At 44.4% G+C, this 72,089-nt stretch overlaps 1 protein-coding gene, 1 long non-coding RNA gene and 1 other non-coding gene across 3 annotated transcripts; all 3 read right to left on the bottom strand.

The window, feature by feature from the left end:
• Positions 1-7,875: 7,875 nt before the first annotated feature.
• On the bottom strand, positions 7,876-7,982 carry LOC112208754 (U6 spliceosomal RNA). The gene has a single exon (XR_002943329.1). It is a non-coding gene; the product is annotated as a U6 spliceosomal RNA (small nuclear RNA).
• Positions 7,983-25,599: 17,617 nt separating this feature from the next.
• Positions 25,600-35,226, bottom strand: LOC134809527 (uncharacterized). The gene is made up of 2 exons (XR_010155460.1): positions 35,045-35,226; positions 25,600-25,987 (listed from the first exon to the last, which is right to left on the bottom strand). It is a non-coding gene; the product is annotated as an uncharacterized LOC134809527 (long non-coding RNA).
• A 16,723-nt stretch (positions 35,227-51,949) lies between these two features.
• On the bottom strand, positions 51,950-55,540 carry PRR20G (proline rich 20G). The gene is made up of 2 exons (XM_016940292.2): positions 55,482-55,540; positions 51,950-52,806 (listed from the first exon to the last, which is right to left on the bottom strand). The coding sequence occupies exons 1-2, from the start codon at positions 55,531-55,533 to the stop codon at positions 52,226-52,228; spliced, it is 633 nt and encodes a 210-aa protein (XP_016795781.1). The 5' UTR covers positions 55,534-55,540; the 3' UTR covers positions 51,950-52,225.
• Between the last annotated feature and the right edge of the window lie 16,549 nt (positions 55,541-72,089).

Below are 72,089 nucleotides of genomic sequence, written 5' to 3' on the forward strand. Positions count from 1 at the left end.
CATCCTGTATGAATATAGGTGCCGGCCCTGCCCTCCCTACAGGGGCAAGGGAAGCCTGGGCATTTGAGGATGAGGATGTGGGACCCCAGCCTGCACAATGGAAATCCTTTCTGCAGTGTTTCGGAGCACTTGCCCAGACCTGGAATCTGAGCCCTGGACTTGCATCTCCTGACTGGAGCCTGGCTTCCTTTACTCCTGTGAGGGTGCAGGAGTGCCTCACTCCCTCATAAGCCCTTCCCAGGCTTGTGCTGGGCTGTAGCCTGAGCCCCCTGAAGGAAGACTTTCTCGCCCAGGCCCCTCAGGGCTCCGCAAAGTGGACCCTGTTTCAGGGCAGGGCATGATAAATGTAGATTTCAAAGTTGAAGATAGCTCTTCCACCTGTTTTCACAAAATCTCATTTCTATAAATCTCATTTGAATTTCTGTCACCTGCAGAAGTGGACACCATTAGCCCATCTACATTTCAGGACCATGGAAAGCACCAAAACGCAGCTGCCAGCTTGGCTCTAGTGACGGGGCACAGACAGCCGTTGCTGGGCAGGGAGGGGCCTGTGGCAGTGATGGAAACATTCTACCCCTCAGTCATGGTGCTGGCTATGTGGCTGAGTTTATTTGTCAAAACTCAAACTTTACACCTAAAATAGGTGAATTTCACTGTATATAAATTACATCACAAGCTGATGAAAAAAAAAATAGCCAGTTTGGGAGGGACTAAGGAGGGCATCCCAGGTGTGGCCATGAGGAGAGGGAGGAGAGCAGCCTGGCAGGCAGGCAGGCAGAGTGAGGGCAGGGCAGGGCAGGGTTTGTGGAAGCAGGCCTAGTACGTTTCAGTGACTTCACTTTCTTCTCAGGGGGGCACCTAGAGAGCTGCTTGGCCCCAGGTAAACCCTGGCATTCTCCGTCTACCAACCAATCTTCTCTCAAACTCCAGCAGCAGCCACACCTCCTAGAAGGCCTGCATGTGTGCACTTGTGTTTGCGTGTTCAGTGTTGTGTGTGAGGGGAGGGCCGGGGCTTGGGGTTTAGGCTGAGGGTATGGAGCAGCAAGCAGGGCTCTGAGCTGGAGGAAAGAGGTCCATAGGCCAGTAGTGGAAAATGCAGACATTCTAATGGAAGGGAAGGAACAGAGCTTCCTCCAGGGATGAAATGAGCTGGAGACATCCCTCAATAAAGCCCAATAAAGGTGTAGGCAAGGTCAGCAAGCAAGTGTAAAGTAATAGGGAGAGGGTGACAGGCAAGCCACAGAGTGCAGTGCACAGACTGACAAGGGACTGCGATCCAGAATGTATTCCAAGGCCTTCATATCAATAATAACACAAAAAAGACAGCCGGGCGCTGTGGCTCACACCTGTAATCCCAGCACTTTGGGAGGCTGAGGCAGGTGGATCATGAGGTCAGGAGTTCAAGACCAGCCTGGCCAAGATGGTGAAACCCCATCTCTACTAAAAATACAAACAATTAGCTGGGTGTGGTGGCACACGCCTATAATCCCTGCTACTCAGTAGGCTGAGGCAGAGAATTGCTTAAACCTGTGGGGGTGGAGGTTGCAGTGAGCTGAGATCGCGTCACTGCATTCCAGCCTGGGTGACAGAGTGAGACTCCGTCTCAAAAAAAAAAAAAAGACAAAGAGCCCAGGGGGAAAGCAGATTTGAACAGACACCTCACAAGGAGGGTATGCAAATACCAATAAACTTATGAAAAGGTGCCCTCCCTCATTGTAACTGCAGAAGTGCACATTGAAACCACAGTGAAATGCTGCTGCATGGCTGAAATGAAAGTCTGATAATACCAAGAGTTGACACTGGTGTAGAACAACAAGAAGGCCCCTACACGGTAGGAGTGCAGATAGGCACAACACTTGCAAGCAGGCTGAGCATTAGTAGCAAAGTAGACCTGTGCATGGATCCAGCAATTTCCTTCCTGGCTCTATGCCTAATGGTTCTGTACTTATGTGACTACATACCTTAAAGCCACCAGGCCCAGCACTCTAATAGAAAAGCAGGCACCCTGATCCTGCCAGCTGCCCTGAAGGAGTAGGTAAGCACCTAATAATTTTTAAAAGAGTGAGACATTATTTTTCAATTAAATTGTCAAATACTAAAAATAGAGAAAATCCACTGTGTTAGGGAAAGAGTAGTCATCCTCTGTTAGTGCCATTAATTGGTACATCCTTTGGGAGGACCACTGGACACTGGGGATCAGGGGTCTGCATGCACCAGCAATTCCACTTAATGACCAAGACACAGCCATAGGAGGAAAAGCAAGTTCCTTGTACAGGTGACTTTGGGCCTTCTTGTTCTGTTCTGAAGGCCTGTTTTATGTTATCCATGGATTTTCACTCTCCCCGCATACAGCTGGGAACCAGCTGGGTGCATTCTAGGAAGAACCCTTATGCGACATGGATTGGCATTGCACCGAACCCCTGACTTACTCTGGAGGGCGATGGCATATTTCATGACACCCCTCAGACACGAAACGCTTCAGCCCTGCCTTTGTTCAAGTCTTCTGTGTTGACCCCATCTTAGTCCATTTGGGCTGCTATAACAAAATACCTTAGACGGGGTGACTATAAACAGCAGAAATTTATTTCTCACAGTTCTGGAAGCTAGGAAGTCCAAGATCAAGCAGCCAGCAGTTATAGTGTCAGGCAAAGGCATTCTGCTTCATAGAAGGTGCCTTCTTGCTGTCCTCACATGGTGGTAAAAGGGGCCAGGCAGCTCTCTGAAGTCGCTTTTATAAGGGTACAAAACACATTCATGATGACTCCATCCTCATGGCCTCATTACCTCTCAAAGGCCCCACTTCCTAAGCCATCACATTGGTGATTAGGTTAAGCATATGAATTTGGCAGGGGTAGCATAAACATTCAGATCATAGCAGTCCCTTAATGCAGGGGTCCCCAACCCCTGGGCCACAGGCTGGTAGTGGTCCATGGCCTGTTAGGAACCGGGCCGCACAACAGGAGGTGAGTGGCAGGGCAGTGAGCATTACCCCCTGAGCTCCGCCTCTTGTCAGATCATTAGATTCTTGGCATTAGAGTCTCATAGGAATATGAACCCTATTGTGAACTGTGCATGGGAGGGATCTAGGTTTCATGCTCCTTATGAGAATCCAATGTCTGATGATCTGAGGTGGAACAGTTTCATTCTGAAACCATCTCCCCTCCCCTCATCCGTGGAAAATTTGTCTTCCACAAAACTGGTCTTTGGTGCCAAAAAGGTTGGGGACCACTGCCTTAATGGGATTTTGTCATCTACTGCCTAAGAAATCACATCTTTGGTTAGGTTTATTTCTAGGTATGTATAAGTTTGGTTGCTATTGCTAATGAGCTTTCAATTTCTAGAAAAAATTCTAATTAGTTATTACTAGTCAATAGAAATATTATTGATTTTTGGATGTTGATCTTATACCTTATTAGTGCTTACCATGTGCAGGGCACTATTCTAAGTTCTTCGCATATATAAACTTAATTAACAACCCTTTGGGGTATGTACTAATGATATCTCTAATCTGCACTGTGAAAAAGAGGCCACAGAAGGGTTGCCTCCTTGTAGAATCTGTTAGATTTTCTAGATATGTGACTATATTGCCTATAAAGAATGACAATTATTTCTCTCCCTTTCCAAAGCCTGTGCTTATTCTTTTTTCTTGTTAACTTGCATCCACTCAAGCCAATACTGAGTAGTGCCAGCAGAAGTACATACCCTTGCCCACCTCCTCCCTCCAGTGGGCATTGTGTTCATGTTCCCAGAGTTCGATGTTTGAGGCAGATTTCAGGTAGAAGTTCTACTGAATGGAAGAAGATAACATCTATACATGGTTCACCAAGAATCCTTACTGTGAATGAGTTTTGGAACTCACCAAATGTTTTTTCCAGCATTGATTGAGATGAATATGTGGCTTTTCTCTAGTCTATTAATGAAGAAAATGACATTATGACTTTTCTCATGTGAAATTATCCTTATGGTCCTGGACTAAACTCTACTTGGCATTTTCTTTAAAGCACTGCTGAACTTGACTTGCTAATATTTTATTTGGGATTATGTCCATCTGTTTATATATAAGATCGGTTGTACTTTCTTTCGGTGTCCTTGTTTGGGTTTTCTAAGAGGTTTGTGCTTATTTTAGAAATGACTCAGCCATAAGGAACAAAAACAAATAACAAAACCTTTCACCAGCATCTGAGACGAGAAGTGTAGAGGCAGGGGCTGCTGACGTTCTTCCAGGCATCCGCTCAGGCCTGGACCACCCTCTTACATCCATGGTTGCAAGGCGACCAACTCAGTGCCAGGCATTGTGTCTATGGCAAGGGGCTGGGGAGGGGGAGACACTGGATACCCCTCTGCCTTTGGCCAGGAAGGTAAAAGCTTTCCCCGAACCTCCCAGAACATTTCTGCTTGTGTTTCATTGGCCAGAATTGTCATATGGGAACCTCTACCTGCAAAGAAGATGGGCGAAGTGTTTCATTTTTCCAGCCTCTCTTGGTGGAGTTAAAAAGGCATGAAGGGACCAGGAGTGAGAGTGAGGGTGTTCCCAGCAGAACTGGTCACAGCCCGCTTTGCGTGGTGTCCTGTATTTTTTCCATGTTCTGAAACAGTGACATGAGATGGCTTGGTAGAATGCACCCACAAACTCATCTCATCATGGTGTTATTTTACAGATAGCTCTTTGGTTACACTTTTAGTGTATTTTAAGCTCATTGAGTTCTTCAAATTGTCTACTTTTTCTGGGGGCTGATTTTGATTATTTATGTTTTCCTAGAAAGTTGGCTATTTCATTAAGCATTAACAACAACATAATAATAATTGTACATGACATGTTCTTAACAATTCTAAAAAAATCTCCTTGTTACCTAAAGTTGAATTCCATTTTTCCTGATATGAATTTGTGTGCCCCTCCCTTCCTTTTCTGTTGTTCTCTCTCATTTATGTAGATTGGCCCATTGCCAATTTTGTGAGTCTTTTCGAAAGAATAAGCTTTGGGTTTTCCTGATAAACACTGATGAAATTTAAAAGTACAAAAGCATTTTTTGCTTTTAAGTTTATCAATTTTATCCTTCCTTTTTCACCATTTTTTGCTGCTGCTATTCTTTTTCTAGAGTTCAGGGTTTATGACTTAATTCATCTATTTTCATTCTTATTAGGAAATATCTCCAAACACTGAAAAGTGATGAGAACAAGATAATGAATACTTACCACTGCAATTTGACAAATTTAACAAATTTAGCATTGTGGCACAATTTATTTGAGATTTTTTTAAAAGGATATTACACTTAAGCTCTTTTTGCTCTTCTCCAATCTCTCTCCCCACAGCTCGCCTCTTTTGCTAACTGCCATCAAATTGTATACTTTTATTAAACATGCATGTGTCTGTAAACTGTGTAGAATTGTTTTACATTCATTAAAACTTCACATTATCACACTATAAATCTTGTTTGTTAACTTTTTTTCTACCAGCATTAGATTTTTGAGATATATCAATGCAAATATATTTCACTCATGTTCACTGCTGCATGAAAATGCCACAATTTGTGATTCAGTTTCCTGCTGATGGACATTTACGTTGTTCCCATGTTGTTACTATTATTTTTAACCATTACAAATAGCAAACATCCTTGCATATTTCTCCTCCTACACATACTTCAGAGCTTCTCTCGGCTGGATACTTAGAAGTGGAATTTCTAGGTCATGAGGTATGTGTATCTTCAGGTTTACTAGAAAATACCAAATTGTTCTCCAAAGTGGCTGTGACAGTTTAAACTCCACCAGCAGGGCACTAGAGTTCCCACTGCTCCACATTCCGCCAACACTTGCTTATTGTCACACTTTATACATTTTGAGGAGGTGATGGGTATGGAATAACATCTTATGATTGTTTTAATATACATTTTCTGGGTTTTAATAGGCTTCATTATGTTTTTATGTGTTTATTTGCCATTTAGATTTCTTCTCCTCTGAATTGCCTGTTTCTAGTCTCTGCTTATTTTTCGTTGCAAATTTTTGTCTTTTTCCTGCTGAGTTGTAGGAGTTCTTCTATCAGCTGGGGGCTAATTCTCCATTGGTTTTGGACATTGCATGTGTCTTCCTCCTTCTGAAGAATGTCTGTTTGCTTTGTCATTGGTGTCTCTTATCGCCTAAAAGCTTCCATTTTAATGTGGTAAGATTAATTAATCTTATCCTTTATGCCTTGTTCAAGAAGTTCTTCCCTACACCAATGTCATAAAGATACTTTCTCATTTGTTTCCTCCAATGTTAAACATGTTTCAAATTTAGGCACTTATTCCATTTGAAATTTATTCTTGTGCATGGTATGATACAGGGGAATGAATTTTTACATTTCCATCTAAATAACCAGTTTCTCAGAACCATTTATGTAAAAGTCTGTTGTTTCACCAGCAATTTATTATGGCATCTCTGTGGCATATCAGTGTTCTCATCTAGGATCAGGGCTGTTTTACTCTATTTCACTGGCTTTTTAAAAAATTCCTACTTTGATACCAAACTTTCCATGAACTTTTACTCTTCCATATGAATGTTCAGGTTCATTTTTGTTATATTTTATCCAGCGTTTTTTGTTTTTGCAGTTGGAGGCTTATTCATTATATTTTCTTTCTGATTAATGCTGATATTTAGAAAAGCTTTGGATTTTTTCCTACCAACTTAGTAACAGGTCTTAAAAGTATTTTAGAAGTTTTTCAACCTCTTCTCTTGGGTTTTTAGGTAGGAAATAGTGTCACTGCAAATAATTATAACAGCAGCTGATAATTAATGAGTATACATACATCAAGACATCATCTCGATATAATTTTTGTTATTTAAAACATATAAATACATAAATATTTTAAAATAAGTAAATAATTGATTAATGAGAGCTAAGGACATGGTGGGATCCTTTATGTATTCCTCACAAGAACTTCAAGCCTACAATTCTCCCTCATCTTACAGATGAGAACACAGAGGCAGAGGATGAATAAGTGACCTCCCAAGGTCACCAGTTAATAACATGGTGAGGGTGGCATCAGCCTCCGGGCTTCCCCTGTCTCCCGGGCTTCCACACCACACTGTCTCCCTAAAATAGAGCTGTGCTTCTTACTTTTATGATTTACATCTTTCTTGTATTATTGAACCATATTCTGTCTTGTTAGGCCACCTTACCTCTTATTTCACAGAGAAAATACAAGTCCCCATAAGTCTCTGAAAAAGTTCTTCTTCCCCCTGACACCAACTCTACAATTCTCCTGCACTAACTGGGAATTCAACAATTCAATTCTGATGCTAACTACACAGAGTTAGCCTTGGACTCCACCAATTGAAGGGCCCAGTCCCACATGACTTCTTTCTGCAGATGCCAGCCACAAATGGGGTACCGTTTTCTGCCCAGGCAACTACAAATTTGGAGGTTCCCACAGCCCTCTCCCCTCAGGTTCAAGAATCCACTAGAAACACTCACAGAACTCAGGAAAGTGCTGCACTCACCATTCCTGGCTTGTGATAAAGAGTGCAACTCAGGAAGAGCTGGATGAAAGAAACGCATATAGCAAAGTCTCAGAAGGGGTGTGGGGCTTCCACACCCTTGCTGGGCACACACCTCCCAGCACCTCCACATGTTCACCAAACTGGAAGCTCTCCAAACCCTGTTGTTTAGGGGGTTTTACGGAGGGAGGCCTTGTTACATAGGCATGATTGATGAAATAATTGATCATCAATGATTGCTGTCAATTTCTAGCCTCTTTCCCCACCCAGGAGGTTGGGGGGTGGGTCTGAAATTCCCAATCCTCTAATCATGGCTTGGTCTTTCTGGTGATCAGCCCTGATCCTGAAGCTATGTAGGGGCTCCCAGCCACCAATCATCTCATTAGCTTACAAAAGCCATTATTTTTATTAATGAAATCCTTCACGAATTTGCATGTCATTTTTGCACAGAAGTCATGCTAATCTTCTCTATATCATTCCAATTTTAGTATCTGTGCTGCCAAAGCAAGCACGCAAAAGACATTCTTATCACTCAGGAGATTCCAAGCGTTTTAGGAACTCTGTGCCAAGACAAAGACCAGATATTTATTTTTTATTATGCCACAGTCCTTCCACATCCCATTGACAAGTACACTCACTTATGGTTTCACATTCAGTACATTCAGGGCCCTCTCTCCCATTATGACAGGCAAAGTGTCCTTCCATCTGCCTCAAACTATTTTCCCACATATGCTTTACATACTGTGATGGTTAATTTTATATGCCAACTTGACTGGGCCACAGGGTGCCCAGATATATGGTCAAACATTATTCAGGGTGTTTCCGTGAGGGTGCTTTTAGATGAGATTAACATTTAAATCTGTAGACTAAGTAAAGTGGATTGCCCTCATCCCATCAGTTGGAGTCCTGATTAGAGCAAAAAGGCAGGCCAAATATGAAAGAATTCTTCCTGTCTGACTGCGTTTGAACTGGGGCATTGGCTTTTTCCTGTCATTGTACTAGTACTGAAACATCAGCTCTTCCCCAGTCTTGAGCCTGTCTGCATTTAGACTGGAACTACACCACTGGTTCTCCTGGGTCTTTAATTCATCAACTCATCCTGCAGACCTTGGGACTTGTCAGCTTCCATAATCGCATGAGCTAATTCCTTATAATACATCTCTTTCTACACATACACACACACACACACACACACACACACAAAATTTGTCCCATTTCTCTGAAGAACCCTGGCTAATTTTTACCTGACCCAGCCACACATTATGGTAGGAAAAAGATATCAAATCACAATATCCCTCAGCTCACCCCTGATTATGACAGGATTGGGCTAAAACAGCTGAATAATTTAATCAATAAGTTTTAGCTATTTGAAATATGTAGAGGTATATACTTCCACCTCCCACTGCCAAATACAAAGAATACACATTTTTTGAACACATATGAAATACTGACAAAGATTTGTGACCATTCACTATGCCACAAAGGAAACCTCAACTTGTTTCACTGAGTCACCATCATAGAGGCTTTATTTGAAAATAATTATGTAATACAATTAGAACTTAATAGTGAAGGAATTCTTCCTTAAATCCCATGTGGCCAGAAATTGAATTCCACATTACTAAATAACCTTTGGTTTAAAAAAGAAATATGAAAAATGTTAAAACTTCATAAATCAACAGTATAAAAATGTTACAGTCAATCAGCATTCAATGGGAAATTTATGATTTTAAACAAAATTACCAGAAACCAAAAACATAGAAAAAATGCACTAAACATTCACATAAAGACATTAGAAAATGGGCAATAAGGCAAACCAAAAGCAAGAAGGTAAAGGGCAGAAATCAGTGAAAGTGAGAACAGTGAGACCAGCAACACCCAAGCAGAGTGAAATGGAAGAGGAATTGAGAGAGTGGAAAAGCATATACTCAAGGGACGAAAGAGGGATTTACTTTGGATAGTAGTAAAAGAGCATGATAACTACTTGTAGATAAATTGAAAAGCCTAGATGATGTGGATGAAGTTCTAGGAAAATAGACAATGCAAAAATTGGCACAAAAAGAAACAGGAAATTTGAAGAAGCCAATGAATGTTAAATAAATTGGAATCTAATAATTCCCCTTCCAATGAGCCCCCTGTCTAGACAGTTTTGTGGGAGATCTGTAACCAACTCTCAAGGGGTGATTAATTCAGTGTGAAAAAAAGTAAAGATTGCTCAGCTCACGTTAGGAAGCTGGTGTAACCTTGATCCCTAAACTAAACTTAAAAAGGAAAGAAGCTCATATTACTTACAAATGTAAATGCAAAAGCTTAAGTAAAATATTAGCTAACACAATGTAAATGTATTAAAATATACATTATAACCAGGTAGGATTTATCTCAAGAATGCAAGGATGGCTCAACATTAGAAAATATGTAAACATTATTTATGATTTATTAAAGAAGAAAATTTGTATGATTATCTCAATAGATACAGAAAAATTATTGATAAAATTCACCTATTCACAGTGATAATAATTACAATGACAACAACAATAATAATAATGACTTCATTACAATCTAGGAATAGAAAAGAACTTCCTTATCTTTTATAAAGGTTATATGTCAAAACACTATAATAATGCAGAAACTTTAGACACATCCTCTTAAAGATGGGCCCCAAGGCAGGGATGTGGCTGTCATTGCTAGTGTTTATCACAATGCAGGAGGGCTGGCGAATGCTAGGAGGAAAAAGGCAGATGTAAGAGGGGTGAGGATTATAAAGAGAAGACATAGAACTGTCTTTATGTCTGTGTAAATAAATATATGTCATTTTATTTAAAGAAATTTTATTATATGTCATTTATGTACATTTATGACATTATTTATTTAAGTCTATGAAAAATAAAATCATCAAAATACAAACCTTGACACCTATTAAGAATTCTGGAAGGCTGGTGGATACAAAACTTAATAAAACTCAATAGCATTTTTCCATATCAGTTAGAAAATATAATAAATATAATAAATTAGATATTATAAATATAATAAATTAGATATTAGATAAATTAAATATTAATGACAACAATAAAATGCATAATGTCTAGGAATTGCCTTAGAAAAGAATACATAAAATTCTAGGGGAAAATTTTAAGTGAGACTTTTTTTAAAGACCTGAAAAACAGAGACATTTAGTGTTCTTCAATGCACATAACTTAATTGTATAAGGAAGTCAAGTGTCCCCAAATTAATAATATAAATAAAGTGCTATCTATAAATAAAATACTATCCACTTTGTAGATGGTGGTAGTAGATGTACAGTTTTATTTTTCTCTATAATCATTACATACAGAGGTAGCTTCTAGAAACATTAAAAACCTTAAAAGTAAAAAATAAAACCACAAGTGAATAAAAAATGATGTGGGAGAATTACGACAGAGAGGTGAGTAAGGACTTCTTAAAACCCAGAAAGTAAAAATCATCAGGCCAAAGGGATGAATTTGTTTACATCAAGGATTTCTGCTCAACAAAGGACACTTGAGACAAACTTAACGGGCAAGTAATGGACTGGAGCAAGATATATTCAATGTCTGAAATGGAAAAAGGACTGCTATCTAGTGTAATATACACAGATACAGATATATCCCTGTAAATTGCCAAATGGAAGATTACAACTGTATTAGAAAAGCAAACAAAGGATGAAAATAGGCAAAAACAGAAAGAAACTCCAAGTGCTCCCAAACATGAAGAGAATACATGATTTGTTGGAAAATGGAAATTACACAGAAGTGGGTCGCTTTAGCCCATCAGAATAACAAAACACTGGGTATGCCAAGTGTTGGCATTGCTTCTTGGCGTGGGTGCTCAGAGGCTGATATGTTTCTGCCACTGTCAACCAAGGAAGGGGGCCTCTACAAATTAAGTGTATGCTCACACCCTAGGCAAGCTCTCCTGCAGTCGGTGGGGGTCACCGTGCAGATGCTGCCCTCAGCACAGCTGTGTGAGGAGCTAAAAGCAGCCAGGGTCCATTTCAGAATGACTGGATCAGAAAACTGGGGAGTGCACACCATGGAATAGATTATTTACCCATCAGAAGCCATGCAACCTAGAAAGATCTTAAAAACAGCACAGAGTGAAAAAAGTAGAAGCAAAATGAGCTCTAGAGCTCATTATTCAGCGTGGTCCTCAAACCAGGACCAGCAGCAACTACATCGCCGAAGAGACTCTTAAGGGCTCAGGATCACAAAGCCCACCCAGACCTGCCTATCAGAATCTGCCTTTTAACAAGACTCCAGGTTTCAGCAAAAACATGAGAAGCACTTTTCTGACTAGATGTCACACCTTTCTAGAAAGCCACTGTAATCAGAATACAATAAGTTCAGTTCAGGAGTCAGCTAATACCCCAGTGGGTGGGGACCAGAGGACCCATGTTTGGAACTCCCATAAGACAAAGCCCGTGTGCATTCAGCCAAAAAAAAAAAAAAAAAAAAAAGGACGTTGCTGGAAAACTGACTAATTATCAGAACAGGATCTTGGAAGGACACCTCCCACTGCATCCTACAGATGTGCTGGATGTATTAAGAGTCACCTTTTTTTGCCTGGCCCCAAGACGTTTGTGTCTGCCATCCCTGGTGTATGGAACTCTAGTGCTGAGGAAATGAACTGCTGCACAGAGGCAGGGAGTGGGGCTGAGAAAAGAGGGCAATTTCTCTTTGTTTATCACTGTCTTTCTCTTTTCTGGGGCAATGGATGCATTCATAATTGTGAGTGATCCCATAAGTGGTTGGCCTTCTTTTCTGGATGAGATCTGAGTTCACCATACTTCTTCATCCCAGGCACACCACCCACATGGAGCCTCTCACTTTAATGACTCTTTTTTAGCCTCCTGTAACCGGCTCAAGTCCAGCTGCTCATCGCTCAGAAGTCAAAGCATGAGAAGTGAGGTGTGGTAGAAGGAAAGCAGATTTTATTGGTCAAATGTTGGCAGATGTGAGAATGGCTGGGCTTAAGCCTTAAAGGAGCCATCTCATTCTCCTGGGCTGAGAGAGGGGCTTAAGAAGGAAAAGGTGTGAGAAACATGTGAGAGTGGTGAAAAGGGGATCTGCATGTCTCATTTCCATGGTTATCTTGAGTAGTCACCCATCAGGAGATCCAGTTTGCATCATCCTGACTTTGGCCTGGTGGTGGTGGGCTCACTATTCCTAACTCCCCTTGACTGAGAGGATTCTACGCTGGGGTCTTGCTGCCTGGTTTGTTTCAAAATTGACCCCTGGAATTTCTAAGCAAGCACATAATTAGGTAAGTGAACACTGTTCACAGAAGTGCCTGGTGGAAAAGGGAGAAACAAAGAGTTTCAAAGTATGTCAAGGCCTAAGGCAAGAAAGAAAGAAAAAAGTTTGAAAATGCATTTGAGACTGAGATACTCAGTTACAATTCCCCACTGTCAAATTCCATTTCATTTCTATGGAAAGTGGGTGACACAGTCGATCTGTCCACTTCCTGCTGCAAAGGGCTGTAGTAGGGGTATCAGAATGGAATTCATCAACCTGGCCTTGGAAATAGTCTCCAGTCCCCAGACTCACAGCAGGAACTTGCTGGAGCATTATTCTGTGAGGACCTAGAAGCTTCTGAGAAAGTCTGTCCTGCATCCCCATGCAAAGTACATAATAGTAATAAAGTCCACAACAGACAAAGAGGACAATGAATGGAATACCAATTGTACTGTACATAAAAGTCTGTCATGCATTAGGAAGTTGACTAAACCATGCTGTTATGGGGTCCTGGGAGAGAACATTGATAGTAGAAATATGGGTGTCCAATGCATGTATAGCTTGGGTTGTAATGAGAATAATCTGGTATATATATATAACATTCAGTCTTATCAGTGCACAAGTGCTTCCTTGGGCTGCAGTCAGAATGCCTAAGGCCACACATTTCTACAGGGCCACTTGTCTAATCCATGAGCTTTCTTTTGTGAGAAGGGTGATGGCATGATTGGTGTTATTAAAGGCAGTGGTCATATGTTTAGCCAGGGCCTCTATTTGTAATTATATATATTTGGCTGCTGCCTGGGAGGAAAAGATGGCTAGTGGGTAGAACAACTGGGAATGATTATTTTTTATGGCAGTGTCTAGCTATGCTTTCCCAATTGGCAGGGAGAGTCTAGATGGGACAGGATACATCCTGGTGGGTAAGGGTGCCTGCAGGTGCATCTGCCAGTCCAGTTATAAGATAAGTAAGGCCAACCATGAGGGCTTCAGGCCCACAGCCAAACCCAGGAGGAAGGATAGGCTCTGTCACAAAGACTACTCTGATTTTGCCATCCTAGCCACATATTATCAGTCAGTTGAAGAGTTTTGTCACATTGTTGAAGAGATAACCATCTCATATCATGGAGTATGCTGCTGTTGTGTTTTTTGATGCATAGAGCGTGCATCAAAAAAATGCTTTACTTGGATTTGCACCACTGTCAACCATCCTATGCCATCATGAGGTCCTGTCCACTCTTTGGCTAGCTATTGGTCTGGCCCTTGGTTTTCCCAGGATTTTAGCAGCATCTTATTTCCTGGATAGAAAAGATGAAGGGGCTCACCCATGGGGTATGAGAACCTGGAAAGAGCAAATTTTTTGGAGATTTCCTGAGAGAACAGTTCTTCCTTTTCTTCCTTGGGGGTGGGTGAGCAGAATTGGCAGCCACAGTGCCTGATCCAGTGAGACCTGCAAGCACAATTGTTGCTTCTCTGGAGAAGTCACTTGAGCACTTACCATACAAAGCACATTTAATCCCAAAGACATTCCAGCATAGAGAGAAAACTCTTAATTCCCAGTCCCCCAGACAACATTCCAAAGGTTGTAAAACAAAAAACAACCTTTTGCCTCTAATCTTCCTGTAGCCCCAGTCATGGTTACAATCATTTTAATACTTTGCTTTGGGGGATGTTAAGGACTGAATAAGTAGCCCCAGTATCAACTAAGAAATCAATTATTTTGCTCCCCATCGTCAACTGTACCTGAGGCTCATGTAGTGATATGATGATAGGTTGACTAAACATGCATATTTAAGAGGTTATAGGAGAAGCTATGAATATATATGAAGGTGGTCCTGACCCATGCATATTGAATAAATATGCATGCAATATATGACTCCACTTTGGGTTGGAGACTTAACACTTGCCTGGCATGGTCTTAGGTCTTTTTTATAATTTGGTATCTTATTGCCATAAAGAGTCTATTTTGCCAGTCTTATTCTCTCTGTTTTAATGTTAATGCTAGTAAGTTGTGCCTAAATTCCAAAGTGCTTGTGTGTGTGTGGGTGGGAAGGTATAGTGAGGTGTGTCTGACTCCTGCTTTCTATGGCCTGCACTAGTTTTTTGGGTATATTTGAGATCTCCTTTGGCCAAGAGGAGAGTCCATTCATCCTGTTGGAGGGCTTAGGATTTTTTGTTTCTATTCCTCCTTTTTTGTCAAGGTATGCCAGAGACAGCATGGATAACCCAACTTTTATTTTGTCTTATATTAATGCTGGGGTGGTGTGCTACCTGCCCCAGGTCTACCATTTCTCCTGGTGGGATCCTTATGGCCAATGGACTTAGAGCCAAAAGACTTACAGCCAATTAAACATTACAGGCCAGAGGAGAATGGAGGTGGGCAAGCACTCATTAACTTTAAAACCCCTCATAAGCAACATAAGAGCCAAAACCCAAAATCTAAAAGGCAAGGTTACAAAATTGACTTATATAAAAATTCTATGCATTGAGATACTGTAATCTTGGATTGTACCAACTAACTATCCAAAACAAAAGAATTTTGTTCAACTGTTTGAGCATCTGTGCGCTCATCCTTTATTTGGAGGGTCTGAACTAATTTTTTCCCCCAAAACTTGTTCTTAAAATCTCATGTGATAGTCTCTGGGCCTAGTTTCAAACTCTGGAGGTAAAACAAAACATTAGTAATTAGCAATGTTTAAAATTAAAAAGTCATAAGCCCTGCCTATTTCTGAGAATGACAGGAAAGGAAACTTATGGGTAACTAAATGTTTAAATTATTTAGTATCAAGACATACAATAAATTATATTATTCCACATAGAGACAAAATAATTTAATGAATCTTAATGTTTTTGAATACATGTCTCATGAAAGCAGTTTACTTTGATTGTTGCCTTTGCCTAGGTCTAAAGATGAGGCTCTGGTTAACTTGACTTTGGTGTCTGATACTGGCAGGAGTCAGTGCCTTCTTTGGATGAGATATGCGCACCCAGAAGTCAAAGCCCTATAACTTAACAGCATAAGGATTAGTTAATAGCACCTGATAAGGAGTTTTTCAAGGTGTTGAGGGTGGTAATATTGGAGAACATAACCTGATTGGAAGCTCTAAAAAGATTTTTCAACATTGTGGTGATTAATTTTTAGCTTTGATAAACCCCAGCAAGAAGAAAGAGACTTAACTTAGGATTTGATTTTGAGGACATTTGCCAAAGATGTTAAAAGGCTGAAAACATTTGATCAAAACAGAATAATAATCATTGTAAAATAATAGTTATTCATGTAATCAAAGTGATAATTAAAAGACTTTAAAGGCAATACAGAAGATTAAATGGATGTAAAAGCATTAACCCTTTTAAATTTCAGGTTTTTAAGCAATCAAAAACCTAATAAAGACAGCATAGGAATTATCTCAATAAAAGGTAAAATCACGTTTCTTAAGCCAGTTACCAAAAATGCAAAGAAAAACCTTCTGCAGTGTGACTGCTTCTACTTATGGGAGGCCCATTTAGTGCCCTGGAAATTCATACTTGATGAAAAGGGTGCTTGAATTAAATCAGACACAAGAAGAGTGTGTTCAAAGTTATGAATATAGCAGGGGAATATATGACTTTTAGTAACTGCATGAGAAATTTCCTGATTACATGGAAAATTTAGACATATCAAAAAAAGCCAGGTTGGGCAGAGTGGCTCACACTTGTAAACCCAGCACTTTGGGAGGCCAAGATGGGTGGATCACCTGAGGTCAGGAGTTGGAGATCAGCCTGGCCAACATGGTGAAGCCCCATCTTTACTAAAAATACAAAAATTAGTCAGTCATGGTGACAGGCGCCTACAGTCCCAGCTACTTGGGAGGTTGAGGCAGGAGAATTGTTTGAATCCAGGAGGCAGAGGTTGCAGTGAGCCGAGATTGTGCCATTGTACTCCAGCCTGGGAGACAGAGTGAGACTCCATCTCAAAAAAAAAAAAAAAAAAAAAAAAGAAAGAAAGAAAAAGAAAAAAGAAAAGAAAAGAAAAGATTACAGAATCAAGTTTTACTGGGGAAAATATTGTTTTTATATACCTCTAGGATAAAACATTTCTGCATCAGACCACAACAGAACTGTAGGGGAAAAATTATAGGAGCTGATGGAAAAAGTTGAAGGAGAGTTATCATCTCAGGCCTTTTCAAAGGGAGAAAAAGATGAAAGCAGCAAGACACAACAAAAGTTGAACTTCTGAGATATGAATCTGAGAAGTTTTCAAAAGAAACAGATTATAGAATTAAAATGCAAAATATTTGTAATTTCATTAAGAGCATATCAATACCTTTAGGAAACTTTGTTTTAACATAGGGAATCATTCTTTAGAAAAACTATTATAAATAATTATTATAAATAATTCCCTTTAATTATAGCTAACTTAATTACATATGAAATTCCTTTTATAAATTCCCCTTCGTGAACCTTATCATGACTTACAATGACCATTTATGACATGTTTGGACTTTCTGACGTGTCCTATACTTCTCTCTTTCCTAAACAATAAGTCATTTTTCTTTAGGGCAAAAATTTACCCTAAGGAAAACAAGTTTCTTTTTTATACAAAATCATTTTCTTTCCATTATAACTTTTCTTACCAAAAATACATCTTCATATCCACAACTTTCTTCACATCTCTCTCCTACTTACCATTTTTTCTACCTTCTTTTATAAATAACTTTTAAATAACCTCCAAATTACATAAAATTCTCTTTTCAACAAGAACACAGCTTGTGGAATGATATATTAATTAGAATTTTCATTCTTTGTAACCTTGCATTTTAGTGAAAACCTAGGAAGCAAGAAATCCTGAACTGTTTGTCAGATGTTAGCATTTTACAGAGTAAACAAACCATTCCATAATTTTTGGAACATGTTTTCCCATACTATAATTTTTTTTTATTGGAAATGACCCAAACCTTCAATGAGCATCTATTATTTAATTCAAGTATACAAAAGTCTACTTGCAAGCATTTATCTCATTTACAAATACTCAACTTTTTGCATTTTTAACAGTTTATCTAGGTTACTTCTGAAAACTGAGATATTAGACAAAACTAGTCATTATTTCAAGTTTTTTATTGTTAGCCATTTAAAAAGTCTGAATAACAGGTGAACACTTAAGAACCTTAAACACATTTTGCTGATAACTCAAAAGATTCACTGTTTGCCTTGAACCAAGAATCTTAATTAGTCTTATTTGTCAAAAAAATCACAAAAACAAAGATCATTCTGTTTCTGGATGGCTTTATAGTCTTATAACCTTTATGTCAAACCATGATACCTTAATATATAGACAGAGACAAATATAAAACCATGTGGTCAATAAGCTCACATGAAAATTTATGCTGACAATTCTGAAGACATTTCTATTTTTATCAGTGATTTTAAAACCAGGTGTATTTACTAAAGATTCACATGAACTTGAAAAGCATTTGGAGTTAATTTATGAGTAGTCATTTACTTATAAACCAATTTGGTAGAATGCTAGATACAACATATAACATAATACATGTACCTATATACAAATATATCCAAACACCTATACATATATGCACAAACAAGAATCCAATAGCTGTTACCTGGGAACTCTAGCCATAAGATAACAATACATACTTACCACCTGATAAAAGATAGCTGGGTCCAAATTATCTTTCTGATGAAACTCGAACCTGGTCATATGGCTAAACCTCATTTGCCCTGATCTAAGAAACTGTGAACCAAAATTTGGATAAAGCAGTCTCTACAGCAATTTTGTTCTAAAAACCTTGTTTACCTTTTTATTCATTCAGTTTCAAATGATTTTCTAATGTTTCCATTTTAGCCATAGTGGATAAACTTTATAAGAAAAACAAAATCTCCAAGTAACCTTCAAATAGTAAGCTTCATTTCAGTAGCAGCAGCTTCATAACAGCATGTTGAAAGCAGCCAGCACATTCAAAGCAGGCAGAGAGAAGTAGATAGAGAGCTTTAGAAGACTCTGCTTACCTTTATAGTTCCATGTTAACCATTTGAGCTCTGGATTTTCTTTACTGTCATTTGCCTATCAGTGTAAAATGTGCACAGAAACTGGCTATAATATGTAACCAGCTCAAGTCCCAGATAGTCTAGAAAAGAGTTCACATGCTTTCTCCCCCTACAAAGCTTGACACAGATACAGGAAGTACACTAGAGTCCTGGAGACGATGACAAAATCCAGGGCTGGGATGTTGGAAACTGTTTCTCCCCTAGGGAGGAGAGCAGCAATCCATCTTGCTACTTTCTGACTTAGTCTTTGCTGGTGGGATGCAGACCATGCCAAAGCACCCTCAAAGAGAGGGGTAACAATAAACAGAGACACAAACACAGATGCAGATGCAGACAGGGGACTCCAAACTGCTCCCTGAAGAAGGGAGGCTGGGGAAAAGTCCTGAGATCTTGTCTCAAACCCAGATGGCACCACAGATGACCTGTGTTGGGTCCAGACTTCACAGAGGCCCAAAAGGCACCACAGACTAACCTGTGTTAGGTCTAGATGGCACAGAGGCCAAGATGGCAGCACAGATGACCAATACTACTGTAGATAGCTGGAGAGCCCAGAGGGCAGAGACAGAGGATTTCCAGGTGCACTGTAGTTGACTTACCCAGTCCTTGAAGTCTGTCGACTTCCCAGATGCTGCTTTCCTTGAGACAGAGGGACAGCAGCTGATGCCAAGAAGAGGAGGGAAGGGAAGATCCTTGAGATAAAGGTGGTTTCAGCAGCTGCTGGGAATTCCCCAAAGTCCCAGTGGCAGGGTCAGCTGGCCATGAGCAGCTGGCATTTGCAAGTAACCCCTGCCCTTCCTGGTAATATAAGTGGGTGAGCCCTGGCACTGCCACAGCCAATTGCTCCACTAGTTGGAAGCCAGATGTACAGGCTGAGCCGCTCAAAACACACAGCTCCTTACATGGGGCACTGAGTTTATAAATGGCTCATGTCCAGCTGTTCACCACCCAGAAGTCAAAGCATGAGAAGTGTGGTGGAAGGAAAGCAGCTTTTACTGGTCAAATGCTAAGAGATGGAAGAATGGCTGGGCTCAAGCCTCAAAAGAACCATCTCTGCCTTCTGGTCAGAGTGAGGGGTTTAAGAAGGAAAAGGTGTGGAGATATGTAGGAGGGTGCAGGGCTGCATGTCTGTTCCTATGGTTATCTTGAGTAATTGCCTATTTGGGGGTCCAGTTTGCATCATCCTGGTGACCTCAGCACCATAGTGGTGGGCTCACTCTTCCTAACCCTACTAAGCAGGAAGATTCTGCACCTGGTCCACTCTGCCTGGTTTGTTTCCAAACTGGCCCCTGGAATTTCTAAGCAAGCACATAATTAGATAAGTGAACATTGTTCATGAAAGTGCCTGGTGGAAAGGGAGGCGTTTCAAAGTGTTTCAAGGCCAAAAGCAAGAAAGGGGAAAAATTTTAAATACTTTTGAGGCTGGGATGCTCAGTTACACTCCTGCCCTCTCCCCAAAGAACATCATTCTATTATGTACAAAGGAATGTCTTTTTGTGCATTCTGCGGGCATGTGTTTTTAGTTTATGTAAACTTTAAAACCATTTTGCTCAGATCTCAAAACTCAAATTGAGTTTCTAAGTGGAATTGTATTAAATGCATTTGTGAGTTTGGGGAGGATTAAGTATATGATATCAGGGCTTCCCGGCCTGTGTCTTGTGTCTCTCTAGTCTTTCGCCAGGCAGGTGAATTCTCAATGGAAATCTCACAAGTTCCCCATGACCTGGTCTCACGAGTCTGAGCAACAGCCTTTGCAGCGGGACTGGGTGCCCCTCCATCTTCCATACATTTGGTCCATCTTGCCGGTGCCCCTGTCTCCCAACTTGTCCAGGCCAGCCCCAACTCCCGATGATTAAATTCTCTCTCATCTAGCCTTTTCACTGTCCTATCATCCCTGCCCTGGCCCACTCTCCTCAGCCCTGGAGATGTTGTAGAACTGGAAAATTGGTCACTCCTTGGGTTTAAATACCGTCAATGGCTTCCCAGGGCTCTCAGGGCCCAAGTCCTGCTCCCTCCCCCAGCCCATCCCTTCTCAACCCTGCTGGTGCCCACCAGACCTGCCCAGCACAGTCCAGCCTCAGGTTCAAGGGCTCAGCCTCCTTTTTTCCTCAGGGTCTCTGCACAGGCTGTTCCCTGCCCTTCCCTGACCCACTTCCATAACCCAGCTCCCACCCCAGGATCCTATCCCACCCCACCTCTTTGGTGAACTCAGCCCTCCCCACTCTATCTGCACCAGTCACCTGGAAGCAGGAGGCACAAGCCGGGCCCCCTCAGCAGCCCTCACACAGATCTGCTTTGTTCTCTGAGCACAGAAGAGAGAACACGTTATTACCCAGCTGGAACACACACACCACTGCGTGAGCTCCAGAGCAGCTCCTGGTATGTGGGGGCGGGGGCTGGAGACACTGCTGAAAAGGGGTGAGGACAGGCTGGATCCCAGACACCAGGACCTGCCCCGACGTGGACCTTCCTGGGTTAGGGCTCTTACAGCCCCCTTGGCATCTCCAAGGGGGGAATTGTCAAAGGAACATCGACCCCCTGCTTCTCCTATTCTTTCTGCTTCTTCAGTCACTCAGTCACAGCTGCCCTCCACTCACTTCCTTCCCTGCAGGCTCTGTGTCCAGAACAATGACAGCCATCCTTTTCCCTCAGCTCCTCTGCACGGTAGACATACAGCCCAGCTGCAGATTCAAGGCAAGCTGGGCTCCTGGGAATCCAAAGCCTCGCTGACCCAGCTCAGAGGATGGCAAAGCTCGTCTGACAATAATCATACCATGACGTTGTAGGGAATGACAGTGCTAGCAATGATGATCTTTATTATTATTAATAATATTATCATAATCATTATTAATATTAGTAATAATAGTTTGCTTCTTATGCCATGCCCTGGTTTTTGTTTTTGTCCTTTCTTAAAAAAAAATCTTTATTCAAGGTTTTAATTATAAAAGCAGTGCACGCTTATGGATGAAGTAGACAGAAGTATATGAAGTGAAATGGAAACATGTCCCTTCCTGTGGCCTGTACCCAGAAGAGCCCACGCTTCCCCAGCAGGTGGGGCTCTGTCATCCAGGCTTCAGATGAGCTGCATGGAGATGAGGTTACACTCCAAAGGCCCCCACTAGAAGTGGGTGCAGCCACAGTTTGCAGCAGGTTGGCTGAGTCTCACCAGCACCACAGGCCCAGCTGGAAGGTTTGTTTGTTGCCCTGCCCCTCAGGCATCTCCTGAGCATGCCAGGAACCTCCGTCATATCCAGGCCAGCCCAGGGTTCCCACACAGCCTTTCCCTCAGTACAGTTTACAATTAGCTACGAACTGGGGAGGACACAACCATGGCTTAATTGAATCATGGCCTGGCCCAACTTCATGTTAGAAATGAAGACACTGGGCCAGGCATGGTGGCTCACGCCTGTAATTCCAGCACTTTGGGAGGCTGAGGTGGGTGGATCACGAGGTCAGGAGATCGAGACCATCCTGGCCAACATGGTGAAACCCTGTCTCTACTAAAAATACAAAAATTAGCTGGGTGTGGTGGCACATGGTTGTAATCCCAGCTACTTGGGAGGCTGAGGCAGGAGAATCACTTGAACCCGTGAGCCGAGATCACGCCACTGCACTCCAACCTGGCAACAGAGCAAGACTCCGTCTCACAAAAAAAAAAAAAAAAAAAAAAAAGGAAAAGAAAGAAAAAAAAAGAAAAAGAAATGGAGACACTGAATCCTTCCAGAGGGGAGCAGCTGCTGTCCCACCCACCAGGTGACAGAAGTGGCTACCTTGAGAGAGGCAGCTGCTGGGTCCCCATGGCTGGCTGGCTTCTGAGAGCCCCAGGACTGGGCTGAGTTCTCCTGGTGGGATGTGGGAGGAAACAAGGGACCTGTGGCTGGAACAGTCCTTCTGCTGGGGCACAGGGCCTCAGGCCCACCTGCTGGGGCCCCCTCCACATCAGCTTGGCTTCCCCTAGTGTGTCGACCTCCTTCCTTCTTCTTCGATTCCCGGTGAGAAGGGCTGGACTTCCCCCGGGGAAGGCTGTCCAATCACCTCCCCTGGATCCAGGATTCATAGCAGCTCTTCCGCCTAATCCAAATCCAGTCCTGCTCTTCCCACCCTCTCCCCACCACTAATTCTTTTCTGATGGGACTGAAAATTTCATTTGCCACCTCCTTCCTTACAACAGGGCATCCTCTCTGCCCTGTCCCCTGGGACTCTCTCCTCACAGGCACAACCTGGCAAGACAAGGGCCTCTGAGCCCCTCACCTGGGCATGGATCTGATGGGGCCAGGGGATGTGTGCACCTCAGAGGCACCGCTCTCTCCTTCCCCGTACAGCTCCACAAACCAGCTCGCACTACAAAGCCCGTCCCCCTGGAGTTAATTCAAAAGCCCCCGACCTCAGTAAATTTCCTTTTTTCAGTTAATTCATCTTGGAAAAGGAAGCAGAATAGCGGGGCCAAGGGAAATAGACATCTTGAATTTGAGAGAAGTTTCCAAGTGGCTCTCCCTTCCAAGTTAGTCCCGCTAGCCACCCATGGGCATGTGCTTTCCCCAGGGCCTGGAGCCCCACCTGCTGAACCCTGGAATCTGCCAATCTGACGGACAAAGATAACATCACCCTCTAACTTTGATTTGAGTTTCTTTAATTATTCTTGAAGTTAACAGCTTTCCATGCGTCCATCGGCCTTTGTGAGTCTTCTCCTGGCTTGGCTCTACATAGTCTATGTTTTTATTTTGCTTTTCTGTTTCCAGTTTTTCTTTTGATGCTTTTTTTTTTTTTTTTTTGGCATGCAGATGTTTAAACTTTTTTTTTTTTTGTCATCACATCAATTTTTCTTCAGTGGTTCTGCCTTTGGTGACATTGCAAAAAAGCCTTCCCATCATGCACAGTCCTTTTCTTTTTCAAGTTGTTTGTTTCTGAATAGTTTTGCAAAAAGATTTATCCCACTACGTTCCGAATCTGAAGCAGGTTCACATTTCCTAGGCGCTCAGATGTGCAAAGGGTAATTCTGTTCTCTGATTCCTGAACTGAGTCTGTGTGCTCAGCCCTGTTCTGGTGGGTGGGGCAGCTTGTTCCTGTCACATGGCAGTGGGTTTGGCCACCTCAGGGTTTCCACAGTCCACAGCCCATGGAAGATCCAGCCAGCATTCATTCTTCATGCTATCTTCTCCTTCTCCTTCCATCCTCCTGCAGAGCCCTGCCCCGCCTCCTCCCAGGCCACCCTGCCCTTGGGGGGTTTGCCCTTGTTAACAGCCCTGCCCTTTGCCTCAACTCGACCCATCCCTAAGCGTCTGTTTGCCAGATCACTCCCATGAGCCCCCGATTCCAACCTTTCTGATAACCAATGGGGGTTAGACCTGGGCCTGCCAGACTTTCTGTGCCCTCTCCTTCCCTACGTGGATTCACCATCCACCACAATACCCCCTCCCTTTGCCCCAGCTCTGCTCCTTTCCCCTCTCCCCGCTGCACACCTGTACAGCGTCCCCCCCAACACCCCTACCTCCCCAATCCCTCCCACCTGGGTTGGGGGTTGCTGAGCAGGGCAGTCCCCTCTGCTCCTTGCCCTTTCCTGGGTCCCAGGTCCAGTCCCTCTGCTGCCACCTACAAAACATTGATGCAGATCGTCCTGGTCTATGAGTGAGCCTGTCTAAGCCTTGGTTTCCTCACCTGGCATTTGGGCAGAGTAACCCCAGCTCAGGGAAGCTGAGTCAACTCAAGTAAGCAGAAGTGCTCCCAGAACATGCCCACGTGGGAGGTGGAAGGTGCTAGAACTTCCCCAAGATTCTCCTGGCCCTTGACAGCTGGCTCCCCTGCTGAGCAGGCCCTTTGTTCCTCCTGAGCAGGTGTCTGTTCCTCCTCGTTTTCTCACCTCTGTTCTCTCCACAGAAAGCTGGGTGTGTTCCCTGGAGTGGAGATGCCATTTGGAACCAGGTCACTTTGCAGAAGTCTGTTTGGGCAGGGCACGGGCCGGTGCACAGAACCGGCCCTCCTCAGGGCTCCAGACTTCCACAAAGACTCAGGCCTCTGGTCCTGCCCCATCAGCCCCCAGCCTCCAGCTGTCAGGGCAGTAGGCTCTGAGCGGGTGGTGGGGGACCAGCTCCAGGGCCTTCTGTCTTAAGGGCTGTAACAAGGAATTGCTGTGGCTCCTCTCCTTGCCATGCGGGAGACATACCATGTGGGGCGTCCCTCCGACCCAGGCCTGGAATTCCCTTTAGGAGGCCAGCCTCTGGGTATTATCCAGACCTGGGACCTCCCTCCCCAGCCCACCCCCAGGCCCTGAGCTTGTCCAGCGTCAGATAACCCGCTCTAGCCCAGCACTCTCACATCTGCCCAATCCCTAATCCCGACCCCAAATCCAGGCCTGCTCCCTCACCCCCTGCAAAGCTTGTTGTTTGGGGTTGATGAAGCCCCCAGCCAAACTCCCACTAACACTCAAGGATGGAGGTTCTAATGAAGACCCAATCAATGTGAGTCCCCCCAGAGTTTTGAAAAAGATGTGTCCTGAGGTACAAAGTCCTGGTTCACCGCCCCTAGTAGGAGGGAAGGACACACAGGGCTCAGAGAGTGAGCTCACCCCCTTAACCCCATGCCTTCCACATGCTGTCCCCTCACCCTGGAATGCCTTTCTTGTTTCTACTACATCCAGCCTAATCCAGCCATCTAGAATCTGCTTAGAAATTCCCTCTAGGAAACCTGCCCGCATCTCTCCTTGTCTTGCTTACTGAGAGGCCTGTCCTGTCCCCCGAGGGCCTCTTGTCCACCTCTCATGTGGACATGGAACACCAATATTTTGTTCTATATAAGTCACCCATCTCTTCAGTCATCCTGGGATTAAATGAGAGACTCAAATAAATAAGAGGATTCTTGCATTGTTTATGAGCTTACCCAAGACCTTATGTGAAACTGGCTTGGTAGATGTTCACCACATTCAGAGGGCACATTTGTGATAGTGTGAGTTAAAATATAGGCCATGAGTCTCCTAGAAAACCCATTCAACAGGGCCCCCGGTACACACCCCCAGTGCGACTGAACCTCAAGCTTAGTGACTGCTGTCAGAACAGTGCCGGCTGTATTGGCAGGGAGTGGAGAGCTGACCACAGATGTTGGTTTGAAGTCAAAACTGCAGGACATGCAGACTCATCTCAGCGGTGACAGAGCCAGCAACTCCAGGATGGAGGCTCTTAGTGAGCTCAGATTCCAGTCAATAAGTGTTAGCTGTTACTCCTGCTTTGGGGGTTTTCAGGGTCCTGTAGGGACAAGGGAGAAATGTATGGCTCTTTGGGTCTGTCAAGACTCAACACTCTATTCCTCTTCTCTGTCCTTATTTGCTCCAATGGCAAATTTTCCTGAGCACCTACTATGTGCAGGTTCTGAGCTGGTCTTGGGGTCCAGAAAGCCTGTGCATTGTCAGTGAGGAAGGCACAGAAGGGGCCCCTCTTGAGGGGCTGACCCTTGGGACCCAGTATCATCAGGGGTCCACTGGGGATGGGAAACAGGAGGTGAGGGGGAGGCCCAGACGCAGCGGCCATGTGAGGCCAGCAGCCCTGCTCCAGCTCCTGTTCTGTCGGTGATCTCTGGGAAACATCTTCTCTGAAAAACATCCCAAGTTCTGCTGGTAAACACTGAACTCAGACCCTCCCTCACTGCCTGCGGCTCCTCCTGTCTCCCCAGACTTGGCTGAAGCCGTGTCTCCCCTTGGTCATGCACGTGGAGAGACCGAGGAGAGTCAGCCTCTGTCCTTCAGCCTCACCTCTCCCATCCAGCCCCGCAGCAAGTCTCCTTGGACAGCTCCCAAAACATATCTCCTTTCTGTTTCATTTCCCTGTGTGGGGTGCACACATGGAGGAGTGACGAGGACCTAGTGACCACTGGGCTTTGAAGAGGTCATCATGCACACCATCGTCTCTCGTCTCCGGAACAAATATAGGAGGCACTGGTCTTTAAAGTGGGGAGGTAAAACAGTTATTATTTGTCAATGAATCATGGCAGAGACAGCTAATTGTCTGCTGATATCCCTTCCCTCCTTGTTTCGTAGTGATCAAATCTTGTGTTTAGCATGGCCACCTGGAGGAAAATAACATTTCCCCACTCACAGCTATGTGTGGCCATGTGGCAGCTTCCCGGAAACCTCCTTAAAGTCATGCTCCACCCTTTTCCTCCTCTTTCTTCTCCTCGGTGCTGCAGCCCGGAGCTTACTTGATGGCTGCAGCTGCCCACCTTGCACTATGCAGGCAAGGGCCACATCCTGGAGGGGAGGACAATGAGCTTGAAGGAACATGGGGATATCGTGGAGAGCCCGCTGTGCTGACCTTGGGCCACTCCTTTGGGCTTTTGTGTAAGTCATTCACATTTTGGGTCTGTCTAGTTGCTGCCTAATCTAATTCTTATACAGATAATTAAGTGATAAGCTAATCATAATTGATTGAAGGTCTTCAGTCAAGTGGCTGAACACAATAGCAATATACTCAAAATCAATTGTTTTCCTATAGAATGTAGATCACCAGTTAGATGATATCTTTGAAGAAGACCACATTTATGTTTGCTATAGAAGTAGAACAAAAATGGGACAGATCATGATGAGTGACATTACAAGCCATGGATCCAATTCCCATCCTGCGCGATGGGCTTGGAACATGGTGCCATCTCCTCTCCCATGCTAAATCCACAAAGCGGTTTTTCAAAAATGTGAAAACAATCTAACAAATACACAGTCTAAAACAAGAACAGCCACATTCGGTGGGCCAATGTGTGAATTCCTTGAAAATAAGAGAGGAGCTGGGTCAGATTAAAGAGGAAAACCACCCCCTGGGTGGGCAGGGCCTGGGACGTTCACAGTGAAGATACAGCCGCTGAGAGGGCCATGGAGGAAAATGATGGATCAGACTAATGGAAAGGCTTTACCCAAAGAGCCAGCTTTAACAGAGCAAGCAGAGCAGGAATTATTTTATGAAATTGGAAATTGCTATCCTCAGAGATAAGGAAGGATATCACTGTCTAAATAAGAATTAGCAGTTATATATTAAAGAACTAATTAGAGATTTTAGAAATTTAAAAATATGATTATTGAAAAAAGGGGGAGGCTCATTCATAGGCACAGTGGCACAGGGTGCAGGGGAGCAAAGCTGTCCCTGGTAGCAGGCAGACGCGGCATCCTGGGAAAGGCCTGGCCAGCTGCCTCTACCCTGCCTTTGATCTTGTGCTCTGGATCAGTCAGGGAATTTGTTGGCCTGCAACAGAAGGCAGCTCTGGCAGAGGAAGGCAAACAGGGGTTTGGTGAAATTCTTGGAGTGGTGGCCGGGCCTGGGAAGCAGGATGGCCCAGTCAGCATCTCCCTGAGATCTGGGAGGACAGGTCCTCACCCCACACTTTCTCATAGGGAAGTATTCCTCTTCCGGACAAAGCAATTCCTGCTGCCTCCCTCTCTCGGCCTAGGACGTGGAAGGAGTGAATAACCCCTCCTGCTCCACCCTGCTCTTGCTGGCTTCTTCCCAGCGATAGAAACATGCCCAAGCCCTGCTGTGTGGAAACACCATCCTGCCTCCTTCCCCTGTGACTTTCAGGGCTCCCTCTCCTCCTGGCAGCCATCAGTGTGAAGCATCAGCTGTGCCTACTGAGGATGCCACCACCCTCTCAGCCTGCTCTGACCTCCCTCTCCAGAGCTGGCAGCTGAGGGTGTGTTGGGAGCCCAGCCTAACCTGTCGTGGTGACTCCTGGAGACCCGCACAGAGGAAAAAGCCCACATGGGTCCCAGAACCCACTGTCCAGATATGCCACACATTAGATCTGCCTGACTTAACAGACTATTTTGCATACACAAGAGGGATCGCCAAGGCACAGTATGCAAGTTTTAATCTGATAGACTTGGCTTCCCCACAGGTTATGCCAATTGATGTCATCCCCTCAACACATGAGTATGTATAGAGAGCAGCATCCACTCTTTTTACACTTTGCACACCAAGATGTGAAAGTCTCAGGCCAACACTCTTTCCATTGGCCTTTTATTATTAGTGCAGTGGAACAGGCCGTCATGTGTTTAGTGGTTATGTTTTCCTATTATTCTGTGCATACAAGTTCAAGATTTTAATGTCTTCCCAGTGAATTGTTCCTTTTGTTAACATGCACTGACAGTGGCTAACCCTAATAGGACTTTGTCGGCTCACAGTCAGCTGTGTATGGCATAAACACAGTTACACATGCAGCAGGTTCTCTAGGGTTGCAGCTCAGACCTCGTGGCTCTTAGAGCCCACCCCCCCCGCAAGTGGGTGGTTCCAAGGTACATCCAGCTAGAACCTGGGTCCCCGCCAGCTCTGACCTCTGCTGCCAAGGTCGTTTGTGCACTACCCTGTACATTCTGTGTATGATGGCTCATGCTGCACGGATATGAGGCAGGAGAAACAGAAGATGCACAGAGGCCAGGCTAGACCAGCCTGATTCCCATCTTTCCCCAGATCTCACAGTCAAGGAGCTGAAGCTGTCCCCAGCCACTGAGAGGTGGGCCTCCCCAAGGCCACTGCTAGGTGCTGAGCCCTCGCAGTCTTTAAGTAAATGTGTGCTGATCCACAGGAAGGGCCCCATCCCTTCCTTGCTCACCCCAATTCCAGCCACCCATGCTTCCCTCCCTGCTCTCCCCTCCTCAGTCTGGGTGGCCTTCACATGCAGCACTGTCCTGTCTGTGCATCTCTTCTCAGTCTACCCTCTCATCATTAGGATGCTCATATAATTAACAAATTACAGTGTCCATGCCTCACATGCTCTGTGCAGGGTGGAGCATTTTGAAAGCATTGCTCATGTGAGTTGCACCTTTAGAGATGAGTTTTATCCCTGTTTATAAATAAGGCAACTGAGACCCAAATGGTAAGTTGCCAAAGTCCCTGTACGCAGCTTGGAAAGGAACATCCCCTTCTGGGATTCTGGCTCAGGCCCCTCTAGGTGTGATGTGACCTCCGCAACCCCTGCCTCTCAACTCATGGGCCCTCTCCAAAAGGGGACCCCCCCAGCTGAGGGACACAGGAAAAGACTTCATGTGTGTTCGCACCCCTAGAGAACTGTTCGCGTGTGTGTGTGTGTGTGTGTGTGCATGTGTGTACGGGCTGGGGGACTTAAACAACAGGTTCATTTGTCACAGTTCTGGAGGCTGAAAGTCCAAGATCAAGGTGCTGACAGGGACAGTGTCTGGCAAGGTCTCTCCCCTTGGCTTGCAGATGGCCACCTCACTGTGTGCTCACAGGGCATCTTCTTTGTGCATGTGTGGGGACAGCATGCTCCCTGGTGTCTCTTCTTATGGGGACACTGATCCTCTCAGATCAGGGCCCCACCCTTAAGGCCTCATTTAACCTTCATTACTTCCTTAGAAGCCGCACTGGGGGTGAGGGCTCCAACGTGTGGATTTAGGGGGACACCATTCTGTGTGCGTGTTTGGAGCAGGAAGACCTGTTTGGCATTCCCGGGGTCACATCCAGCAGGTGGCCACGCCTGCCCAAACACCAAGAGAGTTCTTGGTTCCCATGACAGCAGTAAGTTTCAGGGCCAGGTGGCAGAGGCATTTAAACAGTGTCCAGCTGCCACCTGGCCAGGGCAGGCAGGATGTGGGTCACCTGGCATCAGGCCTTGTGCTATGGGTCTAATGTCCCTTTGGCCTCTGGGAACCCTGGGGCCTCTGCTGCCCAACTGCACTAGGCTCCTGCCTCAGTATCCCTGTCCAGACCTCTAGGTTGCAATGGCCAGCATGTGGCTATGGCCCTGTCTCCCACCTGGTCCAGGTGCAGTGACCTGGAAGCCCTGACCTGTTGAGGTCCAGCTGCCCACCCCCCACCCAGCACACCTGGCATGAGCCCCCCATCCCTGGCCTCTGGCTCTGCCCCAGGCGCCCAGACACAGCCATGTGCCCTCCACAGCTGTGTGTCTCCAAGCCCTGCACCTCTCTGAACCCTGCTTTCTCCACCAGCAACATGGGAGTGACCCCTTCAGCCCCACAGAATTGTGCCAGAGCCAGAGTGCCTGGGACTGCACGGCCTTTGCTTCCTCTCCTTACCCGATGGACTCCAACCCCAGGTCCCCCCCTCACCTCCAGTGAAGGTTCCCAGGGGCCACTGGGTTTCTGCTTTGTGGCAGCAGCAGCAGGGCAGCCCTGGACAAGGGGAGGGCGCCTGCCAAGGAAGCCAGAGTTGGCTGGAGCGGGTGCTGCCGAGGGAACTCATCACTCCGGCCAGGCAATTATTTTTAATGAGTCCAACTCTCCTGCAGGCTGTGAGGCCCGGGGCAGACAAGCCACAGCTACAGGAAAGCAGACTGCCAGGGCTTCCCAGCAAACAGGTCAGCTCCATTGCACTGCACCCACTCCGACCTCTTGTGGCATTTAAAAAGGACATTTTACAGGACTGTTATTCAGAAAGAAGCAGCATCAACTGCCACAGGTGAAAAAGAGAAAGGAGCTCTAAATACAACATGAATACCATGACAACAAAGACAAGCTCTGGGCAGGGTGGGCATCGCCCAGGCAGCTCATGGGGCTGAAGTCTGGCTTCTGGGACTTGGAATCTTACAGCTGGGTGCCTCAGAGCAGCACCTCCATCCCATTGGCTCTGAGCCCACCCTTTCCTCCCTCTTTCTTTAAATAGAGTGACTCACAACTGTGAGGAAGGTGGGACCACACAGCAGTGGCCCGGAGCCCTTCTCTGAGATGTGGCAAAAAAGAACTTTCTCCTAAAGAGGGATGCACTGTTCCCTAATGCAGACCTGTGACCTGCCTAACCTTGTCCCGAGTATCCTCAGAGGCTCCAGCCTGCACGGATGAGACAGTGTGAGCAGCCCAGGAAGCCAATTTGGAGGGGAGTTAGGTGTCGGAGCTGGGCTTTGAGGAATGAAGAGGGTTTCCAGGTAGGCTCCAGAAAGGAGGAGGTATAGGAGCTGGGCTTTGAGGAAAGAAGAGAGTTTCCATGTAGGCTCCAGAAAGGAGGAGGTATGGGAACTGGGCTTTGAGGGTTTCCACTTTGGGGCAGGGAAGCGTCCTGCTGGGGAGAGCAGCAGGGGCATAAGCATAGGAGGGAAGGAGGGGAAAGTGGGCGTTCTCCTTGGAGCCCCACGGAGGCCTCGGGCCCTAGCCATGTTGCATGGGTGGTGGGAGCTACGGCTCCACAGGAAGGGCATCCACCCCAAGAACATCCCCCTTGGGTGCAGCCTGAGCAGACTGACTTTGTCTTACTGGCCCCTGGAGAGGCCCTATGGATGGCAGGTACAGGGGTGAGGCTGGAGCTGCAACTCAGTGGCAGAGGGAGCAGCAGGGCCAGGGCACAGAGGGAGGGGCAGGATGGACTCCTTAGGTCCCCCTGCTCCTCCAGCTCCAAGTCTTTCCTGCTCCAGGATCAGCCCTAGGGCCCCCTGGACAGTCCTGCTGTCAGCCAGCTTCCCATCAGATTGGCCTTCATTGCCTCACGCTATGCTCCTTTCAGCACCTTCCTTCGCAGTTGGGGACACAGGGGAGGCTGGGTGGAGCAGATGGGCCAGGAAAAGGGTCTGGGAGGAGTGCAGCTTTCTGAAGGTAGCTGGCCACCTATTGACTCTTGATCCCAGCTCCACACTGACACTTGACTCAGCCACAGACCGACTCCTGAACCCAGGCACATACTGACCCCTACTCCTGACTACACCTTGACTTTGACACCAGCCATATATTAGCTTCTGGCAGCCATGGTCTTAACCCTTGGCCTCAGCCCACCTTGACCTTTTAACTAACCATACTGACCCCTGGCACTAGGCAGACCCTGATGGCCAACCCTGGCCCCACACCAAGCCACACTCTGATCATTGCCTGAACTTGGCCTTGCTGTAGCCTTGGGCTGACCTCAGCTATGTATGCCACAGCCAGACACTCTTCTCAGAGGGCCCAGGGCAGGCCCAAGGTCTGGCAGGAGGAGCAGGCACAGCAGGGTAAGGAGCCGGGGGATGCAGCTCCCTGAGTGCTGGCTTCAGTGCAGCGCCAGGCACAGTGAGAGGTACTTGGCAGCTTGTCTCGGAAGCAGGAGTGGCTGTGCCCATTGCACAGAATGTTTCTCACTATCAAGTTGCCAGGTGACCTTGGGCCAGCAGCGTGTTCTCTCTGGAGTTCTATGTGCTCAAGAGTGAAAACCGGAGTCTCATGAATTCTAAAGACTCTTACAAGAAAACGAGTGCTAGGGCAGCTTGCGGGGCACGGAGCAATTGAGATGATGCATTTAAGGTGCTCAGCACAAAGCCAAGTACACCATAAGTGTTCAATAAATGTGGGTTATTAATGTTACTATTAATAATCCAGCCTGCCCACTTCACTGAGCAGACAGGGACAGGCAGCTTAAGAGTGCAGGAAGGGGCCGCCCGTGGGCAGGAGGACGTTTTAATGAGAGGAAGCGGTAGCGGCAGCCGGGAGAAGGCAGGCAGGGCCCTGCACAGGAACGGGAAATAACACTGCCTTCCCAAGTGCCAGAGCAGGGCCCACCCTGGAGCAGAGGATGATGCTTAAGACAAAGAGAGGGTTCCCCTCCTGCCCTAAAGTTGGCACCATCATAGTAGCTGTCGGTGGGGACAAGGAGGCCGGGCACTGCTGTGTTTAGCAATGAGCTGAGTACATGATAGGCCCAGGGCAGGGCCAGGATGCAGGCCCAGGTCTGTAGGACCATGAAGACCATGCCCATCCCAGGACGATGTCAGCAGATAGGGAGGCCAGTGGGAGAGGGGAGAGAACAGAGTGCTGGGAGAGGGAACAAGCTCTCCCTTGCTGGTCCCTGGCCCTGAGTGGGGTCAGTGAAGGGCCTGTAGCTGTTTCCCAGCCACCTCCCACAGCCCCTTGTGGCAGAGACTAATGGCATTCCCACCTTCCCACATGTGAGATTTCACTCCGCAGCAGGAACCACCTGCCCCTCCCTGTTCCTGCTTTCCAGTTATCCCTTCAACCCACTGGCCTCAGTTTGGGCTGCTGAAAAAAAAGAAAAAAAGGTAACCTCGCTCAGGATTCTTGTGAGAACTGCTTGTGGCCAATATTTACAGATGCCAGGCAACATGTTAAGCATCTTCTCCTTTCATTGGTGCCTTCTGTCAGTCTTTTCCAAGGAGTGGTAGAGCAGGTGAGTTCACATTATGTGGACACAAGTCAGGGCTTAAGTAATAGACTAGAGCTGTAAGGGGTCTGTTACACCCTGGTCTATGCAGGGTGCGTGCCTCAGTGAGATCCCCTAGGGAGGGGGCCGTGGAGAAAGAAAGGGTGGATAATCTAGCAGGCTGGGCTTGAGAAGTTCCTTTGTAGACACTTCAAGAGGAACAAGAATTAAAGGCTTTGGGGCTAGGGAGAGGTTTGCTATTCTATGTATTTTAGAAAGCATTATTCAACCAAACGGTGGGGAAGAAATTGGGAGAGGCAAAGTGATGGCAAGGAGACAAGTTGGAGGGATGTAGCTTTGACCCAGGAGGAAGGTGCTGGTGCCTGATGCAGGGAAGGTGTGGTGAATTCACAGTAGGAAGAGGGAGAAGTGGACACCTTTAAGATCTCCTTTGGACGTAGAGTATATGGGATGTTGGTGACTAAAGAGAGGGAATGGGGGCAATGGCAAGGTTTCTGGGTGGGTGGGGGAGGAACTGTAAATAAAAACTCTTTTTCTGCTCACAATACTTCTGACACCAAATAAATATGTGGGTTTTTCACAGCAAGCAATTCTCCAGTTTTCTGCAGACATCAACTGGGTGTCTGATATTGTTTGGCTCTGCGTCCCCACCCAAATCTCATGTTGAATTATAATCTCCAGTGTTGTGGGGGGTACCTGGTGGGAGGCAATTGGATCATGGGAGCAGATTTCCCCATTGCTGTTCTCGTGATAGTGAGTGAGTGCCCACAAGATCTGGTTGTTTAAAAGTGTGTAGCCCTTCCCCATTCAAGCTGTCCTGCTCCACCATGGTAAGGCATGCTTGCTTCCCCTTCACCTTCCACCATGATTGTAAGTTTCCTGAGGCTTCCCAACCATGCTTCCTGTACAGCCTGTGGAACTGTGGGTGAATTAAACCTCTTTTCCTCATAAATTTACCAGTCTCAGGTGGTTCTTTATAGAAATGTGAGTACAGACTAATACAGTGTCCTACCATGTAATTTCATTCTGACACTGACTACTGGAAGTTAGTGCAGACCCACCAGGTGAAAGGCTCAGTCCCATAATCCTGCTCCTATTTCAGATATCCATTGCAAGTCACCCAACTAGGCTGCAAATTGGAGATTTCCATGACTCCCTCCTCAGGTTCAATAATTTGCTAGGATGGTTCACAGAACTCTGAAACGCTTTACTTACTATTACGTATGAAGGATAGAAATGAACATCCAGAGGAAGAGGTACATAGGGCTAGGCTGAGAAGAGTCCCAAGCACAGGAGCTTCTGTCCCCTTGGAGTCTGGGGTGCACCATGCTCCTGTCATATGGATGCATTCACTAACCTGGAAGCTCTTTGAACTCCATTTAGGGTTTTTGTGGAGGTTCCATTACATAGACATAATTGATTAGATCACTGGTCACTCATGATTAGGTCAATCTCTAGTCTTCTCTCCTTGGAGATCTGGGGGTGGGGCTGAAAGTTCCAACCTTCTAATCACAGCCTTGGTTCCCCTGGCAACCAGTCCCTCTCCATCCTGAGGCTATTCACGTTGTTAGCATAAACTCAAATACGGTTGAAAGTGGCTTGCTATGAATAACAAGAGACACTCCTATCACCTCTATCACTTAGGAAACTCAAGGTCCTAGAAGCTCTGTGGCAGGAACTGGGGACACAAAACAAAATAATTTATTGTATTACCTTAGGTGCTCAGTGTCAGGAACTGAGGTCAAAGCCCAAATATTATACTTATCACACGTTGACAGATACAGGGAATGCCGCAGGAACAGTAGTACTGTGGGAACAATAATGCACTTGTCTTTGAACATGGTGAACAATGTGATGTCCAAAGGAAGTCTTGAGTCGTCCATAAGATACATGACTTGGGGCCAGGGGGACCACTGGATGAAAGCAGCTTGAGGAGTCATCATCCTCATTGGAGGGATGCACATGAACGAGATCGCCAGGGAAAATCCCACCAGGGGCTGCTGGCAAAGAGGACTCTTTAAAATCAGGCAGCCTCTTTAAAATCAGGCAAAAAATAAGCATGCTCAAAGCTGCCACTTTGACTCTGTAATATATTAGAGATCCTAGACAGTGAAATAAGACAAGAAAAAGAAAATTGAATACATATGGATTGGAAAGGAAAAACTGAAGAGTCATCTTTTGTTCTTTGCAGATTTTATGATTTTATTTTTAGAAAAATCAAAAAGAATTTGGACACAAAGTACTAGCAATATTAGGAGAGCTTAGACATGTAGCTGAATATAAGATCCATATGCAAAAGTCAGTTGCGTTTCTGTACAGCATCAAGACACTGACAAATGTTGTACCATTTTTGTAGCAACAAAAATTACAAATGTAACTGGAAATAAGTCTAACAAAAGTTGTAAAGGACTGTAAAAAGGAATTTGTAAAATTTCCCTGACACATCTATCATGTCCCACTTAAATATGCCCCATTTATTTTTACAGACCTAGATAAATGAAGAGATAGCCCATGTTTATCAATTGGAAGACTTGTTATTATAATATAATCTCCTCAAATTTATGTAATGGTTTAACACCACTCCAATAAAAACAGAATCTTTTACAGAACTTGACAGTTTGCTACTAAAATTAAAATCAAAGAACAAAAGGCCAAGAATATCTAAGACAATTCTAAAGAAGAAAGGCAGGCTACTCTGCCAGATTTGATTTATTATAGTTTTAGTAAAGAATACCATGTAGTATTAGCACGGGAGTAAACAAATTGGCCAATGGAACAAATAGAGCATCCCCAAGCAGATCCATGCACCTATGTATGACATAGGTTGTCAAATTGAATGGCAAACCAGTGGAGAAAGAAGTGACTTTTCAATAAATACACCTGGAATAATTGGCTACCCACATGAAAAAAATTAAATTATGTTTCCACCTCACACTATACCTGCACATTGAAATCCACACCAGATAGATTAAGAACTATGTCAAAGCAAATGTCAAAGCAAAATTTAAAAATCTTTAGAAGAAAATATAGGTAAGAATTTCGATCTCAAGATAGGAAAGGATTTCTTAAAATACAAAAAGTGCTAACATAAAAGAAAAAGACTGATGTATTTGAAAACATTGTGATTAAGAACTTCCGTAAATAGAAAGACAAGATCAAGTAAAAAGGTAAGTCAAGGTGTGAAAATATGCTTAAAAAACATATTTCTGACAAAGAATCTGTATCAAGATGAAACAGAAAACATTCAAGTCAGTAAGAACAAGAAGGAAAAAACTCAATGGGCAAAAATTAAAACAGCTGCTGCACAGAACAGACAATGTCTGCAGATCCCAAGTGCTACCAGTGATTCATATATGTAGGTACAAACCCCGGGATTCCATTTTACTGGCAAAACCAAAGATGTTTCATGACACTGAGTGTTTAAGAGAATATGTATCAACAGGATCTCTCAAACATGGCCAACAGGAATGTAATTTGGGATCATCACTTCAGTGTAATCTTATACATTTCAGCATTTGCAAGCACTGCAGCCCAGCAGTTTTACTCCTTGATATATACCCAAGAAAAAAATGTGCACATGTCCACCAGAAGTTATCTACCAAAATGATTGTGGCAGCACTGTTCATAATGGAAAAGAAACTGGAAACAACCCAAGCCCATCTATAGGAGAATAGACAAGCAAATTGAGGTGTATTCAGATATTGGATATTATATAGCAATGAAAATTAATGACCTATAGCTACACCTGTAATCAATGAATCTTAAAAGCACACGAGTGAGAAGCTGTCTTGGCGGTGGATCAGCAGTCCTAGCCACCCGGCTGGTGCTGTGTGAGCAGAGATGAACTGCCCAGCAGAGCCTTCCCTCAGTTCCTTCCCTACAGAACTATGAGTGGAATAGAGCAGTGCTTCTGAGACACTAAGTTTTGGGGCAGTTGTTGCACAGCACTAGGTAGCCAGAACTTTATATGATTTTTACCCTGCACAAAAACATCCATTCATATTTTTCCTCTTACATTTGTATTCCATTCCTCCAATAAAGCAGTTTGGCACTCCCTGACCCCACCACAAAATAAAGCCAGAGCCCTGAAATACTTGGAGCATACAGTTTATGCCATAAGCAATAAGCATTAAAGATTAAGTGTGAACAAAAAGAAGTACTAAGCAGCACTTAGGAGGTTGGGTTCTATTTTATTAAGAGTTATTGTTCCCAATTTCTCACTGTGCTTAATTTATAAATTAAAGTTTACCATAGGTATGCATGAACAGGAAAAATCACATTGTAGACAGGCTTTGTCCTGTCCACAGTTTCAGGTATCCAGTGAAGGTCTTGGAACACATCTCTGTGGGTAAAGGGCTCCACTGTAATATGTTTTGTTCTTTTCTAAATTGGCTGTTACTGGGTGTCATTTAGTTTTTATTTCTAATTTATAAGCCTTCTTTCATTCCTTTAATCATTTTGAATATTCTTGTTTAATAATTTCTCTCAGATTGTTTAATTAACTAAACTTTTCAGGAAACAAATCTTTCCTGAACCAGTAAAATGTCAATCCTGATGGGATAGTTTCTTTATGGGTGTCCGTGTGTGTGCATGTCTGGCTGATTCTAAGCAAGCTTTGTATTTACTGTGGGAATTTTATGGTGGCTAGGTTGTTAAAGCACCCTTGCATTGTGGCTTTATTTGGGTTTATACTAAGTGCTGAGGGTGGGTGTTCCAGGAACCCACCCTGTGTCAGCTTCTTGGCCTATGGTCCCCACATCAAGAGGCAAAGTTAAAAGCCAGACTCGAGGTCCTCAGGAGGTGAGGCCCAGGGTTTCAGTTTCTCACTGAAGACTGAACTTCTCATAGAGAAACTTCAGAACACTAAAGACAAAAAGAAATTATAAAAGAACCCAGAGAGGCACAAAAGTTTGCCTCCAAAGAACAAAGCTTGAACTATCAAGAAGTTTCTGAACAGCAGCAACTGTGGCCTAAAACAACAGAAAAATATCTTCAAAGTACTGAAAGAAAATAGACGCCAAACTAGAATTTTATATCCAGCCAAATAATTATTCAAGAATGACAGTGAAACAAAGACATTTTCAGACAGGCTGAAAGAGTTTATCGCTAAAAGTTCTTTGCTAAAAATCTCTAGAGTGTACTTCAGGAAGGGAGAAATTGAGCTCCAAACAAAAGAGTAATGCATGAAAAGACAGCAAATGAATTGGTAGAACACAGATGTATAGTGAAATAAGTATTGACAGTAAATATCAATGGTATTAATAAGGATTATGTTGGTGATGATGAAATGAAACTAAAATATTACATCATAATACCATGTAAAATGGAAACGATTATCAGAGTAAACATATTCTAAGGTCTTTTTTTTTTTTTTTATTGATCATTCTTGGGTGTTTCTCGCAGAGGGCGATTTGGCATGGTCATAGTACAATAGTGGAGGGAAGGTCAGCAGATAAACAAGTGAACAAAGGTCTCTGGTTTTCCTAGGCAGAGGATCCTGCGGCCTTCCGCAGTGTTTGTGTCCCTGGGTACTTGAGATTAGGGAGTGGTGATGACTCTTAACGAGCATGCTGCCTTCAAGCATCTGTTTAACAAAGCACATCTTGCACCGCCCTTAATCCATTTAACCCTGAGTGGACACAGCACATGTTTCAGAGAGCACAGGGTTGGGGGTAAGGTCATAGATCAACAGGATCCCAAGGCAGGAGAATTTTTCTTAATACAGAACAAAATGAAAAGTCTCCCATGTCTACTTCTTTCTACACAGACACAGCAACCATCCGATTTCTCAATCTTTTCCCCACCTTTCCCCCTTTTCTATTCCTCAAAACCGCCATTGTCATCATGGGCCGTTCTCAATGAGCTGTTGGGTACACCTCCCAGACGGGGTGGTGGCCGGGCAGAGGGGCTCCTCACTTCCCAGTATGGGTGGCTGGGCAGAGGCGCCCCTCACCTCCCAGACGGGGCAGCTGGCCGGGCAGGGGGCCGACCCCCCACCTCCCCCCCGGACGGGGCGGCTGGCCGGGCCGGGGGCCGACCCCCCACCTCCCTCCCGGATGGGGCGGCTGGCCGGGCGGGGGGCCGACCCCCCACCTCCCTCCCAGACGGGGAGGCTGGCCGGGCGGGGGCCGACCCCTCACCTCCCTCCCGGACGGGGTGGCTGGCCGGGCAGGGGCTGACCCCCACCTCCCTCCCAGATGGGGTGGCCGCCGGGCGGAGATGCTCCTCACTTCCCAGACGGGGTGGCTGCCCGGCGGAGGGGCTCCTCACTTCTCAGATGGGGCGGCTGCGGGGCGGAGGGTCTCCTCACTTCTCAGATGGGGCGGCCGGGCAGAGACGCTCCTCACCTCCCAGACGGGGTCGCGGCCGGGCAGAGGCGCTCCTCACATCTCAGACGATGGGCGGCCGGGCAGAAACGCTCCTCACTTCCTAGGTGGGATGGCAGCCGGGCAGAGACGCTCCTCACCTTCCAGACTGGGCAGCCAGGCAGAGGGGCTCCTCACATCCCAGACGATGGGCGGCCAGGCAGAGACGCTCCTCACTTCCCAGACGGGGTGGCGGCCGGGCAGAGGCTGCAATCTCGGCACTTTGGGAGGCCAAGGCAGGCGGCTGGGAGGTGGAGGTTGTAGCGAGCCAAGATCACGCCACTGCACTCCAGCCTGGGCACCATTGAGCACTGAGTGAACGAGACTCCGTCTGCAATCCCGGCACCTCGGGAGGCCAAGGCTGGCAGATCACTCACGGTTAGGAGCTGGAGACCAGCCCGGCCAACACAGCAAAACCCCGTCTCCACCAAAAAAATACGAAAACCAGTCAGGCATGGTGGCGCGCACCTGCAATCGCAGGCACTCGGCAGGCTGAGGCAGGAGAATCAGGCAGGGAGGTTGCAGTGAGCTGAGATGGCAGCAGTACAGTCCAGCTTTGGCTGGGCATCAGAGGGAGACCGTGGAAAGAGAGGGAGAGGGAGACCGTGGGGAGAGGGAGGACAGGGAGAGGGAGAGGGCAGGTCTTTATAGCATTCAAGAGAAGGTAGAGCTTCACTAACTGTTGACTTCATTGAGTCAGGTATGTATGTTAAAAAGCAAGAGTAATCATTAAAAGAATAGAGGTGTTGGATTGAACCATATGAAATTGCTGATATCTGACTAATTTTGACCAACATAATGGCAATTTCATATGGCTCAGCCTAATACACTGGAGAACTCTGAAACCAGAAAAGGTGAAATGGAGAAAGAAAAAAAATTCAATCATACCAGTGGAAGGTAGGAAAGATAGTGGGAGAGGCACAAAGGAAAACCATGGTAAATGCCCCCAAAGGAGATGACAGAAGTAAATGCGAGTACTAAACCCTCAAATTAAAGACAAACCCTCAGGTGAGATAAAGCTAAATTTTTAAGTGTGCTAATTATAGGAACCACACTCGCAACAAATTAGTCCAAACTTCAGTAATGAAAAGATGAAAAAAATAAATTAAGTAATTGCTAATAAATTTTGAACATAACTATAGCTATGTTAATATAAATCTATTGTAAACTTTAAAAAGTATTTAAGCATATAAGTTTTTAAAAAGTACTGTTGGGAAAAAAGATAGTGAGTATATAAAGATAACAGGAAAACTTCACTAGGAATTTACCAGAAAGATAAAAAATTGAACTCGTGTGCCTCAACAATTAGCCTTTAAATTACTAAAAAGCAAAAATTGGAACAAAAAAATAAGGAAAAATGAACAAATTCCTACTCATAGTGGGAGATTATAGTATTTGTCTCTCAGAAATTGATAGATAAGAAAAATAACAAGAAGTTAATTAAGGATATAGAACACATAAATGCTGCAAGTAAAACCTTGATATAATGTATGCATATGTGCATCACAGTACAAACGTATAGAGTACTTAGCACCCACAACAAGGGGGCACAGACTCATTCCAAACACTTCACTTCATGGTCTCATTTAATTAATAGCACTTGCTGGGGAAATGATGTTATTATTGCCATTTTAAAGTTAGTGATGTGGTGGACTAAGCATGAGAGGGGAATTCCAGAAAGAACAAGAATGGACAAGGATCATTAGATGAGTTGCTCAATATCACTGCTCATCAGGGAAATGCAAAACCATGTATAAATTTAGAAGTATAGCTGTACCAAGCATTGACAAAGGACAGGGGATGTGTAAACTGCTGCTGGCTGGGGGCCAGTGGGCATGGCCCGCCTGGAAGGGCAGTTGGGAGGTACTTAGAAAAGTTGAAGATGCACTTGTGTTACTATCTAGAAACTCAACTTTTAGGTACCCAATCTACAGAGATTCCCATTCATGTGCACCCGGAAGACATGTGGGAGGGTGTTTGTTGCCACATTGTTTGGGACTAAAATTTAAAAAAGGAGAAATGTTGCTGTTGGTAAGGCTGGAATACTTACACTTTCTTCAATTCATAAAATGGAATTTTTCAGCATGAAATAATATCAAAGATATGATGTTGACCAAAATAAAGCAAGGTACCAAAGTGATGGCAGCAGCAGGCTGCTCCAGACAGCCTGCCACTGCCATCATGCCAACTGCAGCACTGAGGCATGGCAGGGGATGCACGCTCCATGGAGCCGGCAAGAGCCAGAGACAAGTGGGAGCTCCACCCCTTCTGAGTTGGGGCAGGAGTTCCCTGGGTGCTGCTGCAGCTGCCCAACCTGTGGCTGAAGACCCAGGCCTTCCACTCCATGGAACAGGCAGGAGCACCACCCTCCCAGGCAGGGCTGCACACAACTTGGGTGGCTGCAGATTTGAGCCTCCCTGTGCTCTTGGGGGCTGGGATCAGGCAGGAGCCCTGCCCTCCTGGGCGCAGCTGCAGCCACCCAAACTGTGGCTGTAGATCTGGGCTTCCTCCTCCACAGAGCAGGCAGAAGCCTTGTGCTCCCCCCCCAACACCCCTCCCTATGTTAAACTGCATCTGCACAAACCACAGCTGCCGATTCAGGCATCCCCGAACTGTTGGAAGGCCCCCTGCCCTGGCAGGCTCAGAAATGCCTGCTCCTGCTGGCTTCTCTCTGCTGTCAGCGCCTGCTCCAATCTCAGAGCAAAGTCAGGGCCAGGCATGGGTGCCATGAAGGGCCGCAGTAGGCAAGCAGATTCCTGAGTGGAAGAGGACAGTCCCTGGTGAGGCCCAACCAGAGTGGGAAATTGTGGTGCCTTTTCCAGGCAGCACATAGCCGCCCATGGACCAATCCACATGCACTTCCTCCCCTCTGAAGCCCATGAAAGCCTTTGGTTCAGCCAGAGCTGAGCAGACAACTGGACAACCAGCTGCAGAGAGGAACTACCCTCTCTGCTGAGAGCTTCAGAGACCTGCGCAGACATCGGGACTACCAGCTGCAGAGAGAAGCTACCCTCTCCAGGGCCTCTTCTCTGCTGGGAGCAGCAGACATTGGGATGACCTGCTGCAGAGAAGAGCCTCACTCTTCATGGCTTCCTTTCTGATGAGAGCAGCAGAGATGGGGACAACCAGTTGCAGAGAGGAGCCACGCTCTCTAGGGTCTCCTCTATGCTGAGAGCTGAACACTCATTGAAGTGACCCGCCAGCAGAGAGGAGCCACCCACTCCACCCACTCCAGGCCTCCTCTCTGCTGAGAGCTGAATACTGGATGGGACAACCTGCCTGCAGAGAGGAGCTACTCACTGTTGGTCTCCTCTGAGCTGTTCTAATACTCAGTAAGGCTCCTTTTTATCTTGCTCACCTTCCACTTGTCTGCATACCTCATTCTTCCTGGATGCAGGGCAAGAACTCAGGCAAAGGTGCCACCAGCCACAGAGGTTTCTAGCCAGAAAAGTGACACACAAAAGATCCCATAACATTTTGGGGGCTCATGTGGGATCTGTGGAAGGGTGAGTAAAAGTGGATCTGCTTTTTGTCCTTTTTTTCAGAGTCCTTAACTCCACAATAGTTAAAATGAAAGAAAAATACTGAGCATCTGTCAGCCAGTTAAAAGTGACTAGCTCGGCTGGCAAACTTACGACACAGAGGGCAGGCTTGCTGGAAAGGACACCATCACCCTCAGGTGTTGGGAATGTTGGCTTTGTTCCAAACCAATTTCTCTTCGTGGAGGTCTGGCTGTCCTGTGGGGCCAGAAGGAGGTCCTAGGGCAATTGAAGGTATCTGGCTGAGGCTACACCTTGGTGTTATCTGAAAGCCCCTGGACTAACTCCAGTCCCCAACCACCTGTTAGGGTGTCGGCAAAAGGACCTCTGGTGCCTGCCTTCATTTCTCTTTCTCTCTCTCTCTTTCTTTCCAGCTGTCATGGTTCCTGTCTCCTCTCCTGTTAAATGTTAAGAATGTTGTTGTAAGCCACAGAAATATTGCTGGGTAGAATGAGCATTTGGCTTAGTCATCAGGAGGGTAAATGAGAACAATGTGGTGCCTGTCCATTCTTGGAAGCAAGAAGAATATAACAATTGAGAGTTTTCTTTCCCCTACTGAAGGAACCCATAAGCATAGGACAAGAGGCTTTTTCCCCAGGCACCTTCCCCTCCCCTACACTTAAGTTGTAATTTTGGGAGGCATCTCATGAGACCAGGTCCCCAATTTCCAGGACTCCCTTTCTCTCCCTCGTTTGAGGAGGACCTGGTCCCATAGCTTCACCTGTTTATGACAGGGAAGCAATGGAGGAGTTGCCTTGCTGGTTGCTGGCTGCAATTTGGTGAGGGCCAACTTAGACTAATTTAATGGATCCATACACCTTCCTGAGACATCTTTTTCCCAAGTTTTGGTTTGAGGCCCTAGAAAGGAAAACTAGATCTGAGGGATTCAAAGGCATAATACAGCAGAAGTCTAGGGCACAGCACAGGTGAGTATGACTAATTCCTGCTGATTAGGGCCCTTCTGCTTCATGGATGGAGGTCATGCTCACATCCATGGCACAGATAAGGTCTAGGGAACTCAAAGGTTACTGACAGCAGGAGGCTTAGGCACCACACAGTGAGTGCGAATATTCCTGCTGGCTATGCCTCCCCTGCCTTCATGTGTGAAGGTTGCACTTGCACCCACAGTCAGCACCTGCACAGGTCACTGGAACTCAGGGATATAAGGTCAGAAGAAAGAAATGGTACACCTTTTTTTCTCTCCCTCACATGCCCTGGGTATTCACTGGAAGGAGAAAGGAACAAAGGAATGCCTTTTTCCCTCATTTCAGATGGGTAACCAACCATCTTCAGCCTGCACTCCCCTTGAGTGTATTCTGAATCACTGGGACTCCGTTGACCCTCAGACTGTAGAGAAACGAGGAAAAAACCTTTTCCCTCCTCTGTCCTCTCTTCCAGGTGGGTAACCAACCATCTTCAGCCTGCATTCCTCTAGAATGTATCCTGAATCATTGGGACTACTTAGACCCTCAGACTCTGAAGAAAAAGCACCCCATACTCCTTTTGCACATATTCCTGATTTCATCAGCTCAGGGTTTGGCCAAATTTTGTTCTTCAGGGAGGAGAAGTGTGAGCTCTGGATGGAAGCATTAATTTCGGTACCATTCTGCAGCTGGATCTTTTATGTAAAAGTGAAGGCAAATGGTCTAGGATTTCATGTGTGCATGCTCCCTTTGCCTTGCAAGGTAGTCCGGACCTTTGCCAACATTGTAGGATTCATTCAGCCCTCCTAGCAGCCATCTCAGGATAGACTGCAAGGGACAATCCCAGGGAACTAGGGAATAGCAAAAGTTGCCCACCCATACAAGTCATCTAGAGAGGTTTTGAATACCCTGTTGCCTAGGCCACACCCTAAGCTGGTGAAATCCACCCCTCTGAGGTGGTTTGAAATGGTTTGGCCATTATCCACCTCTCAGCTCCCCAGCTGATTCCCATGGATATGCAGAATTGAGAGCCACTCAACAAGATGGTGGAGGGGGAGCAGCCTGGAAGCTGTGTTGGGGACAGACTTGACTCAGAAATAAACAGAAAGCCAAACAGACTCATAGCAATGTGCCCAATTCCAATAAAACTGAGAAGGTTGTTGAGGAGCTAACCCTCTCCCCAAAATAGCCAGCCCCTCCTTTCTCCACAAGTGAGTAAACAGAGACATGCATTTTGGATACCTTAGCTTTGGATAAAAAGACTCAACATTGTAAAAATATTTTTTACTTAAATTAAATGTTCAACAAACCCACTTCTATTCAAAATATTAGTAATAGTTTTGGATGCCTGACAAAAATGGTTTGTGGTGGAATATTTTTAAAGCATTAACAGATGTTTATTTTCTTTGCAATTTATTTTACTCTGTTATGTTGGGGACTGCTATTTGCTACATTGTATCCATTCTCCACTTCTTCCTTAAGACAGACCCTGATATTACTTGGAACAGCAATGATTCAAAAATTTTGTTTCTCTTCCTCCCTTGCAGCCAGGCATGACCATGTAACAGTTTGGGCTGCTGAGCCAGAAGGGAAAGAGTACTACTGCTAGACTTCCAGGAAGACTGCTCTAAGAAAGATGACTCAGAGGTTGCACATTTTTAGTTTTGGGGTTTTTTTTACCTCTACTTCCTGCTTCTTGGAACTAGGACACGATGTCTGGAACTCTAGCAGCCATTTTGGACCATGAGGTGATTGTGCGACTAGAAGACACACTGTAGAATGGAGCACCAAGACGAAGCCCCCAAAGCTGCCATATAAGACCTGGACTTCAAACCAGCAAACTTCTTCCATGTGAGAGAGAAATAAGCTTAGGTTTTGTTTCTGCCAGTGTTATCTTTGTTTTCGGTTATGAGCCACTAAATGTGATCCCACTTTTACCCCAGTCATTCTCCCAACTTCCTAGACCCATTAATAGCATTCTACACTCACAGTCCATCAATGGTGCAAGATTACGATACGATTTTAAATCCAAAAGTGATATAAATGATTTTGTGATTCTGTGCTGCTGAGATATGTGCTTTTTTTAACTTGCAAAATATACTATTGAAATCTATAGTTAAAAAAAAATGAGTCTTGAAATCCTAGTTTTTGCTTACCCAAATCCAAAGACTCAAAGCACATTCTGGGGAGAAGGTTTTGCTACAGAGAAGAGGCATAAAAGGATCTTTGACTATCTGGGCCGCACTCTACCCACTCTACAGGACAAGATGAGCTCCTGTGAGCTGGAGGGAGGGAGACAGTCAGGGAGAAAGTGGGAGTATTTGGTGCAGGAGGGGGGTCTGGGACTTGCCCTCTGGCCAGAAGTGGATAGAAGTGGGAGGGAAATGACAAAGCAAAGAAAAGCAGGACAATGGGTCATGAGCTAGAATCCTGCCACCTTTGAGTAAAGAGTGGAGGTAAATGGGTTTTGGGGGGCACCTTGGCAAAGGGCCCTGAGGCAGACAGTGGAGTCTCTACCCACCTGAGGGCAGGGGGTCATCCAAGTTCTCCTGGGCAGACTCGAGTCATCTGGAAGAAGATCAGAGGACCCAGAGTGCCATGAATAGAAGTAGAAAGACCTCTCAGCAGTGGATCTAGAATGCTGATGTCTCCCTAGGACTAGAAGAGCCTCCTCATGCCTGCATCTTGGCAAGTCCCTCGAAGAATGTAGGTGACCCCACAAAGAAAGAGGAGTGGGGGAGCACTGAGCTAGCAGTGACCTGTGAATTGGCCAAGTTTATCATGAACTATGATCAAATCCTGAAACAACTGAGAGTGATCTTGAAATGATTAGAAAATCATTTCCCACACTGCTGTCACTGCAAGGTGGACACCTGTGTGGCAGATGTGGCCCTCTGGCCCTCAGGTGGAAGGAGCAGAGCCCAGGCCAGGAGCCAGAAAACCAACCTAGGGAACGGGGCCAAAGGAAGAGGTCTGCTATGAGCTGAGGCTGGGCACACAGGCAGGCCAAAGACAGCCCAAGTCCTGCCAAAAGAGAAAGGTTGGAATGGGAAAAACACCTGTAGCACTTATGAATTTCTAACATGAGTTCCTACTAATTGATACACAAAAGATATAAAATCCAACAAAAAAATTGTGTAAAAAAGATATATTAGCAACTAACAGAAAAAGATACAAAAGTGGCCAATAAATGCATACAAAGATACTAAACCTTATTAGTAGCCAAGAAAATTCAAGTTAGAACGATAATGAGATAATATACTTTCATCTAAGAGATTGGCAAAAATTATAGAGTCCCAACATTTATTGCTGGGGAGATAGTGTGGGGAAGAGGTGCCCTTATCACTGCAGGTTGGAATTGGCATTGATGCCACCTAATTTGAATACAATTTCTTAGTATCTATAAAAATAAAATATGGCTCAACCCAGCAATCCCATTACTGGTATATACCCAAAGGGATATAAATCGTTCTATTATAAAGACACATGCATGCATATGTTCATTACAGCACTATTCACAATAGCAAAGACATGGAATCAACTTAAATGCCCATAAATGATGGACTGGATGAAGGAAATGTGGTAGACACCATGGAATACTATGAAGCCATGACAAAAAAAAATGAGATCATGTCCTCTGGAGGGACACAGATGGAGCTGGAGGCCATTATCCTTGGCAAACTAACACAGGAACAGAAAACCAAATACCACATGTTCTCACTTATAAGTGGGAGCTAAATGTTGAGAACACATGGACACATAGAGGGGAACAACATACACTGGGGTCTAATTTAACTTAAAAGTTAAATTAAAAAATAAATAAAATAAAATAGGGCCGTACTGGTTGGCATAGGAATCTCACTTTGAGAATTTATTTTACAAAGTTAAAAAACACAAGGTCAGGTGCAGTGGCTCACACTACATTTCGGGAGGCCACAGTGGGTGGATCACTTGAGCTCAAGAGTTCAAGACCAGCCTGCACAACATGACAAAACCCTGTCTCTACAAAAAATGCAGAAATTACCCAAGCATAGTGGTGCATGCCCGTGGTCCCAGCTACTGAGGAGGCTGAGGTGGAAGGATCACCTGAGCTCGAGAGGTGGAGGCTGTGGTGAGCCATGATTGCACCACTGCATTTCAGCCTGCGCAACAGAATGAGACCCTGTCTTACACCATGTACAAATGTTTAGTGAAGCATTTTGGCAGTAGAAGCACCCTGGAAGCAGCCTATTAGCAGACCTTTGCCTGCACAACCTAAAGCCTGTGCATCTTGCAGACAGATGCCCAGCAAGGAGATAGTGGCACATGAGCGTAGGATGTCTGAGAGGGTGCTTGTAGGCTTATGCATAACAGACCCCAGTGGCAACCCAAGAAGCAGCTCCCACTGCAGTGTGCCCACTGGGGTTCATGCTGTGCTTCAATACTAAGTCACCTCTGCCCACTTTGGAGGGGGCATGGGCTCAAGAGAGGCGCTGGTCCCCACCACATCTGCCACACCCGAGTTACCTGCCTGGACCCTGTAGTCACTTCAGCATGAGCCCTGGTGGATGGCATGCCGGGTGTTTGTAAAATCAAACCACAAATGATGCTTTTAATGTACACATTTGCTTATATAGACGCGTGTGATTATGGTGAAAGATACAATAAGAATGAAGACTAGAGACAGCCGACATTGTTTTTCTACCTTTTGTCTCTTTTTTCTGGTTTTGGTAAAGACATTTTATATTCATAATTTGTGAAATTTTAGTAAAAGAGCTATAGTAAAAAAAAAAAAGTCAAAGGGAAGGGTTTATTTAAGAGGATTGAATACACAAGACAAAAATTTTTGTTGGGAAAAATTCTCTTCATGCTACTTGGACATTTTCTTTTACAAGTGACTCGAAATCAGCTAATAAAAGCCTACTTAATAAAATATAAAATCCAATTCATAATACACCTTTTATCAAACTCTGAAAAGATGAGAACTACCTCAACTTTATCAAACATCTATGAGAAACCTACAGCAAATATCTTGCTTAATGGTGAAATGTTTAAAATATTCCCGTTAAAGCCCGGAGAAAGCTAAAGACAAAGCCATCTAATTACTGATTCCTTATTTAGCACCGTAAGTATGTCACACTCTCCTTGTTTATATTAACCCCCCATGCCTTTTGTTTGAACTATCAAATTTTCTTTGATCCCCTTTTCCTTAATCTGTTCGAAATTTTACATTCTATTCCAACTCATGTCGTGGTTCCCAATGGAGACATACACTTCAACTTATAAACGTGTCAGAGTCTAGAATTTCGTTGTTCTCTTATATTCAGCCTGTCTGTCATCTCCAGGAACTAGACAAGAACTTTAATAATGTCTAGGTCCTTCTGAAGTCCCCCATGCCCCAAATGTCTATGTCAAAGTCTTCTGGAATTTTAATTCTAGATCACCCATCTTTCTTCCAGAATCTTACTTATCTAGACTTAATAATATAGCTAACTAATTTCCTTGCTTTCTGATTCTTCTTGCATCCCACTTCTAGGTTTTTTGGGTTTTTTTCCCTGGCTGAAAAACATTATTCATACTTTCGCTGTACATAACAGCTGAATTCAAACCGCCCTGAACAGAAAAGGGGTTTAGTAGCTTGCACACTATATAAGTTGTGTACTCTAAGTTCAGGGGAAGCTCAGGCTTCAGGTCCAGTCTGAGTAGGAGTCTCACTTTTTCTCCTTTTTCTGTAGGCCCTTTCTCTCTTCATGTGGTCTTGCCCTTGAGCTGACACTTCTTGCCTCCTCCACTCCCAAAACATTTGACTGATCATAGAATTCTAGATTCAGAGTTACTTCCCTCTCAAAGCTCTAAGGATTTTGCACCATTGCTTTCCACTGTCATTGATGCTGCCATGCAAAATCTACTGTAAGCCTAATTCTGCTTTCCATGCAGGTCTCAGCTCTCAGGCAGCTTTTGGAATGTTCTCTCTACCATACTTCATACTCCCAAAGGGTGTTATTCTTGTAGCCCGCTCAGGATTCACATCTTTCTTTCATCGGGAGAATTCATATAGTCATAATTTCCTCGTATTTTGCTGTCATCCAAATGTTCAGGCTTTCCATGTTAGATGACCTCTGGATCCTGTGGATGATGGATCCTGTGGGTCCTCAGGATGATGGATCCTGGGGGAGCTCCACATTAGATGACCTCTGGATCCTCAGGACAACTGATCACAGAAGAGCTCCAAGTTAGATGACCTCTGATCCTCAGGACGATGGATTGTGAGGGAGCTCCACGTTACATGACATGTGTCTCCTCAGGATGACAAATCCCAGCAGAGTTCCACATTAGATGACCTCTGGATACTCAGGATGATGGATCCCGAGGGAGCTCCGTGTTAGATGACCTCTGATCCTCAGGACGACAGATTGTGAGGGAGCTCCACGTTACATGATGTGTGGATCCACAGATAACGGATCTCAGGGGAGCTCCATGATAGATGACCTCTGGATACTCAGGACGACGGTTCCCAGGGAAGTTCCACATTAGATGACTTCTCATCCTCAGGATGATGGATCCTGGGGGGAACTCCATGTTAGGTGACCTGTGGATCCTCAGGACGACAGATCCTGGGAGAGCTCCACGTTAGATGCCTGTGGATCCTCAGGACAATGGATCTGGAAGGAGCTCCATGTTAAATGACCTGAGTATCCTCTGTATGATGGATCCCAGGGGAGCTTCATGTTAGATGAATCCTAAGATGAGATGCGGATCCTCAGGATGATGGATTGCAGGAGAGCTCCATTTCTGATGACCTGTGGATCCTCAGGATGATGGATCCTGGGAGAGCTCTATGTTAGATGGCCTGAGAATCCTCAGGATGATGGATCCTGGGAGAGCTCCATGTTAGATGACCTGTGGATCCTTAGGACAATGGATCCTGTAAGAGATCCACATTACATGGCCTGTGGATCCTCAGGACAATGGATCCCAGAAGAACTCCACATTACATAACCTGTGGATCCTCAGGACAATGGATCCTGGGAGAATTCCATGTTACATGACATCTGATCCCCAGGATGATGGATCCCTGGGGAGCTCCACGTTAGATTATCTGTGGATCCTCAGGACAATGGATCCCATGATAGCTCCATGGATGACTGCTCTGTCACACTGTCCATCTCTCTCTTGCCCAAATATCTAGTTTTTATTCCTCAGTCCTATCTATTCTGTGATTCAAACCATCAACATTAACTTTGGATTCCAACAACCTTGTTTTTCATCCCAAGTATCTTTAATTGGCTTTTAATATAAGCACATTAAAAGGACTCAGAGAGCTGCTGGTTTATTTGAATAAGCATTGAGGAACTCCATGCATGTGTATTTTTGACAGAACATACAAAGCGGAGGCAAGAGGGGCATTGGAAGCAGATGGACTACTGTCAGGATCCTGGGAGGAGGACTTGGAGGCTCATGACAACACAAAGTAAGGGCTCTGACTGGGATGGGCAGGGAGGAGTGGAGCAGAAATGGGGCTAGAGTTTGGGGATGGGGGAAAGACCAGGTGGAAGAAAAGAAGGCTGGCAGCAATACGGGTGACAGAGGTTAGTGTGCAGAGTGGGCAGGGAACACTGGGACACTCTGCACGATGGTGCCATTAGAGGTCTGCACGATGCGCAAAGTAGATGAGCCACCCGGAGGCCTGAAACTGAGGGAGGGAGAGGGGGCCAACATGGTCTGCCTGGCCACAGCCACAGGCCCAGGAGCAGGAGGTGGCTCCTGAAGCCCCACCTCAGGCTGGGCTGCATGGGGGCTGGGGCCTTCCTGCACAATTCCAGGCATAAGAGCTGCTTCAGTAAAAGAGAAGGCGGGGGTCTGCCTGACTTCCAGTTGCCCCTGGTAGCCTAGCTCTCCATGGTCATTCAGATGGACTAGGTACATGCCTGGCCCCACTCTCTCGCCCAGGGCCCCGAGAAGCCCAGCCCCACTGCCGCGGCCTCTACCTGCCCGCCAGCTTCCTCCCCCGCGCTGGCCTCTTCCTGCAGGAGGAGCTGGCTGTGCGCGAGCTGGGGGCTCCCGTCTCATGGGTTTCACATAAGCAGTGGGTTTTGCCAGTTGGACTGGGTCTACAGGGTCTTCACGGTCCACACCAGAGCAGCCTGGGTCTGTAGGAGGCCCACCTGAAGCTAAAAGAGAAGCAGAGTGTAAGGAGATGGAGTAGGGGCTGCCCAGGAAGCCTTCAGGAAGGGAGAACAGGAGAGGGGTTCAGGCAGGGCCCAGGGGAACCCGGGCAAACAGAGTGAGGGTCAGGAGATGCCTGCAGGGTGAGCCCTCAGGAGCACTCTGTCCAAGGGCCTAGCCTGGGCTCAGCACTTTCCATGAGCCTCTCAAGTCCTTGCAATGACCTTGTCAGTCAGATATTATGATTGCCATTTTACTAATAAGTAAATGAGTCTACAGTTCCCTACAGAGGCTGAGTTTGAATAAAAATGACACACTGCCTGCCCTCACTGTGTTTAAACCTCAGTAGGAGAGACAAACAGAACACCTAAAAATGAATGATGCTAATGAGTGACCAGCTGGGAGGTGAAAGGTATCATAAGGGAGGTGGCTCCGTATCCAGAATGCTGGCGTTGTATTCCCAGGCAGCTTCACTTATCTGGGCATCAGTGGCCCTTTTCATAAATTAGTATAATAACATGCTAACCCCTGGGTCCTTACAAGAACTGAGTTACTACAAGAAAAATGTTTAGATTACTATCAGGTGCAAGTAAGCATCTTAACATGTATTGGGAAGGAGATGATCAGAAAGTCTTATTGGAGAAGTTAACCTAAGCCAGGGATATCAAGGATGGGTGGGATTTAGCAAGGCAAAGGCGGGAGAGGATTAGTAGGGATAGCAGGGAGGGAGAGGATTCCAGGTGACAGGAGGGCCGGGGGTAGTTGCATGGCTTCCAGGAGGAAAAAAGCCTGGGGTAGCTATAAGCTAGTTTGGCAGGGAGGGGAGGCGTTCACACAGATACATGATTGAGCAATGGAACAGAACAGGAAGTCCGAAACTAGACAAACGTCTACAGAAATTTTATCAATGACAGAGTAGGCATTGAAGATCATCTGAAGATTCTTCCCTGGGAAACCTGTGTAGCCTAAGAAAAAGTCCCAAGAAACTGACATCTAAGGTTGCCCAATTTCATAGCCCAACCATATCTATTCTGTGGAACCCAATCAACAAGCCCCATCCACGAGCTTGGAGCTCCCAACAGCTTCTTCTGGGTCCCATTTTTAAACTATAAGCAGCAATCAGATATCACCAAACATCAGAGGAAAGGCTCTAACATAAGAGATAGAACAATAACACAAGAAAAGCCAACTTGGAGGAAACAGTTTATGCCACAGATGAGACTTTCCAAAAACATCTATAATTAATATCCCCAGAGAGATAGAAGGAATTATGCCCATGAATCAATTATAGGGTACTTTTGAAAAGGAATATTCAGAAAAACTACAGCTTTTTGAAATTAAAATTATGAGATCAGAAATGAAAATCTCCATGGAAATTTTGGAGGATAAAGTTAAGAAGATCTCCCAGGAAAGAGAGCAAAAATCCAAAATGATGGAAAGGAAGGAAGATAAAATATAAGAAAATTAGAAGTGTATTGTTACTGAGACACATCCCCATAAAATTCCAGAGTGCTGGTGACAACGAAAGATCTTAAAATCTTCCAGAGAGGGAGAAAGAGAAAGGGAAGAAAGGCCATATGGAAAGGGTCAGGATTCAACATGTCTCAAAAATCAGACACCTCAAAAGCAGCAATTAAATCTAGAAGATTATAGAAAATGTCTTCAAAATTTCGAGGGAAATGGATTTCCCACCCAAAATTTGATATCCAACCAAAGTATCCCTTAGGAATCAGAATGAAGATGTTTGCAGACAAGCAAGATCTTAAATAATTTCCCTTCAAGGCATGCTTTCTTGTAATGTGCCTATCAAACTAGACAAGATTAAAAGATTTAGGACAGTGTATGAAGGGAAATGTTTTCAAGAATAATTTGGCAATGGCCATCAAATTCCAATACCTCCAGAAAAGAACAAGGTGAGAGTACTGGCTTATCATACGTAGATCGAGACATAGTGTAAGGACTCACTCTTCCAAAGAGAAAAAGTAAAATAAGAAAGAAAAAGACACCAGATAAAGGAAATGGGTTAAAATTCAAAAGAGGAAAAGGAATTTCCCAGATGATGTGGAAGGGAGATCCTGGAGTGGCAGCTGGGAGGTGACTCAGAGCAGCCAGTCCCGGTTGGAGCAGGCTATGAGAAAGTGAAACTGAGAGAACGCTTGATTGAGTTTGAATTTAAGTAATTGGGGAAGAATTGAGGGATAGACTCGTGATAAGTAAACACATAATAACCCAGGAGAAGTGTCAAGTCCTGGAAAACTCAAGTTATGCAAGAGGTGCAAAGTAATCCCAGTGTCCTACTGGCTCCTGGGCGGTGGGGGAGGGGCAGAGGGTGTGGGCCCTGGGATGGGTGTGGCTGGGTGAGTGGTGGTGGTGGTGGGAATCTGTGAACTACAGCTAAATACTCCACTACTCTAGCGGGAAGACCATAAATAAAGTCTAAACGGAAAAAGAAATAGCAGTAGGGTACGCATGTTATTTAAAGAATGAGAGGAAATGCTAGAAGAAATGGCTACCCAGATGGAGGTGGTGGTCCCAAAGGTGTGGGAGATTGAGAAGGAGCATGGGCTGCTGCATTTCATAACATGTCACATTTGCATATCTAAGTTCTATAAGTCAATACCAAAGGTAAAGTAAAAATCTGGAAAAAATTAAAAAGAGAGTGGTAGGCGTTTGATGGTACCTTGATTTGGGGCCAGGAAGCGAGGTCGTTTCGAGTGCCTTGGTTCCCCCATGAGGAATCTGCGGGAGTGGGTGGGGAGGAAAACGCGTCTGTCAGGGTATTAAACCACAGCCTAATTTCCCAAGCGTCACGCAGCGATGCGGACCCCACCTCACCCCCTCCTACAGGGCCACTGCCGCTCGCGGGTCTCAGAGCATTTGCACTGAGCCCGCGGGGCGCAGCCAAGGGGATCCTGTGAAGGTGGGAGTTGGGGTCGGGGGAGACTTCCACATTTTAAAGAATTTCCAAGTGGAGCCAGTAGCAAGCGGGGATTGGCCTAGAGGCAGCTTGATTAACTTATCCCAGTTTCTTCAGGCAAAGCTGGTACCAGGGAGACTTAGGCCTCCTGGAGGAATGATCCCTCCTTAGCGGAAGAGAGAAAAAAGATGGAGGATGGGGAACAGAGTTGCGAAGAAGACAGAGGTGACAAGGCATGTGGCCTCGGCCTTCTAGAGCACTGAGGATTCTGTCCCCACCTGTACCCACGCAAACTCTACCCACCCCTCAGGGACACCCAGACACACACCTGATCTCCCTGCAGCTGGCTATCTTCTATGAGGAGAGGCCTGAGGAGCTGGAGGTGTCCACGGGATCACGGCTATGGCTCCGACGTCGCCCTCAAATGTGCCCCCTACCAGGCAGGCAGGAGGGAGGGAGCACCCAGCGGTCCTAGTTCGGAGCCCGGCAGAAAGCTGACTGCTCGCGGTTACGAGCGCTCCCTCCTATAAGGCGGTGAGGCCATCACGTGATGGGAGTGGTAAGGGGCGAGGCCAGCTGGGGCAGGCCTGACTGGGCTTGGAAGGCCATTGGGCCAGTCCTTTGCTTGTCAAATAAAGCCCACCGAGAAGCCCCTGTTCATAAATGTCAATGGTTGATTGATCAATCTAATCGTTGAGGAAAAAAATTCATAATTACAATTAAGTGCCAGCAAAAGGGAGGTGTGGTGCCGTGAGAGTAGCGAATAGGAAGATTTGATTTAATTAGATCTGAGCATGGTGAAGGAAAGCATGGAGGGGCGGGGGGATATTTGCCCTGAAGTCTGGAATTTGGAATTTGAAATTAGTCAACATGAACCTGGCTGGGAAGGGCAGGGAGGGAGGCAGGGGAGTGAAGAAGGGGCGCTGAGGCCCGGACTGGAAGGGAGCCCAGGCCATTCCGGGAATGGAGGGGGAGACCAGGCCCAGGCCCCGGGTGTGTGAGGTGGGGGCGGGGGCCGCAGGAGCTGGTCTTCTTCCGGGAAACCACCAAACGGTGTCCTGAGCGGGTGAACATTTCAAAAACGGTCAGCCTGGCTGTGAAGGAGAGAATTCAGGGTGCCCAGGTTAACTCCGAGAGGCAAGGAGGCTACGCAGCCCTAGGGGCTGGGCGCAGGATCGTGTTAGGCTAGGACTGTGGGCGGCAGAGGTGGAGAACATTCCCCGGGAGGGAGAGAAATCTGCAAGGGAAAGTGAGCCTAGTGTGAACAGCCCTTGGAGGGAAGGAGCCTGCAGCCTTGGCCTCCCGTTCCTTCAGACGAAGGTGGACCAGGAAGCTGCGCTGAGTGTAAGATGGGGAGCTTGGCTTCTGCACGTTGGGTTGAAGAAGCTTTTGAGGCACCAAGTGAGGATGTCAAGTGGCCTTTTGTAAAAAGGGTCTGGAGCTCAGAGAGATGGCGATGGGGCTGGAGATACGTGTAAGACACACACCTCGTGCGTTTACTGCTGTGGGTACATACACGGGCACATGGGAGGAGGAAGAGAGTAGGAAACACTCCAGGACAGAAGAGGGCGCCTGCAGAGGGTTGGTTAGTTGGTTTGCTTATTTGTTTCTTAAAGAGCCGGAGACTCCCTCTGTCGCCCAGGCTGGAGTGCCGTGGTGCAATCTTGGCTCACTGCAACCTCCGCCTTTCGGGTTGAAGCGATTCTCCTGTCTCAGCCTCCCGAGTAGCTGGGACCACAGGTTCGCACCACCGCACCTGGCTAATTTTTGTACTTTTTGTAGAGATGGGGTTCGCCATGTGCCCAGGCTGGTCTTGAACTCCTAAGCTCAAGCGATACTTCCACCTCAGTCTCCCGAGTAGCTGGGACCACAGGCTAACGCCACCACTCCTGCTAATTGGGTGATGGTGTTGTTGTCGAGACAAAGTTTCGCCGTGATGTCCGGGGTTAATCTCAAACTCCTAGCCTCAAGCAATCCTCCCGCCTAGGCCTCCTAAGTGACTGGGATTACAGGCATAAGCCGCCACACCCTGCTCCCATAATGCTGTTTTAAAAATCCTGGCCAGGCACGGTGTCTCATGCCTGTAATCCCAGAACTTTGGGAGATGGAGGTTAGAGGATTACTTGAGTTCAGGAGTTTGAGACCAGCCTGGGCAACATAGCAAGGCCCCATCTCTTCCAAAAAAAAAATTTTACCCGTGTGTGGTGGCACTTGCCTGTGGTCCATCCACTAGGAAAGCTGAGGTGGGAGGATTGCTTGAGCCAGGGAGGGCAAGGCTGCAGTGAGCCAAGATTGCACCACTGCATTCCAGCCTGGGATGCAGAGTCAGACCCTGTCTCAAAAAAATATATATATATATATATATTTATACATATTTATATATTTTATATATATTTATATAAATGTATATTTTTATATATATTTATATAAATATATATTTATATATATATTTATATAAATATATATGTTTATATATTTATATAAATATATATATTTTTTATATTTATATAAATATATTTTTTATATATTTTATATATAGTTATATAAATATATATTATATATTTATATATTACATTACTTATACACTATATATATATATATATATATAGTGTATAAGTAATGTAATTCCAGTTAGGCTCTCAATTTGTTTGTTGTTGTTGCTTTTGTTTTTAAAAAAATCAACTTCATTGAGGTACAATTTACACACAGTAAAATGCATCCATTTGAAGTACCCAATTTGATGAGTTTTGATAAACTTGTAGACTTGGGTAACCACTCCCACAATTAAAATACAGAATAATTTCATCACTGGGCCAGCTCCCTTGTGTCCTTTAGTGGTCAGCCCCCTTCCCCTATCCTCTGCCCCAGCAACCACTGATCTGCTTTTTATCTCTACAGATTATTTTTGCCTGTTCTAGGATTTCGCATAAATGGAAGCATACAGTACACCCCCTTTTCTGCCGGGTTTCTCTTGCTTGACATAATGTTGTTGAAGTCCATCTATGTTGTAGAATGCATAAGTCATTCATTCCTTTTCATTGCTGAGTGGTGTCTCATTGCATTAATAGACCGCAGTTTGTTTATCCAGTCATTACTAGCTGATGGACGTTGATTGGGTTGTTTCCAGTTTGGGACTATAATGAAGAAAACTGCTAAGAACACTCATGTACAAGACTTTGGATAGACATATGCTTTCATTTTACTTGGGCAAATATCTACAAGTGAAATTTCTGGGTCGAATAATCAAGTTTTTTTTTAGATTTATAAAAAATTATCAAATTGCTTTCCTATTGGTTGTGAGATTTTACATTCCTTCCCAAAGTGTGTGAGGGTTTTAGGCACTCCCACATCCCTGCCAACACTTGATGTTGCTGATCCTTTTCCTTTAAGCCACTCTAGTGTCTGTGGAGTGGTGTCTCATAGTGGTTTCAACTTGCATTCCCTTGATGACTAATGATATGCTTAATGGATTCTTAAAAATAAGTTTTTATTTTAGAATAGTTTTAGACTCACAGAAAAGTTGGAAAAAACACAGAGAGTTCTCATACAACCCACACAAAATTTATCGTTCCTGGCATCTTACATTAGCATGGTATATTTGTCATAATTAATTATTATGGAAATAGCAATTATTGATACATTAACCAATACTGATACATCGTTATTAACTAAAGTCTATGTTTGGTCTATCCTCGGTTTTGACCTAACATACCTTTTCTGTCTCAGGACCCCATCCAGGGTACCACATTACAATTAGTAATGGCTCCTCTTAGGTGCAAGGGTTTCTCAGGCTTGCCTTGTTTTTGATGACCTTGACACTTTGATTACTGGTCAGGTATATTGTAAGACGTCCTCTCCTGAAATTCATCTGATGTGTTCCTCACGATCCTACTAGAATAGTGTGTTTTTGTAAGGAAGATTGCCGAGGGAAAGAACTATTCCCATCCCATCCTGTCTAGGGTGCACACTATCAACTTGGCTTATCACTGCTGGTATTCGTCCTGGTCACCTGGCTGGGACAGTGTTGGTTAGGTTTCTCCACCATAAACTAATTTTCCCCTCTCTTTCTCTGCTGCATTTTTTGGGAGTCACTATCTGTAGCCTACACTTTAAAAAAGGGAAAGTACGCTTATCTCCTTGCAGGAGAATGGCTACCTAAATTATTTGGAGTTCTCCTGTGTGGGGGATTTGTCTATTCTTCCCCATGTATTTATTTATATAATCATTTATTTATATCAGTATGGACTCATGGATATCTGTTGTATACTTTGGATTATAATCCAGTTCTTCATGGGATTAATTATTTAATAATTTAGCTAATTATTTTATTAAATATTTTCATTACATATTTAATTATTAATTATTTAGTTAATTATTTTGTTACTCAAAGTTTCCAGCTTTGGCCATTGGGAGCTCCTTCAGTTGGCTGCTGGGTCCTTTTGTCACACCCTGATATGGTTTTGCTGTGTCCCCACCTAAATCTCATATTGAATTGTAGCTCCCATAATTCCCATGTGTTGTGGGAGGGACCCAGTGGGAGATAATTGAATCATGGGGGCTCTTTCTCCCATACTGTTCTCATGGTAGTGAATAAGTCTCATGAGATCTGATGATTTTATAAGGGGTTTCCCCTTTCACTTGATTTTTCATTCTCTCTTGTCTGCCTCCATGTAAGACATGGCTTTTGCCTTCTGCCATGATTGTGAGGCCTCCCCAGCCACATGGAACTGAGAGTCCAGTAAACCTCTTTTTCTTTATAAATTACTAAGTCTCAGGTATGTCTTTATCAACAGTGTGAGAACTGACTAATACATGCCCCATCACAGTGACTTTTGGTTTGGTTTGGGGCCCCTCCTTGCTCCCTGGCACCACAGGATGTTCTGTGCTCATTTGCATATTCTTATCCTTATTGGGCTTTCATGTTCTCACTGAGCACAGCCATAGATACTTTTGTGAAGTTTCTGTTCAAAACTTTTACCCTTTTTATTGGGTTGACTTTCTATTCTTGAGTTGTAAGAGTTCTTTGTGTGTTATGGATACAGGTCTTTGATGAATATATGTATTGAGTGTGAATGTATTCTCCCAGTCTGTGCCTTGCCTTTTCATTTTCTTAACAGTGTCTTTGAAATAACAGATTTTAATTTTAATGAGGCCCAGTATCTCAAGTTGGGATTCCCAGGAAGCCAACTCTGAGATGGAAATTAGAATGCAGAAGGCGTATGAGGTTTGCCTTCTAGGGATGTAGAAGGGAAAGAGGCAGGCCCACTCAGCCTCAATGCTGTGCCTCAGTAGACCCTGTGGGATGTTCTGGTGGTAAGGTGACCTGCTAAAGCTGTTCTGAGTTGGGGCAACAGGGCCAGGCCTTGATGTCCCCACTGAATGTCGCTGGATGCAAGATGACTGAAGGATGAGTGTGCCCATGGGTAAGGGTCAGGGGAGTCCTTTCAGCCAAGGCAGTCCCTTAGGGTCCATCTGCAAGGGCTGAGGGCTGTCTGCTGGTGGCAGTTCTCACAGCTGAGGTCACAAATACTTAATTTCTGAAGAAGGGTCTAGCAGCAAATCACAGTGCCCATTGCAAAAAATGCATCAATGTTTTCTTGTACAATTCATGTTTTTTGTGTCCCATCTAAGGAATCTTTGCCTACTCCAAAGTCATATACAGTTTTCCTATATTTTCTTCTAGAAGTTTTATAGTTTTAGCTTTCACCTTTAGGTTAACAACCATTGTTGTTAATTTTTGTGTAGAGTGTGAAGTGAGGGTTGAGATTTATATTTTTAATTATGGGCGTCCAGTTTGTTCCAACACCATTGGTTAAAATCAATGCTGTTTTTTTTTTCTTTATTGGAATTGGATGAAATGTTTTAAATTTTATATGGAGAATTAAATTTCAGAAGAAAAAAGTTGTGAAAAAGAACAATAGTGAGTTGAGCCTTTCCCAGCTATTAAAATAGTATGGTATTGGCAAAGGAACAGGTGAATTAGTTGATGAGAATAGGTCAGAAACATATAACAGCTAACAATAATAGCTAACATCTATTGGACGCTGCCATGTGCCAGGCATTGTTCGCAGTCCTTTTCACATATTCATGCATTCAATCCTCCCAGCAACTTTAGTATGTAAGTAATACTGTTATTCTCATTTTACAAAGGAAGAAACAGGGGTACTGGGTGCTTGAGTGGCTTATCCACAGTCACCCAGCTACTGTGGGGCAGAATCAGGATTTTAACCTGACTGTTATTCAAGAGCTCCAAGTCTTTTTTTTTTTTTTTTTTTAATATTTATTGATCATTCTTCGGTGTTTCTCGGAGAGGGGGATTTGGCAGGGTCATAGGACAATAGTGGAGAGAAGGTCAGCAGATAAACATGTGAACAAAGGTCTCTGGTTTTCCTAGGCAGAGGACCCTGTGGCCTTCTGCAGTGTTTGTGTCCCTGGGTACTTGAGATTAGGGAGTGGTGATGACTCTTAATGAGCATGCTGCCTTCAAGCATCTGTTTAACAAAGCACATCTTGCACCGCCCTTAATCCATTTAACCCTGAGTTGACACAGCACATGTTTCAGAGAGCACCGGGTTGGGGGTAAGGTTATAGATTAACAGCATCCCAAGGCAGAAGAATTTTTCTTAGTACAGAACAAAATGCAGTCTCCTATGTCTACTTCTTTCTACACAGACACAGTAACAATCTGATCTCTCTTTCTTTTCCCCACATTTCCCCCTTTTCTATTCGACAAAACCGCCATCGTCATCATGGCCCGTTCTCAATGAGCTGTTGAGTACAGCTCCCAGACTGGGTGGCGGCCGGGCAGAGGGGCTCCTCACTTCCCAGACGTGGCTGCCGGGCAGAGGCGCCCCCCACCTCCCAGACGGGGTGGCTGCCGGGCGGGGACGCCCCCCAAGTCTTAACCTATGCATTATATTGCTTCTGTCCATAAGGGAAGTAAGTATCAGACCAAGACCATATTTTGATTCAGTGATAAAACATGTATACTAGTTTCCCATTGCTGCTGTAACAAATTGCTGCCAACTTAGTGACTTAACACAAATTTATTATTTTACAGCACTGGAGGTCAGAAGTCCAAAACATGTCTTACAAGGCTAAAATTAAGGTATCAGTGAGGCTGAGTTTCCTCTGGAGGATCCAGGGGAGAATCCGTTTTCTTGCCTTTTCCAGCTACTAGAAGCTGCCTTCATTCATTGGCTCACAGCCCCTCCCTCCTTCTTTGAAGACCCCAACGTAACAAAAATACCCTCGAGGTCCCCAGTGCTGAACAACTGGGAGATAAGGAGGATGGAAATGAAGAGGCATTGGGGGTAAGTGTGTTTCACGGATTGTAATAAAATTGTTTTCTCCTCCTGTTTTTGAAAAATAATTTCTTAAAAAGTTTTTTCTTCTATTAATTTTTGTGAACCATTTCAAGAAAAGCTGCCTGTTATGAAAAAATTCAAACATTTCTACAGAAAAGTAGACAGGAGAGCATGATACCTCCCTCATGTACCCATTATTCAGCCTCAACAGGTACCAAAACTTGGCCCATCTTACTTCATCTGTGCTCTACCCACTCCCTCAACATTGGATTATTTTGAAGCAAATCCCAGGCACAATGCCACTGAGACCATAAATATTTCAGTAAGTATTTAAAAGGTAAGGACTCTTCTAAAAATCATAATCACAATAAGAATGTTTAAGTAAAATAAAAGAAATAAAGAGGATCCCATTAAGAGAATGGGATTGAATATATGAGGCTGAGAAAGATGAAATGATTAGGTTCTGAGAAGAGAAGGCAGGGATAATGAGAGAAGGCAGGGATAATGAGAGAAGCAGGGTTGGAGGGATTGGTTTTAGACAAAAGGAGGGGACACTATGGTAACAGTGAGGAAGGAGAAGATGTATGTAGTGTGTTTGTGTATGTTGTGCCTCTATGACAGAATATCTGAGACTGAGCAATGTGTAAAGAATAGAGATTTATTTCTTACAAAGTAGCAGGCAAAAGCTGGGTAACCGGCACTTGCTGTCACAACAGAACCCTTCTCCTCCCATCCCAGTTGCTTTCCTCAGTCCGAGTTTACTTCTCCCTCATGTAAGGTTGATGTGGGTTTGACAGCCTCTGCCACCTGGAACATAACACCCCCATTTCACTCTCACTCCTGTTTCATTGGCCAGCTCCAGGCACCTGGCCTCAACCTAAGTTCAGGTGAGGCTGGGAATGTGGAGGAGCACCTGGATACCAGGTGGGGGCCAACTTTCTATCCTACAGGAGGTTTGTACTGGAAGACTGTTCTGGAACATTTAGCCACTTTAATAAAACACACAAAAAAGGTATTTTTTTTAAAGCAAATGTATCATAATCATTTAGGGAGGTACCATGGAGTAGGCATTAACTCTGCAGACTCAGAGTGGCTGTACCCAGGCTGCAAACCCCGTGTCCCACTCATGGTAGATGACCTTGGGCAAGTCACCTAACAGCTCCAAGCCTTCATTCCTCCACCTGCAGAGTGGAGACTCGTAATAGTACAGAGATTTATCTGAGGATAATTTGAAATAATAGGTGAAATAATGAAACAATGATGGATAATATTGTTTGTAGGAAAACAATAAATTTTAATTATTATTTTTATAAACTTATTCAAGTGATATTGTCTATCTGAAAAATCCAAGAATAAGATAGTTAAGAAAAGTCTTGATTACAAATTTAAACGGAAAAAGCTAAGTTATTTCCTATATACAATCAAAAACCAACACCATGGCAGAACGTAGACTACAAACACACACACATACATAGAAATGCTGGAAAATGTATAAATATAGAACTGACCTTGAAAGACAAAAATAACTGATATAATGGTGACCTTATAAACATTGGCTCAGAATGGAGACTTGTCCTTGTACCCCCACATTTGAGAGCCAGAAGTGAGACTTCAGTTACAAACTGGGACCCTGGAAGAACTGCCCGTTGGTGAAAAAGGGAACTAAAATGAATCTTCCCAGCAGCCCAGAGAAGCAACAAAGAGGCTGAGGTCTACTTAAGCTCTGGGTAACAGAATCCCAGGTTCCTAAGCAGGGTGTGGAATCCCAATTTATACTAACCATATGTTGCCAAAATCTCAAAGACAAGATATCAATTTTTAAAAATCTTTTCCAGCATCTGTTAAATTTATGAGGATAAGTAGCTGAGGAAAACAAAAATTTTCTCTCTAGCAATACTTCCACAGCACAGAACATGAGAATTCCCAAAGGAAAAAGTCCTCAGTAAAGATGAGCTCATAAGTAAAAACTACAAATCCCAGACCCAATATTGCTTTATCTATACCCCACCCACTCCCTCAACACCCGATCCTTGTGAAGCAAACCCTAGGCATCATGCCATTTCAATAATAAATATTTCAATGCACATCTCCAGAAGATAAGGACTCCCATATGAACGATAACGAAGTGAGTCTCTGAGTGGAAGAGTAGGCTAAAAAAAGGAAGAGAAGGATTAGCATATCAAGAAATTTAAATAACAAGTATAAAGCCAATATGCTTAAAATTATTAACAAGATAAAATAAGGAATAAAATGCATAAGCATGAACAGGAAAATATGAAAACAAACAAAACATGTAGATTTTGAAATGAAGCAAATACAACTTCTTGAAGTAAATATAAACATAAAAATTTAAATTTTAAGTGGCCTAGCACTTTGGAAGGCCAAGGTGGGAGAATCATTTGAGTCCAGAAGTGTGAGACTAGCTTGGGAAACATAGTGAGATCCCATCTCTATTTTTAAAATTTAAAAGAATAAAAAAAATTAGTTGGACATGGTGGCACATGCCTGTAGTCTCAGCAACATGAGAGGCTTGAGCCCAGAAGTTCGAGGCTGCAGTGAGCTATGATTGCGCCATTGCACTCCAGCCTGGGTAACAACAAGACCCTGCCTTAAAAATATTTAAATTAAATTAAATTAATATGACATAGCTTAAAGGTAAAGAATTCAAACATAGTGCAAATGGATAGACAAAGAGATGGAATATATGAAAGAGAGGTTAGGAGACAAACATGGGGGAGGTTCTAAAGGCATCCAACATACACTTAAGAGGAGGGAGAAGAGGCACATCCACAGAGGGCGCAGCTGAACATGCTCTGGAATCGAGCTAAGACTTGAATGCTAAGATGGAAGAATAAAAAAACTGCAAGCAGGCCAAGAATAAATAACTTGACACCCAAACATTATACGAGTACAACTGCCAAAAACAAAAGGCAAAGAGAGAAAGCATAAAAGCAACTGGACAAAAAAGAGACATTATATAAAACACCTAACAGCCTGGCAGAGCCCTCTCGCTGGCAGCCCTGGAGGAAAGAAGGCAGTGGAACAATGCCCTCAGAGTGGAAGAGCCCATCAGGGCAGAATTCCATACCCAGCCAAACCGTCAGTACAGAAGATAAAAAAAAAAAATAGATTTCCTAAAAACCTGTGCAGAAAATGTATAGCTCCATCCAGACTTCTGCTAAACGAACTTCTAAAGAAAGCTGTTGTGTAGGGAAAAAAAAGAGTACCAAAGAAAGGCATGAGATACAAAAAGCAATGGTGAATAAACAACCAATAAACATATGCAAAATCTCAAGACAGCCTTCAGGACAAAAATAAATAAATAGTGACTATTGGAAGGGAAGCTCAAAAATCAGATGGAATGAAACCAAAGAACACAGTGGTGTGAGAGGTGTGGGGGAGAGGAATTGCCACACTCAAAGGCCAAGGCTCTTCAACCTTGCTGCACGTTAGAATCACTCGAGTAGCATTAGAAATCCCAGTGTCCGGGCTGTATTCCATACTACTTAAATCGGAACCTCTGGGAGTGGGAGCCAGGAAGCAGGATCCTCTTGGGCAATACAATGTATAGCCAGGTTTAAAAACCAGTTGTCTAGGTTGGCAATGGCTTTCAACCTTGGCTGTCCTTGAAGTCACTTGAAGAGTGTGAAAAAACAAGGATGCCTGGGCCCCACCCCAGAGATTCTGATGAAGTGTGGCCATGGAAAAAAACCTCACAAGGAAAACACCAGCTCTGCTTCCTTTTATAGATTTCTTCACAAAAATAATGAACCACAAGCCATTCGGTACACATGAGCTACAGTTATTCTTGAATCATTCAGATTTCAATCTCTCGCTCCCACAGCCTGTGGTGCAGAAGCACTCGAGCTCTTGCCATGACCCTGGGTTCTGTTTAATGGTACAGGCCTCCTGTGAGGTCTGCTACCCACCAAGAAAATGATAAGGACTTGGAGAAAACAAGAAGAGCAGCTTTCAACCACTAGATGTGACAAACACAATAATTATATGTTTTCCCTTAAAAAAAAAAACCACTTTAATATGTCTTCAATATACAATGTGAAAAGTACTTAAATACTTTTCCTCTGAATCTTTTTCCCTGTAAAACTGGCAAGTGGCACACTCTCTTCTGGCTCTAGGTAAGATGTCAAATTAGCACAGGGTCACTGCTTCCAAAGATAGCCTCAGAGATACACCAACGCCAGAGGGAGGTCGATGGATTTCTCAAACCAACACTAAAAGCAGTGAGACCCCCTGGGGCCACTGGCTGTGGCTGGTGCTTGGAGAACTGGCAGAGAGATGGAGCACTGGCACTTTTGAGTAGAAGAGAGGGCAGGACACTTTGCACAGGACAGAGGTGGAGGAGGAAGGCCCTTTGCACAGACAGAGGTGGAGGAGGAGGGCCCTTTGCCCAGGACAGAGGTGGAGGAGGAGTACTTTGGGGATAACTCTAGTCTCCCCACATCGCCTCAAGTAAGCCATAGCCTGCTGATCTCCACAGTAAGGCAGAAAGACAGCCATCAGCCAGAGAGGCGAATCTGGGATATACCAGGGACTCATGCAAATCAATGAGCAAAAGGCAGGACATTTATTCTTATTTATAAGTGGGAGCTAAATAATGTGTACACATGGGCCTAGTGAGTGAAGTAATAGACCCCAGAGACTCAGAAAGGTGGGAGGGTGGACTGGGGGTGGGGGTGAGAAACTCTCTGGTGGGTACAATGTCATTGTTCAGGTGATGGCTACACTCAAAGCCCACCTGCACATTATGCAATATATCTACGTAACAAAACTACATCTGTGCCCTCTAAATCTATAAAAAATAATAAATAAATAAGATAACATAACAAGATAGCCAAAAAAGGCAGGAAATTCAATAGAACAATGAGCAAAAGATATGAAAGGGCTGTCCATTGAAGAAGCTGGACTAGAGAAGAGGGAGCAGTGCTCAGCCTTTTCAGTAAGTAAATGAAAACACTGCATCCACAGGATGCAAAATATTCTTGTTCAATGGGCAAAATGAGGAAATCGGGTAATACACATGTTGGGGAGTACCAAGGTCATGGAAGCCCTGTGCACAGCTGGCCATAATGTGCGCTGTGCATTTATTATAAAGAGGAAGCTGATAGCACTCAGGAAATTAAGTATGAGTTGCCCTATGACCCAGCACCCACCCTCCTGAGTCAATCCTGGTGAAAGTCACACATACACAAGAAATGAGAACCAGAAAGTTCTTTCATCATAGTATCACATGTGGGACTGGGAAGGGTGAGGCAACCTCCATTGCTAGAGGAAGGGAGCGATCCACATGGTGGGCACATTCTACGTGACACCGTGCAGCAGCCCAAAGCCTTACACTAGAGCACATACAGCAACGTGGCTTCGTCTGAAGATGCGTATTGTTGGGCTAAAAAGGAAAGAAATACAATTAGACCTACTGGATATTAGCATTTATCTAAAATGAAAATATATACATGAAACAATACTGCCTATTTTTCAGAAGTACTTGCTTTTCTAAAGACATAAACCAAACACACTGGATTGGGTGCTGCTGGGGAGGTAAGGTCTGGATGAAGGATAAGGGGAAAACAAAAAAGAACCAGAAAGAACCTTGCATGGAGTGAGGATGAGAGCCGGCCATGATCTGAGGAGTGCGACCAACAGCCTTCTGCACCTCAGGCCACATTTAAAAATAAAATAAAACCGGATGCTTTTTGGATGACTCTGTGCCTGATATGTCTGCAAATATGGCAATTCCTTCTTTTTTCAGTCCTTCAGAGCAGCCACCTTTATAGAGGCAAGCTCTCAAGCCTGTGTGGGGGTCAAGCATTCCATTTCCTTGCTGTGTTTTCGCATCAGAACTATATTGTTTTAAGGTTGTCCCTTTACATGTTTTAAAATCACTTATAGAAATTCACCCCCCAGCTTTGCTAATCCAATATTTACTTAGCTATTCCTCCTCTTTGGGAAATAACCTGCATAATTTTTGTGATCAGTTTTCCATTTTGGGAAAAAAATTACTGGGGATTTTGAATTATATTAAAATTAGTAAATTGGCTAAGAAAGAGTTGACATATAATTTTAAGTAAATTTTTAACTTAAGAATAGTTTCATATTTACAGAAAAATTGTAGAGCTATTACTGATATTTGTTCCCCATACATTCAGTACCCAGTTCCCCATTACTAACATCTTAAATTAGTTACGATTACCTTGTATTTGTTACAATTAATGAACCAATAATGATAAATATTATTAACTACAGCCCATACTCCATTCAGATTTTCTTCATTTTTATATGATGGCTTTCTTGCTGTCCCAGGATCCTATTGGGGTGCCACATTACAACTAGTCATCACGCCTCCTTCAGCTCCTCGTGGCTTTGACAGTTTCTCAGACGTTCTTTGCTTGTGATGACCTTGAGAGTTTTGAGGCATACTGGTCAGATATTTTGCAGGATGTCCTGCCATTGAGATTTGTCTGGTATTTTTCTCATGATTAGACTGAGATGAGGTGTGTTGGGGAGGAAGACCACAGAGGAAAAGTGCCCTTCTCATCAAGGGCACCTGCTCTCAACATGACTCAAACCACTGCTAACATTGACTATGGTCACCTGGCAGAGTTAGGGTTTGTCAGGTTTCTCCACTGCAGTTACTCCTTTTTCCCCATTTCCACCATAATCTTCAGAAGGAAGATACTATGTGCAGCCCACACTTAAGGGGTGAGGGCTATGCCCTACCTCCCTGAGGGCAGAGTATCTAAATTATTTGGAATTCTTCTCTATAGATTTGTCTTTTCCCTTCCCCAACCCCACTGATTTCTTTATTCAATCATTTGCCTATATCAGTATGGATTTACGGGCATTTATTTTGCAACTCATTTGGTGGGGGTTATAACTTGATGCTACACTATTTATTTTGCCGTTCAAAGGTTCATTGGGAACTCTTTCAGGTAGTGCCTGTGTCCTTTTAAATACTCCCATCATCATAGGGGTTTTGGTTTTGGATTTGGTATATTTCCTGCCCTAGTCCTAAAACCAGTCATTTTTCCAAGGAGCTTTGGCTCCTTTCATTGGAGAGTATTAGAAACCAATACCTGGGCCCCAGGTGTGCTAGTTGGTGCTGGAGTGTCATTGCTTCGAGGTCTGCTCAGCTGACAGAACAAGGAAGTAGGTGTGTATACAAATCACACACATCTATCTATTGACCTATCGATCATCTATCTACATGTGTGTATCTCTATATATAACCAATTACATCTATATTAAGCTAAACCTAAGTTTATACTGATGTGTCCAATGCTAATCTATTGCCACATGGGTCATCCTAGCTTCCTCCCTTGCTTAACTGGAACCTCCCACTCCAAAAGTGAGAAACTTGGCTCCCACCATCCAATCCATTAACTTAGAAGTGTTCTACTGAACGCCAATGGGAAATGACTTTATCAATAGTCCTATGATTTTGTAAAGTTCCTTTTGCCCATAACCAGTTATAGAAATTCACCTCCCAGCTTTGCTTATCCAATATTTACTTAGCTATTCCTCCTCTTTTAAAAATAATCTGTATTATTTTTGTGATCAGTTTTTTTGGGAAAAAACAATTTTACTGGAGATTTTGAATTACATTAAATCAGTAAATTGGCTAAGAAAGAGTTGATATATATTTTTATTGACATACATTTATTATATTTTCAGTCTCCACCCATTTCTAAAGTTACTTAGGTCGGTGTCATTTTCCTTCATCCCCTTCCGTGAAGTGGTTTCATACATTTGTAATACAGTTAGATTGTTTTGTCATATCCTGCATTCTACATCGGGATCCTTCCACCTCCTAAATGACTATTTCTTTAATTTGAATATATTAAGTTTCATTCTTTGTGCTGTGAAGTTCTATGGGCTTTAACAAATGCATAGTGTTGCATTCACCGCTACAGTATCATGTAGAATAGTTTCATCACAATAAAAAATCTCCTGTGCTTCCCCTGTGCTTCCCCTGCTCAACCAACCCCCAGCCCCTCATATTTCAATTGTCTCTATAGTTTTTCCTTTTCTAGAATGTCATATAATTGGAATCATACAATATGTAGCTTTTTCAGACTGACTTATTTCACTTAGCAATAAGTATTTATCCATGCTTTTTTGTGGCTGGATAGTTTTTTTTCTTTTAATTAATAGCTTTTATTTTTTTAGAGCAGTTTTAGGTTTACAGAAAAACTTTAAAAAAGTACAGAGTTTATACCCACCTCCCCAGTTTCCTCTATTGTTAATATCTTGCACTAGCGGGGTACACTTCTTAAAACTGATGAATGAACATTCATACTTTATGATGACCTACCCTTTACACTAGGGTTCACTCTTTGTGGAGTACATTTTGTGGGTTTTGACAAATATATAATGTCATGTATTCACCATTATAGTGTCAGGTAGAGTAGCTTCATCATCCTAAATATTTCTGTGTTCCATGTATTTATCCTTCTTTTCCCATGAACCCTTGGCAACCACTCATCTTTTTACTATCCCCATAGTTTTATCTTTTTCCAGAATACCATGTAGTTGGAATCATACAGTGTGTAGCCTTTTCAGACCGGGTTCTTTCACTTAGTAATATGCATTTAAGCACTTAAGACATTTCTCCATGTCTTTTCACTGTGTGATAGCTCATTTAGTTTTATTGCTGAATAATATTTCATTGTATGGATGTACCACCATTTATTTATCCATTCGCCTATTAAAGGACATCTTGGTTGCTTCCAAGATTTGACAATAATGCATAAAGCTGCGATCAACATTCATGTGCAATTTTTTGTGGGCATAAGTTTTCAAATAATTTGAGTAAATACCTAGGAGTGCAAAATTGCTAAATTATATAGTAACACTATGTGTAGCTTTGTCAGTAATGGCCAAAGTATCTTTCAAGGTGGCTGTACCATTTTGCATTCCCATCAGCAATGAATGAGAGTTCTTTCTGCCTCACTTTTTCACCAGTATTTGGTGTTGTAGTATTCTGGATTTTGGCCATTCTAATAGGTGTGCAGTGGTATCTCATTGTTTTAATTTTCATTTCCCTGAT

The sequence above is a fragment of the Pan troglodytes genome, chromosome 2, assembly GCF_028858775.2.
Source record: "Pan troglodytes isolate AG18354 chromosome 2, NHGRI_mPanTro3-v2.0_pri, whole genome shotgun sequence".
Classification (NCBI taxonomy): Eukaryota; Metazoa; Chordata; class Mammalia; order Primates; family Hominidae; genus Pan; species Pan troglodytes.

Bases quoted from the DNA above. Each gene is read 5' to 3' on its own strand.
- PRR20G (XM_016940292.2), bottom strand. From the start codon at position 55,533: ATGGGGGAACCAAGGCACTCGAAACGACCTCGCTTCCTGGCCCCAAAT. The intron at 52,807-55,481 runs GTACCATCAAAC...CTTCTCTTTTAG, and splicing joins CTTCCTGGCCCCAAATCAAG to CTTCAGGTGGGCCTCCTACA.